This window comes from Mercenaria mercenaria, chromosome 2 (genome assembly GCF_021730395.1).
Source record: "Mercenaria mercenaria strain notata chromosome 2, MADL_Memer_1, whole genome shotgun sequence".
In the NCBI taxonomy this organism is placed as follows: domain Eukaryota; kingdom Metazoa; phylum Mollusca; class Bivalvia; order Venerida; family Veneridae; genus Mercenaria; species Mercenaria mercenaria.
In genome coordinates, this window is record NC_069362.1 from 100,862,889 (window position 1) to 100,923,836 (window position 60,948).

General features: G+C 34.1%; 1 protein-coding gene and 2 long non-coding RNA genes across 7 annotated transcripts; 2 read left to right on the plus strand and 1 right to left on the minus strand.

The window, feature by feature from the left end:
* Positions 1–12,151: 12,151 nt before the first annotated feature.
* LOC128555309 (uncharacterized) lies at positions 12,152–27,442 on the plus strand. 2 transcript variants are annotated; one of them, XR_008369968.1, is made up of 7 exons: positions 12,152–12,968; positions 13,129–14,426; positions 17,415–17,495; positions 19,069–19,188; positions 19,604–19,786; positions 22,917–22,986; positions 23,959–27,442. It is a non-coding gene; the product is annotated as an uncharacterized LOC128555309 (long non-coding RNA). The 2 variants fall into 2 exon arrangements; XR_008369969.1 differs by lacking the exons at positions 12,152–12,968; positions 13,129–14,426 and adding an exon at positions 14,476–16,348.
* Positions 27,443–27,884: 442 nt separating this feature from the next.
* LOC123543488 (uncharacterized) lies at positions 27,885–33,866 on the minus strand. 2 transcript variants are annotated; one of them, XR_006684978.2, is made up of 4 exons: positions 33,635–33,866; positions 30,135–30,338; positions 29,687–29,744; positions 27,885–27,977 (listed from the first exon to the last, which is right to left on the minus strand). It is a non-coding gene; the product is annotated as an uncharacterized LOC123543488 (long non-coding RNA). The 2 variants fall into 2 exon arrangements; XR_006684977.2 differs by having other exon boundaries at positions 33,667–33,859.
* An 8,174-nt stretch (positions 33,867–42,040) lies between these two features.
* LOC128555310 (uncharacterized) lies at positions 42,041–59,224 on the plus strand. 3 transcript variants are annotated; one of them, XM_053537370.1, is made up of 6 exons: positions 42,041–42,631; positions 52,346–52,432; positions 53,071–53,115; positions 56,849–56,899; positions 58,005–58,094; positions 58,854–59,224. In XM_053537370.1, the coding sequence occupies exons 1-6, from the start codon at positions 42,589–42,591 to the stop codon at positions 58,949–58,951; spliced, it is 414 nt and encodes a 137-aa protein (XP_053393345.1). In that variant the 5' UTR covers positions 42,041–42,588; the 3' UTR covers positions 58,952–59,224. The 3 variants fall into 3 exon arrangements, with proteins under 3 accessions (XP_053393345.1, XP_053393344.1, XP_053393346.1); XM_053537369.1 differs by lacking the exon at positions 42,041–42,631 and adding an exon at positions 42,698–42,826; XM_053537371.1 differs by lacking the exon at positions 42,041–42,631 and adding an exon at positions 42,723–42,826 and having other exon boundaries at positions 56,861–56,899.
* The last annotated feature ends 1,724 nt before the right edge of the window (positions 59,225–60,948 follow it).

Here is a 60,948-nt window from a genome sequence, read left to right on the forward strand (position 1 = left end):
AGACCGGTTTATGGTGCACCTACAGAGTCCTCCGCCTGTTCCTTCAGACACAACCAAAGAGGGAAGCGTGGCGTACAAGTGTAAAACAACTGAACACCAAACATGCGGTGTGTTTCAAAACAGATGGGTCATAACATTTTTTGATAAAACGTTTAATGACTTTAGTAAATATAAATGGAAAATTGCCATGACCCAAAATTTAACGAAGTTTTTAGACCACATCCAGATAAAAATCAGTTTTGATATACCTTTTGCAGAAGTGTCTTTAAATTACTATCATATTTCAAAACCAACTCTTAATTACGAAAGTAAAATTTAGCATTGTATTTAAAGTCTTGTTCATAGACCTGTATAGTTAAGAAGCTACACATAAAGCAGCACCACATTTCGAAAACCATGAATTACAAATGGCAAGGTATAAAACGTATTGTAAATCAGTATTTCGTTGTCGTCTACAAACATCTCATTTTATCATTAAATGATTAAGTTTACTAACCGCTGACAAACAAATCATATGCTTTTTACTTTTTTCAGATTGTAAAAAGTGCTTCGTTTATAATGTTATTTTTATACGATAATAACTTGCGTTATAGAAACATATCTACATGGTAATGTTAAGAAAGTGTAAGAGTAAAATTCCAAGATATGTGTTTTAGTTATTTTTAGTTTCTATACTTATATTAATCTTGATTTTTGTGCGACTACATTCAGATGGGAAATAACTTATACTATGTATGAAAGGACGTTTTGATATATGATAACTTTTAAGAATCGCAGTAGTTCTGAAAACAACGTTTTGGGGTTTAAAGTTTGAAGTTCTTTATGAAACGAAAAAGACTAAATAAAAAAATTGCGTTCCAAAAATTATTATTCTATATCATATCTATTATTGACTACAGCTTACTACACAGCGTCAATTGCTTTGATTGTGTTTACACTATTCAGTCTTATATAACTAGTCACATATGTCTTCTTTTTCTTTTTTTAACAATAATGTAAACATTATAAATAATTCAACCAATGATGCATTTCATTTAATCAAAGTTCCACCAATAAAACTGTTTAAACAACAGCATCCATTTCAACCAAAGTCACCATAGTATTACATTCCATGCGTAGGCTGGCCGTGCGCATTTATTACCATTAAATAACGGCACCAGTAAGAAACTGTTCAGCCCATCATTGTTCCTTGACACTGATAATGGTTCATATTTGTATATACTATTGTTTCAGGGATTATTTAAGTGTTGACTAATTCAACAGTTTGTCTTTCAGTGTACCTGGGAAGACGCACTTTAAGAGTAAAACGTTCGACAGGAGTATTGAACATTCGTAGTAACGTTGCTACGTTGCATACGTTATCAAGTACGTTATCGTGTAAGTAGTCTTCAACGAAATTACTACTAGTTATTTACAGAAATATTACAAAAGGGTTTGGACTATTTTGAAAGTTTGGCTCATAGGTCATGATAGAGTTCCACATAATCAGCACAACGGACGTGAAAGGTTTTGCACATATCAATATCACTTCTAAACAGAGTCAATTCTAGTCCGATTTTATTGTGGTTGTCTTCCATGCATGCTTCCACATATTCTTATTTTAGATTTGATCACTGCCAAAATTGCATTGGCAATTGAATAGTCTGCGTCATTATCTTTGTTAAACGTAACAAAGATGAAACGATTACAACGACAACAAATCACAATAAGGACATCATAAAGTCAAAGTGTGAAAAAATAAAACTGTGTTATACTATACACTTTGAGAATAGTATCCCTTGTCCAAATAAGAGCGACTTCTAGCTCTTTTTTAATTTATATTACAGATGTCAGAACATAAGACAGTGCGACCAGCACCCAGGCGCTAAACAATTTTCGGACTAAGGTTACCTTATGGTAAATGAATCTGCTGAATGAATAAACGTCCGTTTGTTAAATCTAAAACAATGTCGATAACAAGCCAGTTCGGACCTGTATCTCTAGAGTTATGTCCCATGGACTTAGTCTAGTCGGATTTACCAAAATTGACGGACTCCGCTCTTATGGCCCTTCAACTACTCAAAACTGCCAAAATTGACAGTCTCCTCGATAATTAGATTGCATCTAGGCCAATATCGATAACCAGTCAGTTCAGAGTCCCTTGAATTTGTAAAATGGCCAAAATTGAGTGTCCCCTCGATAACTGGAGTAATTTTTCTCAGAACTAAACAGAACTTATACAAAGTGTGCCTTCGTTATAATCTAGTTCAATTTCGATAATGGCCAATAATTCGGGTCAGTATCTCTTATGTATAAAAGACTGATATATGTAAGTGAGAATAATAAACTTTCTAGAGAGGTTGTTGTGATTGTAAATATCAAATTGGCATTTTAGAACAATATTTTCACTGCCCATACCCTATGCCCTAACATTGCTACAATATTGTCATCTGTTGTTTTTTTTTAAATTTTTGTTTGGAGGGGGTGTAATAATGTTTCCATTACTGCTCATGAACAGACTCAATCAAACCGAGTCTGCAATTTTCACTGTTTGCATTGTTGTCGGTGCTTCCGAGGGATCTATTTTCCAGATTATATTAATAGAGTTCCGCTGAAGATAGTGAGAAGAGATGCAAATGGTGTCGCGCATGGCAAACTCAATGAAAAAATAAAGGTAATAGTAGACTCTAACCGAGTTTTCACAAAGCTTGTTTGTTGGGCAAACTTATATAATATGTACTTCGGATAGCTTTTGACGAACTTCTATTCTATATGAAAAGTAGCAGCTGAAAGTTTCGAAAGGTCTATTTTCACCTTCATTTTCATCACGAAAACTATCTACATAGATAATAGATAATTTGATTTCAATATTCCACAATACAACCTTTCTAGTTATCCTCTCTCACTAGTCCAGACTGTGTTAAAGAGATACTGCGGTGAAACGGTCAACGAAGTATACATATTTCAAAAATGCCATTTTCGTAAATACACGCATCTCTGAAGATGCTAAATTTGAAGGACAAAGCCAAAAAGGGCTAAACACATGACTGATTTATGGTTTTAGGTTGATAATTGACAATTTTGACAATACAATACAATAAAAACACCGTCTGTGTTTCAATAGTTAAGATATTAAGATATTCAAGGAATCTGTACTATCACACATTGAAATGAAGACCTTCACTATAAGGTATCACAATATAGATGTTTGAGTATTAAATTTATAAAAATAATAATAACAAATATAATTTCGGATATATAATGAATAATCATCATTATATTTCATACTAATAAGTTTCCCATTGATATTTTTGTATTTCTGTATTAATGGGATGAGTTTTCTCACTTCACAATGAAATTCATTTTAAGTATTTTAGTATTTTGATTATTTATTCTCGTTTGAAATTATGGCATACCGTATAGCGGGTTATTTCTGCGTCAAAATATTCTACGTTTTGGTCCCAAAAATTGTTAAAGAAATTTCTGCGTGTTTATTTTCTGCGTTTTCATATAAAAGGAAGAGAAATTTCTGCGCTTTCGATACCAAGGAGGAGAATGAAAGCATAAAAAACAATAAACTAAATTACTGGTAACTGCTGTAAAGTAACTCCGCTTTTCATGTGTACATTGTAGGATATTATAACATGCGATTTAAAAAATATAAGTCCAACAACAATTGTACAAACTACAACTGAAAACTACGTTATATCACCATACAGTTACACATGTATGAAGGTTAATAAAGTATAGTTCGGAAGATCTTCATAAGAACAACTCAAGTGAAATTCTCTCAGTTTATTTCATTCACAAAACAAACACGTTTTCTGAGGGATTAACAGTTAGGACTTTGATTGACCATCACACCCAATTATACCATTATCGGTAATTGTTAGATGACGGCGGTAAATTACAATTATAATCTCGGGAAACAAAGCGTGAAACAATGTTGGTGAAAACAATGCAGACTTTTTGCGTTTTTAATTTTTGCTGGATGAATATTCTGCTGGAAATATTTTTGCGATTCTACCGAGAGACCGCAGAAACGCATAATCACCCCCCCCCCTCCCCACCCCCACCCCACCGTAGAAATATCCCGCTATACGGTACGTTCTAAAATAATTTCTCTTCAGCCGGGGATAGGGGCGAGAGGAGTGTTGCATTATAACATCTCGTGAACACTCCATAAAACTGAGTCTTGATTGCGTTTGTCCTCTTATAGAATTGATTGTACAACAATAACACGTATCTAAGCCAAATTGTTCAGAACAACTAGACAAATAAAGAGGTTTAGAACCACTGGCACCAGAACAGAAAGAAAATGCAACTGTACATGTTATACCCTACCCCTATGTATACTATAAGAACTAAGGTCATGAATGGGAAAATACACTAACCCGTTTCAGTCGCGCATTTCTCACCTTAAACGTACAGTTCGGCAAATGTGTACTATGAATATTGAATAAGTGGTGATTTATCTAACATTGTGTACCTGTCACATTTCTTCAGTATTTCTTATTGCGTAATTTATAGTTTCATCAACGTTACAGAAAACTTTGGTGAACTTCCCTGGTGAAGTTCTGGTGTAGATTACAAAACTATTCTGATTGGTTGATGTGAAAATGTAAGTCAGTTGTCGTTTAACTACACGTGTTTGCTAAAACGTGTCTATGTAGCACAAACGTGCAATCTAAATAAAATAAACAAAACAGATGTATACCAATGTATGACTTCAAATTCAAAATCATTCCCAAGATGAATTTCATTCATCATTTTGAGATATATTGTATAACTGTGAATATTTTGCATTCTGTTTTTGTTTGTTTACATTTCGCCTAACATGTACACACTGCTGTGACCTCTAGACCGGATGTTCATTGGGGTGGTTCACGCATGTTTTTTCTGTAACGTTGACGAAAGCAGAAAATATGCGGAGTATCTCTGCAATATGTAATATTGAGACAATGTGACTGGTGCATGATGGAAGATAAATTACTGCTTGTTCAATATACTTGGTACCCATTAATCGATCTGCGCGTTTTAGGTGAGGAATTTACGCTTGAATTGGTTTAGTGCATTTTCCCGTTCATGACCATGGTTCTTATATTATACCTACGAAAAGGGTATAACATGTACAGAGGCATTTTCTTTCTGGTCTTGTGCCAATGTTTCGAACAATATGCTGAGCCTCATATAATAGATATGTTCCAACAAATTTCCCAGGACAATTCGAGGAACACATTTAACTTCTCATTTCACCAAAACCGCTATTTCGTGGGGATATTTATTTGTGGATTTGATTTCATCTAAATGGGGCTTTTAGCTATCCGTTTAGATTTATTTCACGAATTGACATAATCGCGAAATCGCCGCAAATGAATCTTAATTCGTTGAACAGTTTTTTTACAGTATAATAACAATAATAATTTTAATAACACTATAGTCCGTTTTTATCGACCTGGCGGGGAGGAGTTAATCTCTGACATATGCAAATAATGGTAATCTCAAAAAAACGAGCAAAATAGGTAGAGGAATATAATTGCTTAATTCCGCAATCTTCGGTAACCAAAGACTAAAATTCAACGCTACAATGGTTACATGTACTACATACTCTGCACAATAATGTAGTGGACCGTCGTAAAACCATGCCCCGCCAGGTCAAATAAAATGCACTATAATAATTACATTATTATTATTATTATTAGTAGTAGTAGTAGTAGTATTTTCAATATTGATATAAAGCACGCTTTTCGAGTAAATATACATGAACAAAAGTGCTTCACGACAGACATTGAAAATAATACCAGCATTTACATTACACATCTAGCAATCAAAGACATGAAATATAGATTAAATAAACCAAAGAAGACATATTGAAAAAAAAATACAGTAAAGAATAAGATAATCGTTTAGTTTTCAAGTTGTTGTAAAAAGAAATGGGGTTTTGAATATAGTGGTAATTTGATTGTGGCAAAACGTCTTGGCTAGAATTCGAGCTGTTGTGTTCTAGACTTGTTGCACTTTACCCAAATGTAATATTACGGATACCATAAAATAGCGCATTAATGCACTTTGATTGCGAGGTACTGCCTTGCTGTTCCATATACTTTTATTGCAGTCTTCATTGACCACCCTTGATCGATTCACCAGCCATATGCTTTGCTTTATACTTTGATGCGAATATCATTACTAGTGCATAGCAGTTCATGGGGAAAGAAACGTGAGAATGTAGAGAACTATCCGGCATTGTAGATTTAAGTGGTGTATTTCTTTCCAGGCAAGCGACCGGATAAAACATGACCTCAAACGAGTAAATGTGGCAGCTGAATAGACAAAAAAGAACGGCAGAAGATTCATTACTGCTGAATAATCGCAGGTGACAATCCCTTCGAAGACAATGTTATTCTAGAAGAAACAATGTTTAAATTAGCATATAAAAGCAGTTTTATCAAAAAATGTGTATGCATACATATTAATAGGTAATTTATAATTAATTAAAGTCCGATAATGAATAAACAAAGGTACTACGTCGCTGTGTCAACAAATTTCTATTTTATTAATGGAACTTCGTGTTTGACAAAGTTTCAAATTATTTTGTAGGGATAATACACGATAATACAAGTATCTGAGTTGTTGGCTTAAACATGAATATAGTTCAGGCGTCGTGATGATAGTATTAGTCGCCTAGAAGCTAAGCAAACTTGGGGAGAATGAAAAGAAGTAATTTCAGTAGTGTAAATTTCCTCTGTTTAGATATTTTATAGTAATTTAAAGACTCTTCCGTGTCATTTCTTTAACCGACGTTTATGAAAACCTTGCACTTACAGAGTAAGATTTTGCATTTGTTCAGTTGTATTTCGTTAAAAAAGCGGTTTGTTTGAAAATGCTATGAATCGTCTACTTTTAGCCAAACTGCATGCTTGGTGATCACATTAGTACACTTTCTCTAAACTGATGGAAGATTCCATAGGTTCTTTATATTCCTACTGGAACTGTTCTGCTTTGTGATTGTTCTCTGTCCTGTATCGTCAGACCCTAAATGATGTTTTTGTTGCTGGTCTGTTTCATACAAAGGCATGGAGTACACTGGCATATGGTTCGTTCGTTCTTTTATAGTAATTTACACGAGCATTTTACGTGTTTCCAATTAGACTGTCTCAATAATAGAGGTAACTACTAGTCATTATTTCTTTATTTGTCTATTTAACAACACCATTTTAAAACTCAAAAGACTGAAATAAATACATTGAAGGCAATATTATTTTATGTAAAATAATGGGTTTTATGTTGTCCCTTTTTGCATAATAAACCTGTTTATTTTTCCTGGACCTCTGTTCCAGTAAGGAGGTCGCGACGAGAACAGTATTTTAATAATTAGTTGTGCGCTAGTTGTTTCCTTTATATTTTGGACGCAATTTGTAATGAAAAAGCGTGAATTTCGTTTTTGGATTTGCCACGTTTACATGGCCATTTAAATTCTCGTCAGCAATGGAACAACATAGACTTTCACTGAATTTATTTTGCATATTCACATGGTATTTATTTTATATAGAAGTTGTATACTATAAGACTCAAAAATGCAAGTTAATTCCGTCGTGAGAAGTTATCCACAACCTTGAGAAATATGATTGGTAGGCCAATAAAGATCTTCAGAATAAGTGTGGACAAAGCAGCTATCGTGGCTCTTGGAATGGTTACGGTCAAAGTGCATCTTCATTGATGGAAGCTCTTAGACACAAATTAATATTGAACCGGGTGAGTCGTATTCTTTAATTTAATTCATTAAATTCAATTCAGAGATGGAAAAAATCTTAGAAGTAATATTTTAAGAATGATCGAAGATGCGGTCATATTGTAGATAGTAGGTCAATGGCGTAGCTCAAAGAGGGAATTATAGGCCAAGTGCAAAAAAAAATGTTCAAATAGCGTCATATGTAGCTTTATATATGGACAGAGACACGTACCATAAGGACTCTAAGTTTGAGAGTGCACATGATGTCTGGTCTCCAGGGCTTTTATATTATTTCATTTTACAAATACAAAACAAAACTATCGAATTGTGAGGGGTCTAAGGTTCAAGACCCAATTGAACACTGGTTAGGCCCTACGTAAGATAACTTTTCTAATTTTGATTATTAAGGTAATTTTTATTTGTGCTCATGTTGAATCAATAAAAAAAAGGGGAAAAATACGGACAAATTACTATGGGCGCTGTGAGTTGTTTTTCGTTCTTTAAGTTTCACAGCGGCGCTGTTGGCTAAAGCATTGAACTATTGTACCTTTCATTGTACCTTTTGGTGTAATGGCTGAAATGTTAGCATAAATGCTTTGTTGCGGAATTATTTGTCCATATGTGCTATTAGCTAAAAGTAATTATATATACTGCCACCCAGTTGTTACGGCAGCTTAAAACAAAAACGTAATGATAAATATATAGGCGGATTATAAGCGTGTAAGCTTGCGTAAGCAGGGATATAAATAGGCTCTAGCCATTGGCCCCTAGATGTTCGGCTGGACCTCTAAATTGTTGGTTAAAATGCCCGTATACCCAATGTTTAACATTTAGTTTGGACAGTCAGGGCCCCTAAATGAAAATAGCTAGTTTATATCCCTGGTTTGGCAGATAATATGCCTGCGGCCACGTCTTCATAATCTGTGCAGCTATGTACTTTTGTTGTGGGGGCACAAGTACATGCTTTATATTGGTTTAAGGGGTAATATAAAATAAATAAAAGTAAAACCCCTTAACTGTTAGAGGCAGCCTTGACTATAAAAAATGTCGGCTGAAGTGTCGTCTCTGTCGGCTTCCCATAATTGACCTGCGCTTATATACTTCAAGGTAAAATGTGCTTCTCATCGGCCGTCCCCAAGCGTCGAGAGTTGCAAAAAAAAAGTAAAAGAAAAACAAATGTCTTTGCTAAACCTCTAACAACCAGGGTCCCACCAAAGAGGACCCCCCTTGAAGCGTTTCCGTCTGTTTGGTCAGTGCAGGTCTGTTTTTGGGAATAACTGTATGCGCAGTACAAGTGTACTGTATCCTTTTGTCCTTTGAACAAGTAAATGTTAGTTAAAATAGCAAAATTCGTACAAGTTAATTTTGTCTATAGCTAATTTGAGTTCCGTATATAAGGGCATGGCAGTTTTGATTCCTGTTTAGTTGGTATTTTTTTGCATGATTCGGGCATAATATGTTGTCTTGATCTGTCCAGGTAGCGTTCAGGTGCATTGTCATAAATAGTCTTTAATGTTCTGCTGTTTCATTAATTTTCGTGCTTATTTAGGAAAATACCTCCAGGTCAACATTAAAAATTAAAACCCTGCTCCCGTCCTACCTTTTAACCTTGGATTGTCACTGAAAAAGCATGAAAATCCTGACTATGAACAGTGACGCCTGTCAAAATAGAGTCTGTTTTATATGAAATTCTATATGAACTATCTGTGGTTTTGATGCTAAAGTGTGACATGTGGCCGTTAACTGTTGCCTGTTGTAGTCGTGGGTTGCATGCACACAAAAGAATTTGAATACCCGTGGAGCAGGGCTTTAACGCCAGTCCTGCTCCCGTCCTACCTTTTAACCTTGAATTGTCACTGAAAAAGCATAAAAATCCTGACTGTGGGCGGTGAAGTCTGTCAAAATGGAGTCTATTTTGTATAACATTCTATATGAAATGCCTGTGGTTTTGCGTGCTAAAGTGTGGCACGTGGTCGTTAATTGTTACCTATTGTAATCATGGGTTGCGTACACACAAAAGAATTTGAATAGCAGCGGAGCAGGGCTTTAAGTTTGTAAAAAGAATAGTCGTTGTTATAAGGTTTATAAGGTATCAGAAATGATATGGGCGGCTACACTTCCATGATGCGCATGTCTGACAGCCAGATTGCATTTTCTAGCCACGGTACAAGTCCTTTTCTCTTCGTGAGTTTTGTTTTCCAAGAAGTATCACATATAAGACTAATACCATAATCTTACATCCGTTGTGCTGCTGTTTCATTCATATTTTTCAGCGGCATTGGCTAAATTATTGTCATCACAGTTTCCATCGATTGGCACAACGGTTCACAAATGTCTTACTGTCGCCATGTTTCCAGTGATTGTCTATATGGGTTGTATACCTGTTGTGATGGATGAGCATTCAATTCACAGGATGATTTGTATCTGCAACCATCTCTTGTAGAGAAACATCTCTATTTTAGAAAAGGCAAGTATTCTATTTACGTGTTTATGTACATATAAACAAATCGTAATTACTGTCCAGGACGGATCGCCCCCGATACATAGATTTTATTTATTTAGCTGATTAATGAACAATTATTATGACCAATTTTCTAATCATATTAAGGGGCTTTACTCTACGAGGACAGCAAAATGTTTTAATTTGCGAACTTGGAAAGTATATGTATGAGAAACATAAGCGTATGTTTAATATCTTAATAATCTACTTTGACATGTGCTTATAGAATATTAAAGAAATGAATTTCTACCCTTATTTTTCTTACATCACTTTTAAATTGCTCTACTGTCGTTTATGTTTATTTCTCAGTATTCTTAATATGCTTAACAAATGCGGCACATTCACATTATTAAATAATGAAAGTACATTCTCGTGTTTAAAAAAAAGAATTTTGAGGGGTATCACTTTAAGACAGACGTTTACATTTATAAATATACTGGTGGAATTCGACCAGAGAAGAACTGTTACATGTCTTCCTTTGTTGCAATTGCAACAATGTACGAATGCTTGATATTTACATATCTAGGTTAAACGTCGTTTTTGACTATTCTTTAGTTTTATCTATGTACAAATGACATTAATTTTGTAGGGGGACAAATCTTTTAGAATATTTAAGAATCCAATTTTACAAGACAGAACGGTAAAAAGTGTGTTTGAAAGATGGGTTGTTTATAAAGATGTTGATCATTCACTAAATATTTCTATGGTTTTCGGATATACGCTAAACCTTACACAAATTTCTACATTGTTAATTATGATAAAAATAACGCTTGGTTTTAACCTTGGGGCAATTATTATTTTATTAAGCAGTTTCATTTATTCATAATGTATATATACGTATGTAAAAATAATAATTTTAGTGGCCCTTCAACACACATAAGTGCATTTCAGGTATGGTACTAGGCAAGGTGATTAATAATAAAAGACGGAAAATAATTATTCAATTCGAATCGGTTCTTTGATAATGTTTATTGCTAACAGTTTTCCCCTTTTGCAACCATCACTGGGGATGATTGTTCTTTCGATTGATTCAAATTGTATCTTATTTATTTAATGTATTCTGTTTGTACCTTTGCAGTGTCGCTGGGGCAAATGAAATTAGGTTATTTTCGTTATACATCTTTAAATTAACTGTTTGTATAGTATGTGCATTTTAACATTATGTCACCTTGCCAGTTGCCATGAGAAATCTTTAAAATAAAGTCGCGGCCCTTTCCCATTAAACTGTGTTGTAGTTTTCATTTATACTGATATGTTAGTTGTAGTGGGTGTGACAGACGTATATGGTCGGGCGCTAACTCATCTGCCAACGAAATGTGATATTATCAGTCATTAATAATTTCATTCTTGTTTTCTTTTATAATGGCTGATGGTTTTGCGTCTTGCTAATGGCTGCTGTCATTCCCTGTTATATGGTCCAGTGATAAAATAATGGGTTTTATGTTGCCCCTTTTTGCATAATAAACCTGTTTATTTTTCCTGGACCTCTGTTCCAGTAAGGAGGTCGCGACGAGAACAGTATTTTAATAATTAGTTGTGCGCTAGTTGTTTCCTTTTATATTTTGGACGCAATTTGTAATGAAAAAGCGTGAATTTCGTTTTTGGATTTGCCACGTTTACATGGCCATTTAAATTCTCGTCAGCAATGGAACAACATAGACTTTCACTGAATTTATCCCACCCGCCCATGCCCATACTTGTTGATATTGTTTATAACTTTATTGTGAATCAGAAATCTTTCTGCTTCTGTTCATCTGTTTTTCAGGTTCCTGCATAGTAGATCTGTTTCAGATCATAGAATACGTCATCAGGGAACCGTACAATAGCAGAAAGTAGTATTCCCACAAACAACACACACAGCTATGAAGTGACTGATGAATTATTTGGTCATGTAATAAAGTTTACGATCATTCTTTGAGAGGATGTATCAATAAAGGTAACGATCATTCTTTGAGAGGATGTATCAGTAAAGTTTACGATCATTCTTTGAGAGGATGTATCAAAATAATGACATGGATTTTGTGAGATTATTGCTATGAGAACTACTTTAGAAATGAAATGGAATACCCATACGATCAGACACTTTAGTAATGTTGTTCGTAAAATGTTCTGTTGAACACCAGAAACTCAAACTGATAGATCTATAAATATATATGTTAACGTTATTATTTGTCGCGGCTTTATAACGTTTTATAGAAAATTGATTCTAATATGAAAAGTCACTGTGGGAGTAGAAGAGTACCAAAGTCATATGCATTAACTTTAAAGTAATAGTATTACTCGAAAGTAATAGTTTAATTCAGAATGGTATTAAGTAACTTGAATAGTCATGTTTTTGTTAGTGTTCTGTGTAGCGAAGGAAATAGCGTATTAGCCTTGATTAATGGTACGCCACTTTGAAAAGCTGTCGACCACCGACCATGGTTTATATTTGTTTGTGGAAAATGTCATGAGTCTAACCAGTGTTAGCAGAAGCCTTGCCATAGTTTGTCAGCGTATAAGTCTCAATTGTGGGTCTGCACTTGCGTTTTAATGAATGCGTAGTACAATCTCTCGGCTGAAAATGGCTAGAAGCCACTAAATAATTCGGTCGAGGACTGAGGGCCAAGGCATTTGTAGAATACTGTTTAACTATAATTTCATTATAACTAATTAAATCAAAATGGCATTCCAGCATAGTCGGGTCTACTGTCTAAGTCACTGTGTCATTACCTGACGTCGAAGGTGAACCTCAATTCGTGTTATTAGATGACGTCATAGGTTGAAGGCAGTGGAATTCGGTAGTCTGGAGACTCGACGTAATCAGTTTTCAGTTACTTTGCTCAATGGCTGGTCTGCTATAGACATCTGAGCCGCATGTTTTGCTCGCCCCTACGATACGTGGATTTTTCATTTGACTGTACATGCCTTCGTTTCACAGTGCAGACCTATCTTCGAGACCTTAGGTGCATAAATGATCAGTGACATGAGTAAAGTTTTTTCTTCAGACGGTACATTTAATTATGATGAATACCGTTATTTCAAATTAATTCATAACATTTTTATATAAAGCGTATATATAATGCGCTTACATGTACTTTGGTGTTCTGCTCCCACAGGTTTGTGAAGTTAGGCATGGCAATTATACGAAATTGTTACAGAAAAAAAAATGATAGTCGTAGAGTATAAATATATATTTAAGCATGCTTGAATTCGTTCCGTTTTTCAGTATTTCGAGGAATAGTCTGAGCATTTCAATATGTTATACATTGGCTACGGAACCACGTTTCCTCCTGTCCTTGTTAAAAATCGGGGAGGGGGTTTTTCGTGGGCGGCTCGTATTCCGTTTGAGAAATATACAATCGAATTTGTTCAACGTGATAAAATGTAGCGACTTTAAATGTATTGTTTAATATACAGATTCGATTGTGGCATGCATATCAATTGATATGACGGCATCTCGTATAGCATTTGTACATATCTGAATAACATTTACATCTTGATGCCGTGTGTTTGCTATTCTGTTATCGGAATGTAAAATTGTTGACCTTTGTACACTGATAACTTCTATGTACAGTTAGTATTTCCCACTTTTGCAGCCATCACTGGGGATAATTGTTCTTTCGATTGATTCAAATTGTATCTTATTTATTTAATGTATTCTGTTTGTACCTTTGCAGTGTCGCTGGGGCAAATGAAATTAGGTTATTTTCATTATACATCTTTAAATTAACTGTTTGTATAGTATGTGCATTTTAAACATTATGTCACCTTGCCAGTTGCCATGAGAAATCTTTAAAATAAAGTTGCGGCCTTTTCCCATTAAACTGTGTTGTAGTTTTCATTTATACTGATATGTTAGTTGTAGTGGGTGTGACAGACGTATATGGTCGGGCGCTAACTCATCTGCCAACGAAATGTGATATTATCAGTCATTAATAATTTCATTCTTGTTTTCTTTTATAATGGCTGATGGTTTTGCGTCTTGCTAATGGCTGCTGTCATTCCCTGTTATATGGTCCAGTGATAAAATAAACGGGAAAAATCATGCAGAAATTATCAGTATTATGTTTCCAAACATATTCATCTATATTTCTCATAAAATTAATTAGGATGTCAAAGTAAATAACCTCTGGAAAAGGCATTTTTCTCGCAGTAGTTTGTAGACATATGGTATATGACGCAAAAGCATCGCTTATGGTAGAGGACAAAACAAAAATGCTGTACATTATACAAAATGTAAGTAAGTACTTCCCCCTAGACTAAAGTTTATAAAATGTTTATTACTTTATGGACTATTACATTTAAGCAATATATCCTTATCATCAATACAGTCTTTAATTTCTTATACACAATGGTTTAAAAAATTGAAATAAAAGACCGATTTTTGACATAATTTTACTGCTTTTCTCTTTTGTGATTCTAAATCTGCATGTTATAAAGTAAGTTTGCCTATAGAAGGAAGAAAAGATTATTTTGATTTTCAGTCAACTGAATTTACGAAAATATAAGAGACTTCAACTTGAGGTAATCAATAATTGCCTTAAGTGTATCATATTCAGTTTCTAATCATGTAAGATGACAGTATTTTTCCAATCAATGTACGTTTGGCAACTGTTTGACCAATTATTGTAATTTTGTATTCATTCGTACCGGTACCATTTGACACTAGACATACTTTTTACATTATTGTTGTTATCTAAAATGTTCAATATATGGAAATTTCACGGGACACGTGCAACACAAAAAGTCTCTTGAAACGCTAACATTTTGTTTGCAAAGTAATGATTCCCTACGTGAAGAATATCTTGCTTCTTCAATACCGTGTAGTTGGTTATATTTTTGATATGTTTAATAATTGGTATTATTCACCACCCGTTCTTAAAAGGGGAAACTTGAACGTACCAAAATTAGACAAAATTGACTCTACGTCTCAGAAAAGCCCCAATAGCAATCGTGGTTTCATATGAGAAGATGTGATCGTGACCACAGTTGGACTTGAACCGCAATATTCGGTTGACAGGACTAGACCACAACTCCCCTGGTCACTGTAAAACTATATATTATTCCAATTTTGGTATGCTTTTTTAATATTTTACTATTAGTGAGGAATATGGCAAAGAATATGCTGATATCACCTCTCATATGCTGGTTTGAAAAGTGTGCATCTGTCTGTATTTGTTTAATAATGTCTTGTTTCAGGCATTGTGCATTAGTTTGTATTGCATTTTTGCAAACGTTTTCTTAAATCTCATTTGATCTTGACCATTGCCACTCTTCCAACATATTGTACTAGCTTAAAATGTTTAGCAATAACTTCATTTATTCTATACCTATTTTATCTATCCAATCGCGAACGTTCATTTGCAACACGTGACCGTACAATATATTACGGTATTTGGATGCACGCGCGTACAAAAATCCTGTATTTTCTGTATTTGGACGCACGCGGCTCGTCCAATATGGTTTTCTCAGCTGGGTACTCGTCCAAATATATATCCGTATTGTACAGAACAATGTTAAATAACCTAATAATAAATACCAGCTGTTTTGTGCACAAACCGTTTAACGTGTTAACGAGTAGTATTGTAATAACATATTCATTGCGCCGGATATTGTCTTGTTCCACCACTGTGTATAGATTTGTGGATCATTTGTTTTATTAACGCCAAGCATCAGTTGTGTTTGTGATACGCTTTTTTTCCATCTGCCTAAATACTCACCTTTAACAAGAGCTGTATACATATTAAGAACATGTTTATCTTATTTCCCTTAAGTTTAAATTCGTATAAATTAGTTACTTACATTAGAATTGATAAGCAGAAAATATACCATAAAAGAAATACAACTACTGAACTGAACAGAATAAAAAGTAGCTTTATCAAAATAATTTACAAGTTCTGACTTGTTTTATGCAAAAACTACCCTTTTTTTTTGCAAAACAAATTATCTTTATAGAGAGGTTTAAATGATCTGACATACTCTAACATGATCTCTTCATTCCGTTATGTTGACTTTGCCATAAAGTAAACACATTGATCAATTTGACCGTATATAAGTTGTCTACTAATTATTAGCAAACTGTTATTAATTGATTACAAATGACAAAGCCCATTTTAACCAAGCTAGCAGATAAACGATTTAATCTGGAGTTTCTTATGGTATAGTTTTGTTTTGAAATAAGAATTTTAAAATTTAATTTTAAAATTCAATTGTATGGATTTATTTAGTATGATGTAAGAGTATTCGAAATTTATGAAAAAGGAAATAAGAAGTGATTTCAAGGATCCTTAGTGTTGTGGTAAATGGATACATGTAATTGATATGAATTATAAAAGTATGTGTCGCTGCATTCAAACTTGAAGTTAGTGTAATTATTGCCTAGTCTTTATATTTAGCAAGTTTATTGCTAACCATTGAAAGTTTCCTTATTACACTTGTTTAAAAAATCAAACGCGTTGCATCTTAAACTTCTATTTCACTTTGCAAAGAAAGGTTATCTGGTTTCGGAAACTAAGGCTACTTTAATGAAATTTAACACAGAAGGAAGTGTATTCACGTTCTTTCTTTTCAAATATTTGTCATTACATATACAAACTCAGACAAAGCCTTTTCTATTATCAGTATCTTTACTAGATGGTTTTATCACGTATGCATGCTGTCAGATTACTGTTAGTTTGCATTTGTTTCTTTAATGCAACACGAGTACAAGGAAACGAAAGGACAGAATGGAATATGCCTCTTTCTCGTAATTCCGAGCGTTCTCATTGATCCGAGCCTTTGGAAAATTTGCACTTGCAGCTATTTCCTGTTTTTATGCATGTTGTGGCAAATCATATGTTAAACAAGAATAAATAGAAAATAGTATTACTCACATTAAAATAGAAATATACACACCTGGGGCATCTGGGGTCTTCCTCCATCGTCAAACTAATGACCTGTAATTGTGTCACAACGAAAACTATAACAAATACATACATGTAGTGTCTGAAACACGTTTGCAGAATGTAAACTTACATAAGATCACCAGGAACATGATATGGAAGCTGATGAGAGAAATTGTGTCATTTGAAGATACCTCAATCAATTGAATTTGGTTACTTATACTTTTTATTGCATGTTTAAAGAAATTTGTTTTATAGAACGTAAGACATGAATTTGAATATGGCAAGAAAGTGCATTTGTATATGGTATGAAAACAAATTACAAGTCATTTTTCATCAACAGGATTTACTCGAGGTCAGCAGCCTTTCCTGTTACATTTCCTAGGTACGACCAAACTGGAGAGAACATGATAATTTTAAAATGGTAAGTAATAAAATGCAACGAGTGTACTAGTCAAATAACATAATTAGCACATAAAAAAGCTAAACAATTTCATTCATAAGAAATGACAAGCAGGAACAACACATTATTTTACGCATCGTATATTCCTACGTAATGCATGAGGACCTCTGGAACAGTTAAACCAAATCAAGCATTTGCATCAGTGTCTTGCAGATGTAGTGTTAACTTGTGCACTCTTAACAAGTCCGTTTATACAGTTAAACAATTGTGGAAAGTGCTGAAAATAATTACTTATGGCAGGTAAGAAAACTTTTATTTGTGTGGCGAGGGTTTGAATAGATTGCAACAATAAAAGACTAGTGACACAACCCGATCTTCATAGTTCCGCTTTTACATTAACAATCTTTCTCCTCATTTGTTTACATTTACATTTTTGCGCATTCGTTAGCGGAACAATTTATTGTTTATAGTAATACGTATTCCGGATTACAAGTATTCATGTCTTTGCAAACAGACATCTCTTTCCGAGTCGTTAGATACATTTGTGGCCAACACCCACCACACCCCGCAGCACCCACTTAAGGGGAATTCTATCATAAAATAAAATGGACCCCTCGATCTTCAATCAATCAGAATTATTAACAACAAAGACAGGAGACAAATCATTTCATATGTAGCAGCAATAAAGCTTATTTTTATACGTTCGATGGTTGCAGCTGCGTGAAATAACTACGAAAATACAAGTACATGTAATATGCTTCTGATTGGTTAGTTATAATTAAAGTATATTGAAAACTTGTTTTTCAAGTTATGATATGAGACATTCGAACTATTAACCCTAGATACTATTGTTCGACTGTTTTGATTACGTGTTAGTTATAAATAGTTTAATTTCAAGTTTCATTTTATAAAAATAGGCACCTCCGGTATTGAATATATAAACAGTTCGATCTAGATATTAATCACTGTCATACACACTGTACAAAATACTTTACCAAACATATCTGAGTCGAAAAATGGGTATAAGTTTGTAAAAATGCAAAGTAAAGTTATATGACCTAAGCAGTCAGCTCATCACAGGGGAATTTTAATCCATTCCCACTGATGAGTACAGCTTACATACAAAACTTAATAAAAAAAATTCTTAACCGAAAAAGAAGCATGACAAAAGAAGACCGCAATATAGAGTTTTTGAGCCTGTACAGTGTAAGTCAGTTCATCACAGTGAATAAGTGTGTGAAGTTTCAATTCATTCCCACAAGTGGTTACTGAGATGCTAGATTACATACAAGAACTTACCGAAATCGAAACGCCGACGCTAACGTTAACGCGGACGATGACAATGACACCGACACCAAAGCTGACGAATGGTTGAGTGCAGTAGCTCTACCTATTCTTCGAATAGTCGTCATGAAGATTTGCTTGACATATTTATACCACATTTGTTGATGAATGAGATTACGTTTGATTTAATTTACTTACCCAGTTTTACCTCATACGACAAGAAATACGTTGCTTCTGTACAATGCACAGGTATACGTACATGTAACACCATTAAAATAATAAATGAAGTATTTTGAATCTTTCTTTAAAGGTTTTACGAATATCAGTGTTAATAACAGTAGCAGTAGTCAAGCAATAGAGTTAACTGATAGAGCAGATCCAACATCTCAGACTTTAAGCGCAGAACCTCGAGTAACTGTCAACAATTCTGGTGAGAATAAAACTTCTGTATCATTTCAATAGGTTATATACAGAACCGTCGTAGCAAGAATATTGGGTCATTCTCCAAATTACATAAAGAAAACAATATGATTATTGTATAAATATATAAATGTAACCATAATAAATTAATAAATGGTTCGCATTTCACCCCTGAAAATAGGTTACAATAATATTAGGTATTATCTAATGAAATCGAACCAATCCATCGAATATTGAAATCACCATATTAAAGTAATGTAACTGCAATACAAATAATTGTAAAAAGATGATGTGGCTCATGTCTACTATAGACTTTTAAACAAAAACATTTAAAACTCTTCAAGAAAATTTCTTTGCGACACGTTGTTTTTTATTTAGAGGGTTCAAATCAACACATCACCTTAATCTATTACTACTTCGAGTAGGTGCAGAGAACAATGCTGATACTTCCAGCCCTACTGGCAGCGACACTGTGACACCGGATACCTCAGATATCACCGGAGCTGCTATCGAAAGACCGGTTGCTTTACGTATGCTGCCAGTTTCTGTTAACGAGGGTACAGGAGAATAGGCATTACAAGAAGAAAATAATATCGATTCTCTAGACGGTAAGAGACAATGGAATTAATTGAAATTGGAAATTTATCACTTAAAAGAAATATGTTCAAACCAAAATGTAATATTTACAAGATTAAATTAATATTCATACTGATTTGATAAATGTAAAGGGTATTAAGCATTGTTATTTATTTATGTTATGAGAAAGGTATTTGCACTTAAAGGTTATATCAGATGTATTGGTGATATTGCAACAGAAACAGGAATGAATTTGATAAATGAAACAAATCCTTTTTTTATATATATATTCGCATTTTGTGGGTTTTTTGTTGTTTTTTTTTTTTTTTTTTTTTACCTTAGAAATTGAATAGATATTTACATGGTTAAAAATTTGCATTTCTATAATTTTCATATTTAAATTATTGGTTTTCTGCATTCTGTTAAATGACTTGGTTCCTTTTAAGATATCGCCTATGTTATAACAGATTGGTTTGTAACAAACCTTTCACTCTGGGTGAGAAAAAAAGACACGAGGACGTGAAATAAACCAGTTTGTGAACAGCTGGCTGTTTAGTGTACACTCTAAAAGGTCTCAGAGATATTCATGTAAAACATTTTGCTAGTTACTGGATGTATGTTTTACACTGACAGGGTCTCGGAGACATTCATGTAAAACATTTATATTGTTCATGGTGTACGTTGTACACTAGCATGTTCTTGGAGACATTCACGTAGAACAATTATCTTGTTCCTGCTTTTACTTTCTTTTTTCAATAAACAATCATAAAGTAAGTTGCTAATCTTTTTCCCTACTACGTATTTAAATAATAGCAATTCTTTGTTCTTCAGTATGAAAAAAGTGGACTATCTATTTTATTCTAAATGTAGCTTCTAGGTTAAAATTTGCATTCAGTATGTATTTGGATATTTCAACAATCTGAATCAAAGGGCAATTTGTAAAACTCCCTGTAGGTTTTGAATTCATTAATTACCAATCTATCTTGGTTGCGCAACCGAGATAGACAAAATGAGAAAATAGTAATTTACAAAACTTGCATTTCTAATAAATTTCAGGTTAAGTAATAAGTGTTAATGCAAGTCTTTAATAAATATAATAGAAAAGGCCTACTATTGATATATTTTCTTAGGCAAAGTGTGTTTCTTGAATTTATACTCTTACTTAGGCAACCCGGATAGGAAAATCGAACTTCAAAATAGACAAGAGGGCCATGATGGCCCTATACATCGCTCACCAGAGTTGATCTGGCCTAGTGACCTAGTTTTTGACCCCGCAAACAGGCTAAAGGTTAAAGAGTTGAACTTGACCTAAAGATCATCAAGACAAACATTCTGACTAAATTTCGTAAAGATTTGGTTACAACTGTGGCCTCTAGAGTGTTCACAAGTTTTCCTTTGATTTAACCGGTGACCTAGTTTTTGACCCCATTTGACCCAGAATCGAACTTGACCTATAGATTATCAAAACAAGTATTCTGACTAATTCTAATGAGTTTCAAACTTAAATTTAGGTCTCTAGAGAGTTGAAAAGAATTTCCTTTGATCTGGCCTAGTGACCTATTTTTTGACCCCACATGATCTAGATTCAAACCTGATCTAGAAATGATGAAGACAAACATTTTGACCCAGTTTCATAAAGATTGAGTCACAAATGTGGCCTCTAAAGTGTTCACAAGCTTTTCCTTTGATTTGACCAGGTGACCTAGTTTTTGAATCCACATGACCCAGTTTTGTTCTTAACCTAGAGATCATCATGACTAACATTCTGACCATGTTTCATAAAGATTGGATCAAAAATGCGGTCTCTAGAGTGTTCACAAGCTTTTCCATTGATCCGACCTATTGACCTAGTTTTTGACCCCACATAACCCAGTTTCAAACTTGACCTAGAGATTATCAAGACAAACATTCTGACCAAGTTTCATAAAGATTGAGTCAAAAATGTGGTATCTGGAGTGTTCCTTTGTTTCCTTTGATCTGACCTATTGACCTAGTTTTTGACCTCACATGACGCAGTTTCAAATTTGAACTAGAAATCATCATGACTAACATTCTGAATAAGTTTCATAATGGTTTGGTCACAAATGTGGTCTCTAGAGTGTTTCGAACTTGACCTAAAAATCATCAAGATAAACATTCTGACCAAGTATTATAAAGATTGGGTCAAAAATGCGGTCTCTGGAGTGTTCGCAAGCTTTTCCATTGATCTGACCTACTGACCTAGTTTTTGATCCCACATGACCCAGTTTCAAACTTGACCTAGAGATTATAAAGACAAATATTCTGACCAAGTTTCATAAAGATTGAGTCAAAAATGTGGTCTCTAGAGTGTTCCTTTGTTTCCTTTGATCTGACCTACTGACCTAGTTTTTGATCTCACATGACGCAGTTTCAAATTTGAACTAGAAATCATCATGACTAACATTCTGAGTAAGTTTCATAAAGATTTGGTCACAAATGTGGTCTCTAGAGTGTTTACAAACTTTTCCTATGATTTAACCTACTGACCTAAGTTTTGAACCCACCTGACCCGGTTTCGAACTTGACCTAGAGATTATCAAGACAAATATTCTGACCAAGTGTCATAAAGATTGGGTCAAAAATGTGGTCTCTAGAGTGTTCACAAGGCAAATGTTGACGGACGACGCACGACGCACGTGGACGGACGCCGGACAATGACCAGTCACAATAGCTCACCTTGAGCACTTTGTGCTCTGGTGAGCTAAAAAAGTAGAAACTCCATAGGTCGCTCAACACGACAAAAACGAAAATGTTGCGGGCTCGGTTTGCTTGAGCCTGTTCATTGACGGTAGTGGAAATGCATGTTACCGTCCACGCCCTATAGCCCAGGGTTGAACAGAACTCAACATTTACACATGCTACAAGTACAAAAAAAGAAACAATTTAAAGACTGCCGCAGATGTATTCATACGGCTGTTCACATGGAACCTTCCTAAAGACACGGCCAGAGAAAATCTAACTTGTATTAAGCGTTAAATGAACACAAATAAGTGAAAAATGATCAACTGTTGAAGTTTCGAACAAATCCGTTACCTGACTTATTAACCAACTTTAATTATAAGTATCAGTTCTTTTGTAATGCTAGACACAGAATGTGATGATAAATGAAACTAATATCTACAATTCTTTCATTCTATTCAGTTGAGTATCTATGGTATGCGGCAACAATTGTTGATCTAGGTGATCCAGCAACGGGACGAATAAACCCTATGTAAGTGAAACGGTTGTGTAAGGTACAGGTACATAGGTACACAGGTAGGGATAGTTGATCGAATGAATACATCAGTGGGTTGGTAAAGAGAGAGAGAGATTTCCTTTTAGGAACATTCTATTTATGGTGTAGTGTAATAATGAACAATTAATGACTATGGCAGTAAACCATTTAAAGGTAGATTTTGAAATAAAAAAAAAACAATACTGCCCATAATTGTACTGATGCACAAGACGTTGCGGTTCGGACAAGTTATGTTGACGCTTATTATGCACAAGAAAAAAGCGTATTCTTCCGAAAAATCCTAATTCAGACGCTCTGTGCACGTGCCGGAAGACCACATTTTTAATTCGATAGTATATCTCATTCGCATGTTACCGTAGAGGGATCTATCCCGATTTCGTCCTTCCGCGACGAAAATCGGTAAGATCGGTTCTCTATAAACTTACTTATATTGATTTTTATTACATACTCGTTTCTATTCCCCGTTAAGTTACACCGGAAACGTCAATATTTTTCCATACACTGACGCCTGAATTTCATATCGGGTGTGTGACGTAATTCAGTGTGTGTTGTTGCACTATTTTTTTCGATTTAGTTCAGTATTATCAATCCTATTCAGGCTATTGAACATATTTATGATATCTACATAATATTTATACGTGTAGATGCGTATGTAATAAAAAGGTTATTATCTTTGCATCGAGAAATATGCACTCGTTCTTCAGCGGAAGAATATTGCGCTCCATATTTCCCGATACAAAGCTAATAACCTATAAATATTAGTGATGAAACACATTATCAGTAGTACTAAAGAATAAAATTACATAACCTGACTAAGTACAAAGAATCTTATGCATGGCTTTTTAATATTTTCCTTCAATTATATTTGCAGGCATAAACAACATTTTCTGTATAGTCATGAGTATATGTATGAGTTTTATTGTCAGATTTATGTTGATTTTTTTTCAGACGAGATGAGGATTTGAATAGACAGATGAGTGGACCATCATGACCTCAGACACGTTCACACAACCAATCTTCTTTCGGTTTTGGACACATGATTAATTCAACAACCAATAAGGCATTTGTAAGGTGTACGGTTCTTTAGATGAAGTTGCAAAAACGAAATTAAAATATTTCTGGAAAACAGTTCAGAACTATATCTAGATCATGTGTCTCAATATTCATGTATCTATATGTATAAATGTTAATACGCATTATGTTTAAAAAATGTGTTCATGTGATCTGCCATACATTGAATCTTAAACAATAGATAATTTCGCGATGATTGCAAAAATAAAATAATATAGATCTTAATAAAGTCTTTAACCTTTAGCCTGTTTGCGGCAAGTGATTCTGCCTTTGCGACCAGTGCAGACCAAGATCAGCCTTTACGTCTGTGCAGGCTGATCATGATCTGCACTGTTTGCTATGCAGTCAGTTTTACAGTGAACACCCATTCAAATAATAAATGGTACTGCCCATATATTGAATGATGGACCAGTGTTTTTTAGAAATTTAGCAGGCTAAGGTTAATGGCTTCTTAAAATTTACGTTTTATTACTGCCCTTAACTTCAATAATGTGTACTTTAATGTTTACAATGCAAAACGGATATAGAAGGGGTGTGCTTATGCCTGTGTATAAATAAACTTTCGGTAGAATCGCTCATTACGGCATGTTTAAAATAGCAACAGAAACGGATGGCATTTTTAACTGTCGGCTTTGATTTTTGTTAAAAATCGAATGATTAATATTCCATCCCCACCTTTGTTTATTTTCCTATTCTTTATTTTTCTTTACAAATTTAAAGGTTGTTGTTGAATGGCCTCCGCCTTGCCACAAGCTGTTGCAGCTCAACGAGAAATTTCGGCATGTGTGATTTTTTTTATTTAGAATATGTCTTCGGCGAGGTATATTTTTTTCAACAAATAATGTATTATGTGCGACCTGATGTTTATCTGCCTGATCTCTGTCCGACCTGGTGGTCAAGTCAACCTGCTACGGTATATCTTAATTATGCGTTATCCGAAATTAACTAGATTTCAAGTATACTCATACTAATGCTTTATTTCGGTTGGTCTGATCTCTGTCGGATTCTTTTTCCAGGTCTGTTAGTCAGCCTCCACCAGTATATCCCAACTAGTCGTAATAAGAATTTAAATGTTTATGTTTACTTTACTAGTCATCTGTTAGTGGGTTTCCTATTTGCATTCCCAACGCTTTACTTATATTATTTACGGTTAAGGTTTAGGAGTATATGATCAAAAACACAGAAATATTTGATAAACAAACAACATCTTTACCAACAGTCTACCTAACCATTACATGTTCTGAAGTACTGTACCGTGTGATGGATACTTGAAATATTCTGAAGACGTTGTCCCCCTTTAAAAATGAATGCCATTTGTAAAGAAATAAAAGGAACAATTACTGAAAACTACTTTCCAGCACTGGGACAATATTGCAAATGCATCAACAAGAAGATACGTAACAGTTTTTTAAAATAGTGGGTCTTTAAAGGTTTTAAACTGTCCAAAATGTGGCCCATTAATGCAGTCATTTTCACGGAAGTTAATGTAACTAGAGCTCGTCGAACACGAAATGCCCCCCTTGATGCATTCAGTAATTGCACAAAGAACAGAAATTATAAGCTCATGGTAAACAAAAATTCTACTGTTCTGGTCCAATCTGACCTTGACCTTTAACCTATTAACCTAACAAGAGATCACAAAGTGATCTTGGCACCAACCACTGAGCCATTTTTTAATATTCCAAATTTCAAGACTAGCTCAAGATCAAAATCAAGGTTAAATTTCATTTCGGTACAAAACACTGTGCATGTAGTCCAAATTTGGAAGCTGTGGCCTTTAGAAATGTGAAAGAAGGTCACTAGATCAATTTCAAGGTCAAACTTTATTTCGGTAGGCAGAACTATGCATGTGCTTCAAATTTGGAGGCTGTAGCTTGAAAAATGCGAAAGTAGATACTAGGTAAAAATCAATGTCAAATTTCAATTCAGAACACAAAACTATGCAGGCAGTCCAAATTTGAAGCCTGTAGCTTCAGAAATGTGAAAGTAGGCCACTAGGTCAAAATCAAGATCAAAGTTCATTTCAGTACACAAAACTATGCATGTGGTCCAAATTTGAAGCCTGTACCTTCAAAAATGTGAAAGTTGGTCAGTAGGTCAATAACAAGGTCAAAGTTTGTTTCGGTACACAAACCTATGCATGTGGTCCAAATTTGAATGCTGTAGCTACAGAAATGTAAAAGTAGGTCACTAGGTCAAGATCAAGGTCAACTCATATCTAGGTTCATCTTGCCACTTAAAACAAAACATGTGGTCCAAATTTGAATGATGTAGGTTATAGACATGAAGTTTTTCCCTATATAAGTCTATATGAAAAATGTGACCCCCGGGGTGGGGCCATATTTGACCCTAGAGGGATAACTTGAACAAACTTGGTAGAGAACCACTAGATGATGCTAAATTAAAAATATCAAAGCTCTAGTCTTTGTGGTTTGGACAAGAAGATTTTCATAGTTTTTCCCTATATAAGTCTATGTAAACCATGTGACACCAGGGCGGGGCCATATTTGACCCTAGGGGAAAATAATTTTAAACAAACCTAGTAGAGGACCAGTAGATGATGTCATATACAAAATATCAAAGCCCTAGGACCTGTGGTTTTGGACAAGAGATTTTTCAAGGTATTTCCTATATAAGTCTTTATAAACCATGTGAGCCCCTGGGTGGGGCCATATTTGACACCAGGGAAATAATCTAAACAATCTTAGTAGAGGACCACGAGATTTTGCTACATACCAAATATCAAAGCCTTAGGCCTTGTGGTTTTGGACAAGAAGAACAGAAACCGTTTAACTGTTCCTGGCAAATGTGAGCTTGACCTTTGACCTAATGACCTCAAAATCAATAGGGTCATCTACTGCTCATGACCAACCTCACTATCAATTTTCTTGACAATAGGCCTAAGCGTTTTTGAGTTATTGCCTGGATACCATTTTACTGTTCCTGGTCACTGTGACCTTGACCATTGACATACTGAACTCAAAATCAATTGGGGTCATCTGCTGGTCATGACCAATCTCCCTATCAACTTTCATGATTCTAGGCCCAAGCATTCTTGAGTTATCATCCGGAAACGGATGGGTCTACAAACAGACCGACCGACCGACAGACAGACAGACCAACCAACCAACCGACCGACCGACAGACAGACCAACCGACATCTGCAAAACAATATACCCTCCTTCTTCGAAGTGGGGCATAAATATCAGTAAACTGACAATTGTTTCGTAGAGTAAAATACATGTTTTATATGCTGTTCAATTTTCATGTGAAACAACCTTTGTTGTTGTTGTTGTCTCAAAATATATGGTTAAGCTACAATGATTTCGAAACAAAATAAAGTATTATTATTCTTATCAAAGCCTTAAATTGTTCCTTTTGATTTATGTTTTATTATTTTCGTTAATAAACATTGGTAATAGTATCATCACTGGTGCTGAAACAATCGTATTTTCAATTTACGATTTGATAATTTACGTATGATTCACATCTGAAGTATCTGCAGAACTATGTTTGTGTATAGGGCGGCTTGACACATAAAGTATGTGCTCTTCACCACTGTACCTATGAGTCGTGCAACATCAAGTTGTAAAAATGAAATGAATGAACTGGCACGCAGAAAAGTCCAAATGTATGATTTCACTGATAAAAGTCTTCTTTTTTTCCATTGCATCACAGTTAATGTAATATAAAATGGAAGCTCAGAAACTAACAGAAATGGTACATATTGAATTATCTTGTATGGCCTAACAAAGTTTAGTGGATAGTAAATGAAATTTAGGTAAAAATATCAACAAGTTACAGAACAACAACTCTTTATTTTTCATATTTTACAGTCAATAGAATGATTTGTTTTGAAGATTCTGTTTTACCCACTCTTTGAATCTGTTGAAACTCTGAAATAAGAAAGATTATATCAATTGCAGTGTACATATTCTTGCATATTCTTCTTTTATCTGTTTAGTATCCGGAATGAAGAGGTATTCAAAGGATGTGTTCAAATATTAAGTGTACAGTAAAACTCGAAATGTTGACATAATTTAATCTTTGGTATAATTTTTAGCTCACCTGAGCCAAAGGCTCATGGTGAGCTATTGTGACCGCTCAATGTCCGGCGTCCGGCCGTCAACATTTCCTAAAAAAATCTTCTTCTTGAAAACCACTGGGCAGAATTACACCAAACTTCACAGGAATGATCCTTAGGTGGCCCCCTTTCAAAATTTTTCAAAGAATTGAATTCCATGCAGAACTCTGGTTGCCATGGCAACCGAAAGGAAAAACTTTAAAAATCTTTTTGTCCAGAACCACAGGGCCTAGGGCTTTGATATCTGGTGTGTTGTTCAAATTATCCCCCTAGGGTCAAATATGGCCCGGCCCCGGGGGTCACATGGTTTATATAGACTTATATAGGGAAAGCTTTGAAAATCTTCTTGTACAAAACCACATGGCCTAGGGCTTTGATATTTGGTATGTAGCATCATCTAGTGGTCCTCTACCAAGATTGTTCAAATTATCCCCCTAGGGTCAAATATGGCCCCGCCCCGTGGGTCACGTGGTTTATTTAGAGTTATATAGGGAAAACTTTGAAAATCTTCTTGTACAAAACCACATGGCCTAGGCTTTGATATTTGGTATGTAGCATCACCTAGTGGTCCTCTACAAAGACTGTTCAAATTATCCCCCTAGGGTCAAATATGGCCCCACCCCGGGGTTCGCAAGTTTTACATAGACTTATATAGGGAAAAAAGTTTAAAAATCTTCTTGTCTGAAACCACAACTCTTAGACCTTTGATATTTGGTTTGTAGCATTGTCTTATGGTCCTCAACCAAAATTGTTCAAATTGTACCCCTGGGGTGAAAAGAGGCTCTGCCATGGGGGTCCCAGGTTTTATAGACTTATATAGGAAAAAGCTGTAAAAATCTTCTTGTCAGAAACCATACAACCTAGGCTTTTGATATTTGGTATGATGCATTGTCTAGTAGTCCTCTACCAAAATTGTTCAAATTATGCCACTTGGGTTAAAAGAGGCCCCGCCCTGGGGTCACTTAGTTATTATGTGAGTTATATAGGAAAAATACTTAAAAAATCATCTGATCCTATTTCCAAGACTATTTAATTATAATTACCTGATGACCCCAAGTAATATGATGTCACTTGATTGTGACCTTGACCTTCTGACCTACTTTCTTGTTTTTTAAGATACAGCCTTGAAATTTTGATGACTTACACGGTTTTGCACACAACTCGTAAAACTGAATTTCACTGACCATGAATGTGAACTACTGATTTTCTTAATATTTTATCATCAGTTTGACATTTGAAACATGTAGCTCATACTACTCAGGTGAGCGATCCAGGGTCATCATGACCCTCTTGTTAGATTCATGGCATGTTAAAAGAAATGCTATTCAGGAACTTTAAGATACCTGGACAATTACAAAGGTATTGTTATATTTAAGTATTCTGTACCAATTCTGACTTATTTTCCGAATTTGACATCTTTCACACTTGAATTGGAGTAAAATTACAATTTAATCATCATATAGCCCATGTGATCAAAGTGTTATAAACCTATTGTGTGCAATTCAAAGTGAAATAACTTACTTTTGTCTGTTTTTCATACATCTATCAGTCATTTGTTTCATGGCTGTATCCAATGTGTCTGAAAAAAATATATGTATGATCAGTTCATTGTAATAAAATCAAACATATTTCAACTTCATAATATAGGATCTGTATGATTTAGGCTATTCTAAATACCAACAACTGGTCCACATGCAAATGAAGTGGAGCATGAACAGAGTTACAGGCTGAAATGCATCACTCTGTCCAGAAGGAGTGAAAACAATATTTCCAGATTCTGATAGAATGAATTTACTCAGAAAGTTTCTATTTTTGCATATTTTGAAGGACTATTATAAAATCTATTAATATTGGTAAAACAGCAGTAGGAAACTAAAAATATCAATGTCTGAAAACATTTATTGCTTGTGTCATAAAACAACATTTGTCCAGATTTGTATTTAATGTATGGTGATTTGATTTAGTTTACCTAGTGCTTAATGGACTAAGTTAGAACTCTCTGCAAGTAACAACTTCCACTCACAAACCATAAATTCGTGGTGGGAAATATCATTTCAAGTGAATCATTGCAGTAACAGTCGCTGAGAACATTCACTTTGCAATGTGCAGTAACTGAACACAACATCATGCTGATAATAGTTTTGCACTTTCCGCAGTCAACTTAGAAGACAGTCTGAAAAGTATAAGTAGATAAGGTTCATCTTTAATGTTCGTTTAAGTATTGCTGTTGGCAAGACATGTACTGTGCAAACTTTGGATTTACTATATATAAAATTATAGGTTTGTGCCCTGAACATGACTGTTTTGCTTGGTAAGTGAACAGTCCCCTTACAGTTTGTTGAAAATGTAAAGTAAATAAAAGTTTCATAAACATGACAGAAAGGGTGAGTGACTGTCTATTGGTCTGAAGGTCAGTGGTCTGCAAGTCCAAAAGGCCTGTCAGTGGGAAGGCCTACTAGTCCCAAAATTGACTTAAGAGCATAGTCAGAAAGAGTTGACTGTCACCCAGTCATCTGTCTGAAGGCCAGCTTGCCCAAAAGAAGACTGTGGAGTTGTCCATCTGAAGGCCTGTCAGTCCATTGTACACTTAGTCACAAGGTCGACATTCATTCAACCTGAAAGGTATTACGGTGAGCTAGGAAAGTCCATTCTTCAATTTCAGTTTTTACCTGGTTTAACGTTAGAAATAGCTGGAGATTGGCAACTTAGATCTTCAGACTAACAGGCCATCTGGGCCTTTGTATTATAAAGCCCCTCTTAAAAATATGCATGAAAAATATTTGCCTAGCGTTTGCTATTGTCGTAGTCTGGGTTCTTACGCCCTGGGTTGGAGAGTACTTGTGGGTCATCTGCCTGTAAAGGCACGCAAAGCGGCACTAAGAATTTGTCGTAAGACAAGACAAGAAAAATGGCTTCAACTACCATGTATTTCTATTTACTGAAGTGCCTAATTCCATATTTCCAAGCGAATGCAATACAAATATGATATGAAATGAAAGACAAATGAATAATACAATGAATGAAATCAACAATTACCTGTAAAGGCACGCAAAGCGGCACTAAGAATTTGTCGTAAGACAAGACAAGAAAAATGGCTTCAACTACCATGTATTTCTATTTACTGAAGTGCGCATGCGTGACATAGGAGTGCGGGAAAGTCAAATATGTCTGAGGCCCGTCACCATGGTTAATTAATATGAAAATGAAAATGACAGATGAATGAATGTATTGGAAATGTATAGGAATATTGGAAATATGCGATGATAAGACATTTAACATAGACAACACAAAAGGACAATACATAAATCATACAATAGACAGATACAAAAATAAAGTGGGTATCTGACCCTGCGACACTATGAATCAAATCTTCATCCTCTGTATAAAAGTTGAGGTAAACTGTTTGGCAAAGAGGTTGTGCTTGTTTGTTTTGTAAGTGGATTAAGAGGGATGCACACCAAAAGTCTTTTGCATGAATTTTGCATTTTTATACACCGTTTCTGAAAGAGCGGGGCGTATTCTGTGAACACCTGTGGTGCTGGGCGGTCTGCATCCATAGCATGTCCACTTTCTAAGTCAAACAGTTTTCATCTAATCTTCACGAAACTTGGTGACAATTTGTGGGCATAATATCTCGGCCAAGTTTGATAACCAGCTAAATCGCCTCAGGCTCTCTTGGATTATGGCCCTTGAATAACTAAAAAAACTGCAAATTTAGACTTTTCAGCTCTCTTTAGTTGAACAATTTTCATTGGGTATTCCCATCTTCACCAAACTTGCTGACAATGTGTGTGGGCATAATATCTCGGCCAAGTTCGATAACCAGCCAAACACCCTGGGCAGTCTTTGATTATGGCCCTTGAACTAGGCCAAGTTCGATGACGGGCGTATTTTGTGACAGTCTCACACTCTTGGTATTGATAAGAAGAGCTTAATTAAGTGGGAGAAGTTTTAGGCTACTTTAATTCAATTTCAAAATAACAAAAACTGTCAGAAGATCCTTTGGAAGCATAGAATGCAACCAAGCAACATACTAGCAGACTTGGTCAGTTCATGAGAGGTAGTGGAAAGTGCGACACCCCTCATGCCCCTAGCACTGGCTTAGGCGGAACTCTACTACCCATGAACATCGAGCGGTCGATCACCACAGACCAAAAGGGGACCATTAAATATTTATAACAACACTGAATCCACTAACACTATTAGTAAGTTGGCTTATGTAGACAGCGAAATTGTCCATTGTAACAGGTGTAAATATTTACAACAGACAAATCTAGAGTTGCTGAGGCACTTGCAGAGGGCACAGCCTTCTGATGAATCTACTAACAAACCCAATATCCTGGCCTTGGTCTACCCCTTATATGCAGTCAAAACTGAGGATTTCCAGCAAGTATGAACTTACATAAGCCTACATATTATCAACTCTTTATCTTTGTTTCGACTTTAACACCACTGTGCAGGCCCGGACTCAGAAATATTTAACTTTAAGAGAAACCAGTTTAGAATGAAGTTGTTGTCACTGGAAGCATAGAGAGCATGTAGCTATCGGAAGGAGGTGGGTGGCCTCTGGGGGGGGAAGGGTGTCTGAGGTCTCTCTCCCCACCCGCCTTGGAAAGTTATGAAATACTGTCATAGTAGGAGGGTCAGGGTTCTCCCCCTGGAAAATTTTTAAACACAGGTATTGTATTGTTACTTGTCTTGCTGACTCAAAATAAAATTAATTTATCTTATCTTACAGGTGTAGCGGTTCTCATATCGGGTGGCCTCGGCAGCTCATTTGGTTGAGTGTTGGCACGGTAAGCCAAAGGTCCGAGGTTCGAGTCCCGGTTGAGGCTGCACATTTTTCCTGAGACTGTTATTTGGGGGCTCGTCCGGGATGCTCACCCTTGGAGCCCATGCGGGCGAAGCAGTTTGGCTGGGGTGTGCATCTGAATTCGGTTAACAGTCTGCGGCAGACATTGGCCAGGAGTGCCAATGTCTCACAATAAGAGGGAAGGTGTGTAGCAGTTCTCATATCGGGTGGCCTCGGTAGCTCATTTGGTAGAGCGTTGGCACAGTAAGCCAAAGGTCAGAGGTTTGAGTCCCGGTCTAGGCTGCACATTTTTCCTGAGACTGTTACACAGGTATAAGATGGCCCGCTGGCCTCTGGTGCATTTCTTGGTCTAAATTTTGAGAAAATATTATTCCTGTGCGAAAATAGTTGCATGAATCTTGAAGTTTGTGGGGGGGGGGGGGGGGCTGCATGCATGGCCCCTCGGTCAGGCCCAAGTGTCCCTGGATCCGGGCCTGATTATGTACGACTGTCGAGAAAAGAGTATCTACAAACAATGTGCACTCTCTAATTTTATGTTAAATGTCTTGAAGTTGAATAAGCCTTAGAGGGCTTAGCATATCTGTGTAGTGACTGGTGTAAAAGCATTATGTGTATACATTATGTGTATACATAATGAATAAAATTCGAACTCTTACCGTTTTTCGTTTCTATCATATAAGACATCTACCTGTAATGTATCATCGTTCTCTTGCATTCAGTATTGTTTCAAGTCTTTACGCTAATAAAGAGAAAATGCCTCCAATATTTTGACATATTTGTTTACTTCCACGTCTCGATTCAGATTTTCAGCAGTTTGTAACACGCTCCGTTATTGGCCAGTATCGATTTCCTATTTCTCATCTCACGGTTTTGCAAAATGTACATCGAATGATATCTACTTACGCTCGGCTACTTGCTGTTTTATCGTGTTAGTCGACGAAATAAACAGAAAAGGCAGAAAAATTATGATGGGCGCCGCCATCTTGTTTACGATTATCTTAGCGATTTAAGAGTGCCCTAGCCAGTCTTAAAGTTACGAGAAAAAATAAGATATCTTAACTAAGATTTGTTTTGTAAAACACCCCAAATTGTTAAGTCAAGCGTAAGTCAAATCTTACGCTAAAACTTATCGTAAGATTTTTTGTAAAACGGTACCCTGAACTTTTGAACAGTGAGTCATTTATTCCGCCAAACCTGCATCTTCTTTTCTTCAATGAAAGCCTCGATTTTCATCAAGATGTACATTCAAGTTTGAATGTTTCTCATTGCAGAGTTGGTGCAGCCGTTCGGCGCATGCGCGGAATTATTATCAAATGGAACGCACGGCAACAATACTCATTTTTTTGCATGTCCGCATGCATTTAGTGTATAATGTGCATAATATATTGACTAAAGGTTAGGGTTAGAATCACCATGGTTACAAAATATATACATTTAAGGTATTTTTGTTCAAATTTAGTTAATCCGGTATATACCGGAGTCTGTAATATATCACGGGCGCACCAACTCTGTATTTAGTCACAGCCTTCAAGTTTATGATAAAGAAGGGAGAAAACTCATAGTGCCACAGCGACTACTTATCATGATAAATCTCCCATGCTACAATCCAACTATAACAATGATCGCTTTATGAAGAACAAGGCTACAAATTGACGATGTTAAGCATTCTCTCTCAGTATCAAGATGCATTTTTCTCTGTTAAATCCAACGAACTCTTATTTATCAATTGTGTGTCTGATTTCGTTTACGATTCCGGCAGCCGGTAGGTTAAATAGTTTAGCAGTATTAGACACAGTTGGTACTTCAAGATCCTGCACAGAAGCATTCTTAGCAAATTCCTCTTTATTATAGCACAGTTAAACGACTAAATAAGAGATATTATGAATTGAAAAGCTTACGTTATATGGCTTTTAATTCTATTACTTACAAATGTAAAACCTAGAATTTATAAGAGAGACAGAGAGAATGAAAAATGGTGAAAAATATCGGAGATTTTATTGATAAGGGGGAATCATTCTTGGGCCTTATGAACAACCTCACGTACTGTGCTTCACCTGGCTTTATTTCAGAAAGCGAAATGTTCATGTATGACGAAAAAATGCAAAGCATGTACATTACAATAAAAAATCATGAAATTGGGGAGTCCTGTATTCCAGCTCATGATTCATTCAAAAATTAATTATATAAGTCAGTGTTCTTTCATTATTCAGAGTTTCATTAATAATTATAAGTAAGTGTTCTTTCATTATTTAGAGTTTCTATAATAATTATATACGTCAATGTTCTTTCATCATTTAGAGCTTCATTAATGATTATATCTTTCATTATTTAGCTTCGGTAATAATTATATAAGTCAGTGTTCTTTCATCGTTTAGTGTTTCTCTGCGATTTCTTCCGTGATTGTCAGATACCGTTGGTATCAAACAAATTCAATAACCGTTCGTTCAAAACCTTTTTCTAATCACCTCTTGCCAGATCTGATGGGTAATAACTATAATTTTATAACTGAAATCGTACAGTATTTGACAGTATTTGACAGGAGCAAAGAAATAGGGAGTGATAGTAAGGATACGGGCAGAATGTTTCATAATGAAATATCATACTCGTGAAAAGTTTATATCATACCTGAAACAATGCCAGAACTTGGAGTCTTCCTCAACTATCAAGTCCTTCAAAAGTCACAATATGTTTACATGTATGTCGGTGTAACTCTAAACCGAGCACAACAAATGAAAACAAATATTCATACACGGAATTTTAGAGATATTTATATTATTCTGAGGAATCACTGGATGTGATGTTTCATCTCCATAAATTACCGTAAAGGACCTTTTAAAAGTGTAAATTTCAAGCTGTTAGAAACCAGGAGTATATCCTTTCTAGAGATTATATATACACTTTGCCTTTTATTGCTTAAGATACTATGATTGCCAATGGTTTATATATGCTACATCTTATGGGTTATATATTTCTCAGTAATTCGGTTTGCAAGAGCGTATGGTCGTGTATATATATGGTTTGAAACTAATTTAATCAAATGTTTTGTGGACATTGTTTTTTAAAATCACCCTTTCTGCACAAATCTGACATGAAAATAAAATGTTACCTAGAAAAGTTGTTGCTAAAATTGTCAACTCAAAATTATTATTTACAGGTTCACATGGGACACATATTGAAAACCAGAGTAATATATATAATATTATTAGTTTTCTGTTCATAGAAAGATTATTGGCGATCAACTTTCAAATAATTAGTTTATTTTACAAAATCCCTACAAAACTGATAATATTCGCAACAAAACATGAATATTCAACAGCATGTAATGCTTTAATTGGAAAATAAGTGACCATTAACATAACTTACATATGGTTATCACTTAGTTTACATGCATTGCTGATTCAAAGTTTAAAAATGACAAAATGCCATACAAGGTAAAATGAAATAGTAAAATCATAATACTTTATAATGTTACTGAGAAGGTGCACAGGGGACAAAATGGAGCCAAAAACATATTTTTAGAATATGTTCATAGAAAGTAAAGTTTTTTCAACTGCACAATATTCACTTTTGAACATAAACATATGCAAGAAGCAATACAAGAATTGTTGTTTCCACTTTTTAACTTGGAAAATTGGCCACTTTCAGAAAAAATGCAAACAATGAATATTAAATTGTCCAGTGTTCCTTATATAATGCTAAATTATCAAGTAATGCCTAAATTTTGTGTACACTGCTTAGAATATAGAACTACCACCACATATTACAGTAATGCCAAAATAATTGATGAATGTCAAAAACGGTTCATAGGGGACATCACTTTTGGCTTTGTGAAAGTTTATCAGTCCTTTATATGTGAAAAGCTGATTTTGTATCCATTGTAACTCCCTTTCAAGAAATAATAAAGTAAAACAAAAAACATTTTATTTAAAGATTAAAAAACATCTGACGCTTAACTACTAAAAATATGCACAGGGGACAATTTTGGGTGTATAGACTTTCATCAAGATTCTGAGAAAGCTGACATAGTAAACAAAAAAAAAAAAACATATTGTGTCTTAAAGTTGAAAGGATAAAGATCTCAGAAAAAACATTAGCACTTAAGAAAGATAATGGGGTTAAGAATTTGTAGTGTTCAACATTTAAATTTAGTTTTTGTTCACTATTTTTGTGAAGGGTGTTCTATCACAAGATGTGAAATATTGGTAAAAATAAGATGTAGTTTATGAAAAAAAACATAGTTTGCTTTAAATATTCAGAGTTTAAGATACATAAAATATCAAAGCTATAACAATAAAGCTTGGTTTGAAAATATAAAATACAGTTGAAAACTAGCCTTCATGTAAAATTTTGGTGTGCACAGCGGACAAAATAAGCTACATTATTCAATATATAACTTTAAAACTGTTTGAGCCATCAAACTGAAATTGCACACTTTTAATGAATACATTGTGGATATAAACTGCGCAAAACTCTTTCTAAAACTGAACTTAATTAAAGTAAGGTGAGAGAGAAGAAAAAGCTTCATTAATTTAAAAAGAATCCATTTGCAGATTTCATTAATCAGTTACTGTATGTTACAGAAAGGTTAACAACTAACCATAGTTAAATTCACATTTTATTTAAAGCTTGCGATTTAAATAGCAATAAAAAATAATATTTTATTATCAAACTCAGCTGAGACTGAAAATCTTTTATGAACATGAACTTAACTATTGTTAAGTAGCTGTTCAGTATTGATGCTCAGCCTAATTGAAATTGAAAATTAAAGTTCTAGTAAAATATTATCTCTAACTCAACTTATACCTAACAATGTTTTGAGAACATGGGAACAGAGACACGGAAATTAAGAACTTCCTTAAGGTAGTTAAACGATAGGTTACTTGTTTTCTTTTTGTTGTTGCTTATACTTTTGCCTGAACTGAAGACTATATTTTGTCGTGCGATGTTGTTTTTCAATAAGGTTAAAAGAGAGAGAGGGAGAGAGCCGATCTGATAAGTTACTTTAGAAAATTAATGTTTAACAAGCACTGTAGACAGCTGTATTGAGATAAACTAATTTGGAAACAATTTAATTACTCACTAAAATATTGGTACTAGTATTTTTGCACTGCATCAGGTAACGTGTTCGATAAAAAATGGGGAAAAGGAAAGACTGGTGTATACTAAATGAATGTTCAAATGTGACATTTGCAAACTTCTGTACACATGTTTCACCAAACTGTATGTTATTTTCCACTCACCTCACCATTTGTGTTTCTGTGAATGCCTTATATTATAACATTTTCCTGACATATGATATACATTTAAGCAATGAATGGTGGGGGGGGGGGGGGGGGGGGGGGAGTGGAGGGTGCGGTGCGGTGTCCCAGTGTTGTTTTTGTTCTTACTTTTCTGTTTGTTTATCTGTGTATGTTAGTGGTTGGGGGGTGTTTTGTACATGCGTGTCTTAAAGGTTATAGGGATACTGCGTTAAGGAACGTGGCTTTTCCTGTTAAAAATTCATCCTTGCTCCACTTTCCCCCTACATCCGACCCTTTTCTCTACCCCTTACCACCTCATCCTTTTTTTTCTGTATTTTGCATACATTTATAATGTACTTATTGCTGGATTTTTCGAGCCACCCGTCTACAATATTTTTGCGTTACAGCTTCTTTTTGTTGTGGGCCTACTTTGCGATGCTTGGCTCTATGGCTGTGTTTTGGGGCGCTATTGGTTTTGGGAAATCTACCCTTTCATTTTATCTTTTGTAAGCATTTATAAAGAATGTTTTCAAATTTAAGTACTGTTTTTATCTATCTATAGTATCACATGACGCTGGGAGTCTGGCGATTGGTCAGAGGTCATTGCGTGGGCATGTTCTGGCAAAGTCTGATCCAAAGACAGGTAAAACCTTTCAGTCTTCCTTCTGTTAGTATATAATATTTCATTTCCAAGGCTTATATATAGATTCAAATGCAAACTCTTATTTTTTATAATTGTCTGTATTGATTCTGCTGTCAAACATTATTGTCTTCCAATTTTATGCGAGATCCTTGATACGTACCCCATCTTTATTCTAGGTACTGATTCTGTTCGCACATTGTAATAACCTATTTTGATTGAAGGTTCTATTTTTGCTTACACTATATAAATGTCTTCAAATTTAAATAAAATCACTGTTATGTATCCCATATTGATTCAAGGTTCTGGCTCTGCTGGAGTAATTTAACAATTCCAAGTTTACGTTAGATCCATTATACGTACTCAAATTTAACTAAGGTTACTGGTTCTGCTGGAACGATATAAGCTTCTCTTTTAATTTAAACGAAATCCATTGTACGTACTACAACTTACAAGGGACTAACTGTGCCTTTCACCCAGTTGTACGTGAGACCCCTTTTTATTCCCAATAGTTACTTTTTGTACGGATTCTGCTGACATAATTTAAATACCTTGTAAATTAAAGTGAAATCCGCTACACGTGCACCTACGTTTCATTTTGATAAATCAGCAATATGTTTCAGGAAAGTGTAAATAAAATTGGGTCAAATGTTTATTTCAATATTTTTACTTTAATACTATTTCGGACAGATAATCTGTGTAGGTTATATATTCGGCCTGCCAGTTTTTTGTTTTGATCGGTCGCAACAGATAGAGGGGGAGTACAGTCGTTTATAGGGAGTGGTGTCCGGTATGTTACTGATTTTCACATATTTTCAACGAAAACTTTAACTACATACAAAAAGCATAGTTTGTTTTTTTAGAGAATTATTTACAGTTTTGTTACATGAGCGATAACTTTTACAAGTAAAACGATTTTAGTCTTCAAGAGGTACTTTTCCAGTATCCTTAGATAAACAACTATGATAGAACATATGAAAAATTTATAATTTTAAATTAAAGGTGGTCCATTAGAACATTTGTTAGGGTTACATGCATCAACATTAGTGTGTGATGTACACTCAAGTCTGTAACATATAGTTTATGTGCCATGGTGTGCTGGTGCCATGATAGAGATATACGCTGTCCAGAACAAACTATACAAAGTAGTTAAATCAGCATGCCTCCAGATTTGGCTAAAAATAATTTTTCTTTCAAATTGAAATTTTGGTCATATTATGAACATTAGAATATGATTTTTTGTTTCTAAAATATTTCAAAAATTCCAAGCAAGAGAAAAAGGTGACCGCGTCGGGAATCGAACCCCGGACCGCCGTGGCAATAAAGACCCCCGTCGTTTTCCCATCGTCGTAACCAAGAGCGCTATAGCTGAAGTAGTGAATAATGACTTCGAAATATAGAGATTTATAATAGAGACAGTTTACCCGCAGTAAAAGCGTGACACACGCTTTTCGATTTTCATCGTAAAAGTAATAAAAACAGCAAATTCTCGTTTGTTTCCGTCATAAGCTTTTTCAGTAATTAAGTTTTAAAGCCTTCTTAAGAAATATAGCATTTATTTCAAGATATCTAAAAAAAGTTGTTTTGTTTTTTTATTGTTTTCGAACAATCTGGCGGTATTGCCGCTTTAAGGTAGTTCTGCACGTTAGGATCGAAATTTTTTCTACAATGTAGAATTTGATTAAACTCTGATCTTTCAAAACTTCCGAATATACTGAGAAAATTCAGCAAATAAAAAAGATAGGGTCGTGTGCTTGATTTTTTGCTAAACGGATTTGAAAAATTTCGACCTCACGCAATTTTTCATAATGGGACTCTATGGGAAAAACGCAATTTTCATAACATTTTCGCGAATAGAAATTTTTCTACAATGTAGATTTTAATGAAACTTCTCACAGTCGTAAATAAACATATGGCCTATAATATGGTGAAATAAAATGTATAGGTCCGTGTGCTTATTTTTGAGATATCTGGCTATTATTAAAGTGAACCGCCTATTTTAAGCTAATTTTAAGACATTATTTTGAATTATTTAACGTGTAAGATGTTTAATATCATATTTTAACTTTAGAAAGATAGTAACAGTGCCACTTCAGTACACTTACTCACGGGTTGCCCTTAACTCATAAACTGATTTTCGTTTCCGTACGCCGAATCCAGGCATTATTCTACGTTTTCCGGATAAATGACGTTACGCCATCACTTCCGGTTTATCAAACGTGCAGAACTACCTTAAACACTGTAATGATCTGGGCCTGCTTTTATTAACATTTTAAGTCTGAATTTGGTAAAATTACCTCTTGGCTCTTCAAAGATGCATGTTTCCTAACTTTTAATTTCTAGAAATTGTTTGTATAATTCTATAATATGATGTGAGGATGTGTTACCTTATAAAGGCCAATGTATGTGACAGCAATATAAATACAATTAGCTTCATACATGTATAGAATACATAGGAAATAGGATACTGCGCATTTTAATCGATAAGACGGAACCAAACTACAATGATTATCCACTAAACGACTCATCGACTACCCTAAACATGTATTTTATTATGTGTTATATTTAGACATTTTGTTTTCGTATTCACATAGTTTTACTGAATGACAATAACCCGTTTTGGTGATAAAGCAATTGAAAAAAAAAGAGTTTTGAAGTTTGACTATGATGGTACTTTTTCGAATTATATAAAAATAATATTATTGAGCATGGTTGCCGCGAGTGAATATCAGTATTTTATCATTGATATGCAATATTCAATCAGAATTTAAATGCTAAAACATAGTGTGTTATAATGATTTACTACGTGACAAAGGAAAACCATTGGGTGTGCTAAATGTATTTTTTTCGAACATTATTAAACGTAGGGAAAAGATAAGCATAAACAAATAAAGACACACAAAAAGTTGTGTAATAAATAATTATGAATTAGAGATTGTTTTAAAGTTGTTTACTGTTTTGACGTCCTTTGTAAACATACATTATTGACTTTTGAAGTGTTATTCAAAATGTATATATGTATTTTTAAGATCCAGTGTTATGTATTTAATTTATGAAGATTGGTTATTAGATATCACATTAATATGCTTCGTTAAGTGTATTGAGGTCTAACAAATTGGTTGAATAGGTCGTTGTGATATCATTCACACCACCGTTATTATATACGTATATTATATATAATATTTCTTTTGATAATTTTGAAATACAAACTAAATTTCAATGAAAAGATATTGAACAGGATAACTAATAATGATTAATTCTGTTTGATAAGGATATTTATTAGTGTGCTTAGTTACTTATTTCTGTTGGTTGGAAAACAGTACTTTGGCCGTTTATCTGATTTTGTAACTGTTGTAAATGTGATTCATGTTAATTTGGATTTGAAATTAAGACTTACTTCTCCATTTTCATTTGGGAATTACATATTTTATATTCTTTTACGTTCATTTGTTGTGCTTCTATAGGATCGTTTTATAGATTCAGTATAAAGTTAACTTATCATTATTTGGGAAGAATTCGCGTACGCGCGCGTGTGTGTGGAGCGGGGGTGTGCGTGTAAAAGAATGTTATTTATTTTTATGTTGTATAAAATATATCTGAAATGCTTAATTCGTGATAAGCATTAAAATCTGTTAAAATTTTGCAGTCAACTTTCTCGGATAAATGTTGTTGCTATGTCTTACAATACATCAGGAACATGTGTTGTTGTATTCATGTTTGATTGGAAATTATGTGTGTTGTCACCCTTGACTATGACAAGAAAAAAGTGAAAGGTAATTAACAAACGTTTCCAATAAATGGTTTAATCTTTAAAAGTGTAGTAAATCATAATCAATTTAAAATCCATTAAATACCATTGCACGTAATTGTTACTACATATATTGGGATCCCACATATTTTTACCTATTTATGGACCGGAAGTTACATGTCGTACAAAATGGAGGACGGAAGACTTTCTCGTATGACACGTAGGTGGAAAAAAACATTTCACTGTATAAATATTTTAAATCTGAAATGTTCCAGTTCGTATAATGCAACGTTTATCTATGTTTAGGGAGATTTGCTTCTGTAAAAGCAACTTGTGAGAATATCTACTAAATCTAAGCGTTTTATTAGTTTGTGTTTAGAAAGTGACACGTTATCTTCAACTGTAGAGTAATCAGTCATTGCAATTAGGCTACCTATTTAGATTACTGTTAAGACTTATGCTTGACTTTTTACAGCTCTGTTAATATGGCCCATCTTGAAAGAACAGTAAGTTCTAGATTTAAATATACTACATGTATAGGTCCAGTCCATCTTCAAGGGATATGAAATTGCCATGAATTTCTCAAAGCTAAATTCAAAATATTTACTTTGATGGAAAGTTAAATGCTTTTGCAAAGATTGATATAAAGCATGTAATTATAACAAATATCCAATGTATTTCCTGAAGTTGAATACATAATATACATAAGAAAAACTTATGATATTTGTTTCCTGGATTAAACATTTGTACATGATTTAAAATAAAGACTATAAAAAGAGAACATATATGACAGATTCAATAAATATACAGTAAGTCTAGCTCAGATTTCAATAAATTTGCCAGGCACAGGCATTTTGTAAGTATTTGGTTCCATAAACTTTTTAGTATAATTTGGGTATGCTGAATTCAAAAATATATGTTGGCCATCTCACAAATTATATTTTGTAGGTCAAAATGGCGGAAAACAAAATGGCAGCCAAATTAATATATTTCTAATATAAATATATAATAGTATCGCAACTATCCAAAAATAAGTGAGTTTCTTTATCAAAGTAATGTGCAACAAAGTAACAGATTTAACAAACAACACTTTTTTTCAAAGATAAATAACTTTTAATCTAAATGTGTGCTCCATTAAGAGATGAATATATTAAAACCACTCTAACTTGACTATTTTGCCAAAAAGATAATTCTTTAACAATTTACGTTGGTTATAATTGCAAAGCCATCGAATACAGTACACTAACTAATTGTTACAAAATATTGATATACATGCCCTTTAAATTACCCTGATTAATTCAAATTGATATTGATATTTTTGTAAACTGTGCAAAGCATTACATAAATGTAAACAAGCAAATTCGATGAATTGGCATTCCCCGCCGAATGAGTTTGTGGTGAGGAATGGCAAAGAAATATATCCGGCAAAAAGTTAAGAATGCTACTAGAAAGCAAATAATTTCATTAGTCAGGATCAATTTAACAGAAAACAAATGTTTGGAGTGTACATAATAAATGTATTTTACATGTTGATCCTGGCTAATGAATTTTTTTGAATGGAATATGTTTACTGTAATAAGCTCAGCTTTTAGAATTATATGGAGTTATTTGAAATGTGAGTTTGAAGCGTAACGAAATAATGTATTCGAGTAGTTTGGCACTTATGTCGCTGTTTAAACATGTACATTAGAAGTTAAAAGAACAGATGTTTTTTAAATAGAGCACAATCAAGTAAGAGATCTGGAACGTGGGTGGTGGCGGGGCTGAGGGGTGGGTGGGTCTATGTGGTTACAACTTCACATTCCGATAAATATTCATGGAAGGTTTAAATGTTGATAATAAATATTGATGGAAAATAAAACATGAAGAAAACAATATTGTTGGGGGAGGGATGCAGCATTATCGGGACGGCGGGGATGGCTGGGTGGAGGAGCCAAGTGGGGAAAGGGTGCAACTTTGCAAGTTGATAAATATTCATGGAACGTTCCAAATTTTTTAAGAAGACATGAAAAATGAATTTGAGGGTTGGGTCGGGGTTGGGGATTGGTGGGGAGGGGGATTGGTGGGGAGGGGAGGGGTCTGACCGGGTGTGGGTACACAACTTCACATATTTACAATAAATGTTCATGGAAAACATGAAAGAAGTTTAATGAAATTTTACCAACTGCTTAGTATGTTATGTACAAATATGTGGATTTTTAAACAATTAGAGGGCAATAAAGTTACCGAAGAGATCCTGACAAAACTGTGTGTGCAATACCACATTATGGTGATCTAAATTCAATTTAAGTTTCATAGTTCTAGGTCAAATATATATATATAAGTTATGAAGAAGAAATTGCCATGATTATAGTACCCTTTATAGTTAACATTAGAAACTTCTAAGGGCCATAACTCTAGTGTTACTTTGGCAACCTGACTGAAACATGACGGGCCGCATAACCCTATAGTGGTAATATAACATGCATGTACATGAAGTTTTATTTAAATTTTCCCAACCTCTTCCAAGATATGGCTCCGGGTGGACAGAAGGACGGACGAACGACGCCATAACTATATCTCCCCGCTTTCGTTAGGGGATAACAAACACGTTTTGCATCTAAGTTTGTGATGTTGGTATGTGAAAATCGCAGTGCAAAAAGATGATAGCTGATATTCGATTTCTATCCAAACAATAAATTATACTTGAATACGTTTGTTTGATAAAAAGCAACTCGATCCATTCATATCATAATTATAAACTATAGCAGTCTGACGTCCTGCGGGTAAGCTTTAAAGTTAAATCACAACTATGGCACATCAGACAACCCTTAAATTTTAAGATATGATCATACTGCAATGGTGCTGTGAAGAAAGAACATATTGTGAATACCTTCTTAAAGACCAGTCTTTATCTTCGGTCGTTTTCAAGAAAGTAACAAACTTAGGTTAAAGTAATCAAATTGGTGACGAATGATCTTTGTTTACTTTTAAAGAAAATATAAGGTATTCACCTTCAGAATCAACTTAACTGAATCAGGATATTGCAAGTGCATTACGAAATCGATAAGCACTCACTCCATCTAATAGTTAAAATGTAAGACTGAATATAGTCTCCACTTATTTGGATTAAGTGTTGTTATATTATCTAGTCCTTTGGGACCATAGAGTTCATTTACTTTAATAGAATTCCCCCTACGTTACATATTTCTTTACCTCACGTGAGTCAGACCAGGTCTGCTCTTATTTTACTTAGTTGTGTTCTTTTCCAAAGAATCTTCTTAAAGATTTCACTAATAATACACCATGCCTTTCTCTGAAATCGTTTTGAAGATAAGATATGTAAGTAAGAAAATAAACCATAGATTTAACATAAACACAATATTCACTTCATTGAGTCTATTTCTTTTGGCATTAATTTAGATTAATCAGGTTGATCCAGACTGATTCGAATGTAACTTTTATAATGTATAAACTTTCAGGCACTGATTTAGACTAAATACTTATTAAGTCGCTTCTTTACATTTTAACAACCGTAGATGTTTCGTCTCATCACCAAACTAATCTGTTTGGTGTAGCTGTATAACACAGAATTTAAACCATATTATTTTGAACCATATTTAAAAAAAAATCAAAGCATGGAACGACGGGAATTTGTTCAAGATTTTTAAATCTTTCATAACATTTAATAACAAGAGACACATATTAAACAGGTGATATTTATAAGCTTTGGTACCAAAGACTTATGATTTATTCTATTTTTAATTTTATCAGTAATTAGTCGTCGCAAGTCAGATCGGACAAAAATTTATTCAACCTTGGTTGCAAAAAAGCCAAAAAGAAACATAATGTTACAAGGCTTACCGGGGATCATAGCATATCAAAGAATGAGTGATGGCATGCTTTAACAGTAGTTCAACTATACATTATAATTCGATCGGCTGTCACAGACCCTTTCATAAAATAGTATAGGCCACCATAATCATCTTCATAAATTCATGGGGCAGTCAAAGTCCTTTTTTATTTAAAAAACTGTAGTAATGAATAATTTTCTTGAGTGAGACTATTAGTACGAGGTCCAATGAGGTCTACCATGCATCCCGCCCCCCCCACCACGCCTAGACTTTTTTCATAGGTACCAAATTGTTCGGCAGGACCAACTCTTTCAAAATCAAAAATGTTCCCATGAAAAAACTTTTTTGAACTATATATGATTTCACTGTTTCCATGGCAACCATTCAATTTTGAAAAGGACGACCATATAGATGAAAATCAGTCATGTCTTGGTTGGTTTTTGCGATAAAACAATAAAACAGATGTCAAAATAGAGCTAAGACATTGGTCTTTGAAAAGCAGTAGTTTTATGTTAATTAGCTAATTTGCATATTCATGAATATTAATGAGAATGTTAAAAAATAACAAAATTTTGTTAAAACATAATATTTTCTAAGTTTCAAATCAATTTAAGTGTACTAATTAGCTCTGTTCTGGCACATTTGTTTACTCAAAACTGGATGTGCTCAGCTAATTTGCATAAATTGAATCAGTGTCACAAACAACGAATAAAATTCTGAAACCCCTAAAACTGAATAAAATGATGTAATTAATTGTAATCAATGAAAAACCAATTTTTATGTGGTCTATAATGTTTGTAGACATAGAATTAACACTTCAACAACGTTGTTATATTGCTTCATCTCAGTGTTGTTATATTTTCTGGTCCTTCGGGATCATTGATTTCAACTCATTTACATTTGAAGATTGAATACTGCTTAAGCCGGTGCTAGGGGGCGTGGGCATTGTTGCATTTTCCATTTCTGCTTATGAACAGACTCAATCAAACCGAGTCTGCAATTTTCACTGTTTGCACTGTTTTCGGTGCTTCCGAGGGATCTACTTTCCAGATTTTATTAAATATTCAGAAAATATTTCGCAAACATGATTAATATTACATATTTTGTACTGTAATAATACAATATACTTCTTTATTTGTCAGAAAGTGTGATACTTTTTCCATAACACACTTTAAAATACGTTACCACTACCTTTGCTTTTCAAAAAAGATATTTAAAAAGAAGTTGAATCCAAAATTGTGGCATACTGATTTATTCAAACTGTTAGCTGTTAGATTTAAAAAGGTTTCTTTTCTGTTATCTTAGAAATAGCCTAAACTATATATTGCACCCTTCATGTGACTCTGAGTTTAGATTGAATTTCAATAAAACACGCAATAATATCCATCTGTGCATCCATGATATTAAGATCCTACAGCTGATATTTTCAGTCTTCATGTTAGTAAAAGTCAAGTTTTATAAAAAGTACTTTTTGAATTTTAGAAAAAGTAGCATTAAAAGAACATATACAAAACCAATCCTAGCTTTATAGAATGAGTCATAGGATCCTGAGTCAGATATCTGGATGAGGCCTTTCCTCTCCGTGACGATTAAATAAGACATCGTGTCTAAAGTCAGCTTAGTAGAAGCAGACTTACACCCACCTGTACAATACGGAGAACAGCACTTGCCTGCAGAGAACTGAGTAGTTCCAGAACAGAATCCATAGACACTTGTTAGGTTAACTGATCAACATTACATGACTGAATTCCTTTTGCAAAGTGGTGCTTAACCAAAAGTAATAAACAAAAGAAAATATGCTGGTATTTAAAGACACTTTAGATATATAACTAAAACCAACTGGACAAAATTGTTTTAGTGATACCAGATCAAGATATAAGAAATATATAAAACTTTATACATATGAAATAAAGAAGGCTATTGTAGCCATTTTGAAACATTTACAAGATGACAGAATGTACAATTTTTTTATTTTTTTTTTTTGGTATTTTTAATTGTACAGACAAGAACTAAATTATATTATGTGTTGGAATATTCCTTGATATACCGTAACATAAAGAGAAACACTACTAAGAGTAACTATGCATCAATCACAACAAAAAAGTTTGATTATCAATTAAGTTACATACCAAAGGTTATGACAAAGGCATTGTCTCTTTTTGTCAAAAGTTCAAACTGTAGCAAGAAACTCGAGGTTATGATACAAATTGCTTCAGAATCGAAGTGTAATCAAATTTCATTCATAAATATTAAGTGATTCTGAGAACCTGTGATCTTCTTATGTCATTTGCTTTCTAATTTATGAATGATATGCTATAAAGCAACATATAACAGATAATCAACAAGAGAGCAAATATGCTATATTAGGTAACATTAAAGTGAAAACATCGTAAGTAACATCTTAAACAAGACGTTCAGAATTTGATTGTAGTAACACTACTGCCTCATAATTTGTGCATTTCATATTTTTCAGACATTTCATCCGATTTTAAGTTCAAATTTTAAGTAATACATGAAAATTCCCTGTAACAGAACACTGTTTAAGCTAGTGCTAGGGGTATGATGGCAGTTTCACATTTCACTACATCTAACGAACAGACATAATCAAATCAAGTCAGCTATTATTTTGCTCGATTGTGTTGTTATGCTTCGAAGGGATGAGCTTAAAAACAATTTGCTATCCCTTAAATACTCTTTTAAGTACCATATGATGGTTGTAAAAAGTCCCCTCGTGCTCACTTTCAGTATTGTTTGATTTTCTAGTCATTTCGGACCATACTAAAATAGAATTCCTATTAAGCCAGTGCTAGGGGGCGTAAGGTGCTTTTCACACTTCATTACCTCTCATAAACAGCCACGCTCCAACTGAGTTTGCTATTTATTTGCTTAGTTGCGATCTTTGCTTCAAAAGGATCTTCTTAAAGTCTATTGCAAAATGTTTTCAGTAACCCGTTCCTACAGCACTCAGTATCTTTCTATCAGTTTTAAATAGCATTATGTGATTGTTTTCCTAACAATTTGGTTTTCATAGACTTAATATCATTCATATTCTTGACTGCTTTTTCCAATTTTAGGCTATAAGTTTAAATCTAAAAATTACTTGAAGTACCTGAAATTTCATTTTGTTTTTTAGTTTTTGTTCAGTGCCGCTTTTCAACAGTGAATATTTCGTCAATTAGCCCATGAATACCTCAATACAATTCATGTGTTTCTGAAACTGAAAAACAAAATGCTTTATTTCTCACGTAAATAACTTCACAATAACACAAAACGAAATAGATATTCCATTAAACCAATTTCCATGAAAGGAAGCCCCAAACTGTAACCCTGTTATCAGTGTATGAATGTTAGCAGGGATGTATATATTATTAATATATACAGAATATATACATAGAAATATATAATCAATGTAAAATTGACAACATTATTTAAAACCATCAAGTAAAAGAACAACATATTTAAGGAGCGGATATTGAAATAATTAAACTGATAGATGCATTAATTCAAAATAAAAAAGGAACATTGAATGTGTAATGAATGTTTCCGATGATTTCTTTGTTGAAAAAAGTGAAGAAAGATTGTTAGAATTAATATTTTAAAATTTTAACAAATCCATGATATCATAATATTGAAATCCATGGTTCAGATTTCTTCATAGATATTTCTAAATACAGCAAAGTACAGTGGTAACGTACTTTAAAGCGCCGTTATGGAAAAAATCTCACTGCTTGGAAAGTATGGAGTTGTACTACTTTGTAGAAGTATTTAACAACTTGATAACTAAATATTCCTCTACCATTGTCTAAGAAAATAACGATACAATAAAACAATATTACTGGAATGGTAACGTAACATATGTTAAGTATGTTACAAACAGATTCCTCCTTCAAATAAGTATTTACATTATATTTTCATGTGTTTCAGCTCAAATAACACAAGTTTATTGATCACAGTTTAGTTCATCATGTTGTTCAGTTTTAGTTATATCTTGTTTTCAGAGATGTCTGTTTCAGCATAGATTAATTTAAGCAAATTTGCTAAAATACCTAATGTAGAAAAAAAAATTTACCCTCACAGTAATAAAATACTACTCTACAAAACACTGAGAGACACTAAGAGCAGATCAAAGCTGTCTGATTTATATTTTATAAATAATTGATGTAACAAAACAAGGTTATTTAAATGGTAACGTAGCATGTGTAAAGTATGTCACATACTGATGCTTTCTTCAAAAAGGTGTTCAATCTTCATTTCCAAACAATATACCTCACATAATTGTTATTTAATAGATAACATTTAATTATATCATTTTATTAAATTTAAGTGGTATCTTGTTTCCTGAGATGTTGGTTGTGATTATGGTTAATATTATGCAAATTAGTTAAACATACCTATTTTGGAGTAAAAACGTTACCATCAGTGTTACAAAATACTATTTAAGAAAACACTGAGAGACTTTCAGAATAGATCAAAACTGTTTAATACATTTAAATTGATTTAAAACTTGAAAAATAATATTTTCTAATAAAATTGTGTCATTTTGTAACATTCTCATTAATATTCATGAATATGCAAATTAGTTAATTAACATAAAATGCTGCTTTTTAAAGGCCAATGTCTTAGTTCCATTTTGACACTATTTTTGTTGTTTAATTACCAAAACTGACCATTATATGACTGATATTCCTCTATATGGTCGTATTTTCCAAAGATGAACGGTTGCCATGGAAACATTGAAATCTTATATAGTTTCTAAAGAGTTTTTTTCATGGGAACATTTTTTATTTCGAAAGGATTTGTCCTGCCGAACAATTTGGTACCTATGAAAAATGTCTAGGGGGATGCATGGTAAACCCTATTGGCCCCCTACCTATATTCAAATGTGTTTTTAAAACACCGTGCTTGAATGTAGTTCTGTACGAGAAACAACAATTGTTAATTGTTCCAAGGCAAACCTCTTGGTGCCATTTTTCTACTACTAAATAAGTGCGTGTTTATTGTAATTATTTCCATCCAGCTGGCTTACGGAAGGTCGGTGGTTCTACCCAGGTGCCTGCTCGTAATGAAATTGTGCACTGAGGGGCACCTGGGGTCTTCCTCCACCATTAAAGCCGGAAAGTCGCCATATGACCTAAAATTGTGTCGGTGCGAAGTTAAACCCAACAAAATAAATAAATAAATTATTGTAATTATTTAAAACGTGGTCCCTTAAAAAAATAGTAAAATATTGATAATGAGTAATACTAGTATTTGACGGGAAAATATATCAGTTTAGACTTTCATAATGGCCTTAAAAACGAAAAAATGACTACGGATCGAAGAATAAAGAATTGAATCGGATTAAGATATTGCAGAGGACAATAAAATGTAGCAAATATGTATGAACCAACAAGTGTACTTTTTATCTTGTAGCAGGTTACTGAGAACATCTGAGTATTCATTAGAAAAAAAAATGTATACAATATACAGCTGCAGCTTAGTGAGCAAAAATTATTTTATTGGAGAATTTGAAGTGAGACTGGCTCACAAAGTTAACCTTTAAGGGGTTACTGAATTACTGAATGTTCCGAGACTTTGTTCCTATCTTAACCTGCTTATTTATATCTTTTTCTGTTATATTGTTGTTGTTTCTTTCATTAAAATGAAAATATGATTTTGGTAGGTATTTAATATAGATATCTTTTTATTGCATGTGGAATGCTTTATAGATCTGGGTTCTATGTTGCCAGAAATTCTATTCTTAACTTTTCATTTTATATAGTAGCAAGCTAGTTTATTGAACTATATATTACAAGGACTAATCTACAGAACCATCCATGCTACTTTAAATGTATATTAAATGCATACTCCAAAAACATAAACGGCGTTGCAAGTCTTCATATCCGTTACTTCTTTTTGTTATTCAGGTGGGCGAGGGGTTAAAAGGAGGAGGCAGAGAGATAATCCTGTTTTAGGAAAGAGGAGGAAACTCCAACTGGGCAGCACAATTTTAGGTTTGTAACTATTCATATAATGTTCGTAAAATACTTACATGTAATTTGAATTTTGGACTACTGGCCAAGGCTAGACATTAGAAACTTTTAAGTTGATACCACCTCTTTAATTTGCGTGAATGGAAAAAAGAAAAACGATCATATTCATTTCGTTCCAAAGTAATAACGTGATTCAACCTATTGATTTCTTTTGTGTGACAGAAAGAAACCTTTGTAAGGCCTTCAGATCGAGTTTTGGTTTCTTTATTAGCAAAAGTAATCACATACCTGGAAAATCTTATTTAACTGAAATGAGCTACCAAAACAATTTCAAGCACAATTATTGATAAAGAATTATTACAATGTTACACACTAGAGTTTTTAAGTATGATACTCACAAGAATGATGCATCTCAGAAATTGAGAGAAAAAATAATTTATGTGAAGTCTATAAAAAGGCAAAATCATGATAAAACGTTGAAATAGTTTTTGATTATTTGGTTTGTCAACAAAGAGTTACATAATCATTTTGCTAGCTTCTGCTAAACTTTTGAATAAACTAGTATTTGTTACACTTTATGTTGTAAAATATAGATAATTCTCATTACTGAACGTCTTAATCTATTCGCCCATAAGTAAGGTAATACGTTTATATTTCAGTTGCAAGTCCGGGAGGTCAACATCCGCCCATACAGGAAAGAGAAGGTAAATACAAATAAGTATGCACTATTTTACATTATATATCCTACAGCTTGACATTCCTGTAGAAAGTGTATTACCGCTGTATCATCGAGGACGATAGTATTTAGATCTTAAAACAACAAATTAGTTTATGCTGAATTGAAAGAGATATGGAGAAAAATGTAAAATACAAGTCGATAAAATAAAAAAAATTGTTATGAAAAGAAACGACATTTCCCGTCTCTTTTTGACATATGAGGTGGAAAAGAGTCTCTAAGTCTTACGTTTAAATTTGCAATTTACTTTTTCTCAGTTAAAAAATTATATGCCACATTTTTTTTATTTTCCTATCGAAATCTGACAAACATTGCCAATTTATATAATACGTATCTGGACTAATCTCACTTTTTGCCGTTGTTTTATAGGTCATTCGGACCTAAATATTATTCCCTATATGTTTTATATAATTTACAATTTTTACAGAGCTGCCAAACAAAATTTTACCGATTACCCGCTCCGCCCCCTCTCACCTTCATCTTAAAGAGTAATGCTTAAACGTACTTTAAATGAATGAAAAGTATGTTTTGCAAAGAGCAATGTAACCTGTAAGAGTATTTTATACAGTACAACCTCTCAAGAGTGGTCTTCTCTTAATAAAAAACCTCCCTTTAAGAATTATTATTACTATTATTATACCAGATTTATATAGCGCCCTTTTCATGATCAGTTTCATGTTCAAAGGCGCTTACATAGTTCAAATGCACCCACACAGGACGCATAATTCATCCTCTACTAGTATAGACACAGAGCGATCTGACCAGAGGGACAGAGTGAGACAAAGCCCCCGTGACAGAGAGATCAGAAATCAGATACAGGCTTGTTCGGCTAACTTAGCCTAGCTCTTTGCGAATAGACAGCCTGGTTCTTTAACGTACCCAGTGTATAGCACCGATATACGCAAGGATTGCCTGGGTTCCTGACCAGTACACCTCTAGTTGGGTGGGAAACACTGAAAAGCGTTTCTGAAAATCCCCGAGTAGCTGCCGGGGATCGAACCCCGACCTTAGGATTGGAAGGCCAGTGTGCAAACCACTGAGCTATCCGTCCACCCAACAAACAACATCATACAAATTTCCATAAGCTGAAATATACTATCAAATTCATTTCTCCAAAACAACAACCTCCGCATAACGGTCAATATTTGTATCTCCCAAAGGGTGCTGCTCTACAGAGCAGAGGTTGTACATACATTTTGCAATTACTTTTGCAATTACTTCTTTACCATGAACGTTGAGTAATTCATAAGTTCTAGTTTTACATGTACATGTGCATTAAATAAATACCTATATACCGAGATTTTTCAATAATATGTTTCTATGCCTAGAGGTATTTTTAAATTGTGTCTAGCTTCTGATGGACTTTGTTTCCAATTTGCCTTGGTTGCATAACCAAGATAGGCAAATGGAGGTAATAATAATGTTTCGAGATTTGTATCTGTAATAAATTTGAGCAAAGCACAGAGCTGTTGTTGATAATTGTTTGCAAATTTAATGTTGTAAGTCTTATATTTATTTAATTCATTAGGCAAAGTGTTTTTATCAAATTCATTACCATGGGTGGACAACTGGGATCGGAAAACAACTCCTGAAATCGTAGTTTGTATTAAGTACTAAACGAAAATTAACAAGTGTAAATGACCAATTGTAAAAATATCAATTAAACCCAGTACTTGCCATTACCCATTACTTATTACATTCTGTAAAAAAGATCCTTCAGAAGCGCAGAATGCAACCAAGCAAAAATTAGCAGACTCGGTTTGATTGAGTCTGCTCATGAGAAGTAATGAAATTTGCAATACCATTCTCGCCCCCTTGCACCGGCTTAAGCGGAAATCTATTGAATGGACTCCGTGATCCCAAAAGATAAAAAAAATATTACAATACTGAAACATCCTTTAACTGCTTGATTAGTGACCTAATATGCTGAGAATGGCTAGATAATGACTTTCCTATAAATCAAGTGACTGTTAAACATTACTTTCCTATTTTCATGAAACGGGTATATGCTACAGTTGTTTCATTTTACACAAAATATATCGAAACAGTTATTTGCTAACAATTCTAGTATGATAACAGTAAAAATCTGCAAATGAACAGAGATAACCACACAAACACTTCTGGAATAAAGCATAATGCAAGTAAAAAATAATGTATTTGTACAAGATATGCCTTATCAATAACAAAATTTAACGTTTCCCGCTAATATTTCATATGTTATTTCACTGATTCATTCTGTTTGTCATTGTATTAAAATTTTGTTTCACATCTATGGGTCTGAAAAAGAAGTAAAAATTGTTTACATTTAAAAAAAAGGTGCAATGTTTCCGACAAGCTTCGTTAACGAAAAAAATAGAATTTTTAAATAAAACAATTTACACTATACTATGTGGTCTTCTTTTAACTATGATCGAACAGGAATATTTAGCTCGCTTACTTATTAATGCGGCAGACGTAAAAGTAAAAATCATCTTATACATAATATTAAAGGCAGTAGAACTAAAAACTCAAACCTCAAGTAGGCACTGCCTATTTTGAATATATGTGTCGTTAACTGTATCAAAGTACACAGTCTGAAACAAAATAATTAAAATATCATTTTCTGAAAAAAGTCATTTGAGTTGAAAAATAAAGATCCTTGGTGAAATAATTGAAAAACATGGAAACAACTCAGCTAAGATTTTGCTGTAGCCATAGGTGACTACTGACCTAGTACCTAATGCAAACCATGCACTTTTACCTCTAGGCATAGAAACACATTAATGATTACTACAATGGTCTGCAGTCTGAAAAGAAAATTATGTAAAGATCAAACTAGAAATATCAAAGGAGAGACGAATAATACACCCACAATACGGCCTTGTCATAGAAGTATGGCAAGTTTTAAGTTGGAAAGGGGCCATAACAACGTCAAAAATGGTGGTTTGTAGGTAATGTCGAACTTGAACTGTATTTTATGATGTTACATCTATGTACCAAAAGTTATCTAAATCTGTAAAGCCTTTCATGAGCTTTTGTCCAAAAACCATGTAAACCAGCGGACCGACAAGCTCAATCCTATACACCCCCACCCAAGCTTCGTGTGTTAGGTTATGATTGGTTAATGCCCTGGGGAAATTGTAAATTTTTTGTAGTGAAATTTGTCAACAAACAGGCGAGATCTTTTAAAGTCATAACCCTCAAAATTTCAGAAGGTTAACTATGTTGAAAACAGTGCTGGAAAGAGAATTATCTCGGCTAGCCATATATATGCGACAAAGTATGGAAATATTTAGAAATATGAGAAAATAGAAAAAATAGGACTGTTAGATGTATGACTGTTTTATCATGCATATCAATTCACATAGATAACTTACTTTTCTATTTTATTGATATAACATAGGGAGAATTAGAATTGACAAACCGTGTTCATTCAACAATTTCGCTCTATAAACAGATTGTTTCCCTTGTATAAAAAGAGTATAGTGGACGCAACTTGACCCCGATGGTTGACTTTTGTATTATAATACATAATAAGGCACAACCTATTATTGAAAAGGAGTGCATTGTATACAAACTTACTGCATATAAATATACATGGATACCCTAAGCACCCCTTATTCATACTAATGAAATAATCGATATGAATAATCAGCATAAGGTCAACCATCGCGATCAAGTTGCGACTACTATAAGTCTTTAGTAATAATAACTCAATATAGGACTTTTTTCAGATCGACGGGGAGATCAGCTATGCCTGCCAGAACCAAACTGTGAGTATTTTTACTAGAAACTGTTTGATAGTATTAATCGCAAATAGATATAGACAACCGGATTAAGAGAATCCTTTCCGTTACCGAATAAGAATAATTCATACAATATGTTGTTTAATAGTTCAGTCATAATTATGATTCTGGATTTTTAACTTATATCCCACACCATCTTTCTTTGGGTTCACGGCCTACAAGTTGCTGTTCTGCTAGCCTAACACAGCAACAAATCATACGACACTTTTTTATCAATATCTTATTAAAGATAATTGTTTGTTTGCTTGTTTTGTTGTGCTTCAAGACAAAGCAATGTTTTTAAGTTTAGCGACTTTGTAGTAACTGAAGGACTACTCAAATTTTCTAAATCTAGATTTTAATTTACCGGAGATTCTGATATTAAAGAACAAAGTAGGTACACAGTAGAATATACCAATGCATCGAATACAGCAAGCGTAGCCGGAGTCCCTCACTGCAAACAAGACTAAACGCAGAAAAAAGTTCTGGGAAGATAGTAGAGTAATACTTTGTTTACACATTAAATTAAATATGTATTGTGGCATTGTAAGAAGATAGAGTGGCACAAATGAGGAAGATAAGTAATTCTACTACAGTACAAGACATACAAGTATACATATTTTAGGCGTCAAACGGTAGGCAGACCAACTAAGTAAACAGAAGGGTACCGCCTTAGAACTGTCACGAAACTGAGAAAGGAAAGGAAGTTAAAAAGTGGTTGAGGCATATGTCAGTCTCACATTAACCCTAATTGCAATTTGTTAGATGAGACAGTGAAAATGAATAAATATCCGCTGATATAAGCTCTAACATACGTAGCAAAATCCTAAATTGAATAAAATAATACATACAGTTAGGCCATTTTCGAGGTATCAGTACACAGATGTACTTGCTACCTGTCAGAGCTGAAGGAGCAAAACTTTTAAGAGTCAGAGTAGAAAGAGACTATTTAAAACACGAGTATGTAAGTAGCAAATAGAAATCAACTCTATCGTACTGTATCATGTACTGATTCATAATTGTATACTATTGTTTCAGGGGATTATTCAAGTGTTGATTTGTCAGATAACTAATTCAACAGTTTGTCTTTCAGTGTATCTGGGAAGACGCACTTTAAGAGTAAGACATTCGACAGGAGTATTTGACATTCGTAGGAACGTTGTTACGTTGCATACGTTATCAGGTACGTTATCGTCTAAGTAGTCTTCAACTGAAATACTACAAAAGGGTTTGGACTATTTTAAACATTTGTTTCATAGTTCATGATTAGAGTTCCACATAATCAGCACAGCGGACATGAAACGTTTTGCACATTTCAATATCACTTCTAAACAGAGTCAGTTTTACCTAGTCTGATTTTATTTTAGTTGTCTTCCATGCATGCTTGCACATATTCTTATCTTAGATTTGATATCTGCCGAAATTGCATTCACAAGTCACTAGTCTGTGTCATTATCTTTATTAAACGTTACAGATGAAACAATTACAACTTTGAATGTAACAATCACAATAAGGGCATCATAAAGTCAAAGTGTTAAAGGATAAAACTGTGTTATACCATACACTTTGAGAATAGTACCCCTGGTCCAGCGGCTTTTAGCGTTTTTAGTTATCTTACAGATGTCACCACATGTGACAGTGCGACTAACACCCAGGCGCTAAACAATTTTCGGACTAAGGTTACCTTATGATAAATGAATCTGCTGAATGAATAAACGTCCGTTTGTTACCGTTGTTATACATGCATTTTTACATAGAAGAATCAAACATAGGGTTTTAATTTTCAGTGGTTGAAAAAAATATCATGAAAGCATGGAGTCTGAAGTAAAACTAGCTATATATGCATGAGTATGTCGCAATATCTTACTTTTTAGAGGAAACACTCTGGTGGAGGCTTTAATAAAATGTAATTTACTAACTTTAACATTTACTTTCATTGCAGGGACACCGATGAGGACTACTGCAGTTGTCGGCCTTTGTTCGAGCAGAGGAGAATCCAATCTTGCCGGCATTATGAACGCTGTGATATTAACAAATTAAATAGTTAAACTATAGAAAATAAGCCAATGTTTACTTTCCTATGTCTCTTCTTCATAGAAAAGATGTTACATTTGTACTTTTCTTTGCTCTTGCACATGTTTGTTGTTTCATTTCAAATACTGCAAAATTGTTTTTCTAAGATCAGAACTAATACATATTCAAATCCGTTAAACAAGTACAATTTCTTACAGGAAACAGTTTATTCTGTTGCACTTATGTATACTTCACATGCTTATGAGGAAACCAATTTGTAATTAAACGTACGAAAGTATCCGTTGTTGTTTGTTTCTTTAGCATTTAGAAATGAGCACATGGAGCTAACCTATTTCATGATCAATGAGATATCGAATCATATGATTCCCCACGCTGTAAAGTACTTTTGATGGAGTGATTTTTATAAGTCCGTTGGAAAAACGGACCTATTATGCTTTCATCCTTTACGGATGGGCGAACATGCGGAAAAAGACTGTGACCGCTCAATAACTAGAGTAGTTTGTATTAGAACACGAAGTATGTATTTCTATTAAATCTAAAACAATGTCGATAACAAGCCAGTTTGGACCTGTATTTCTAGAGTTATGGCCCATGAACTCAGTCTAGTCGGAATTACCAAAACCTACGGACTCCGCACTTATGACCCTTCAGCTACTCAAAACTGCCAAAACTGACAGTGTCTCCTCGATAACTAGATTGCATCTAGGCCAATATCGATAACCAGCCAGTTCAGAGTTTAGACCCTTGAATTTGCCAAAATTGAGTGTCCCTCGATAACTAGTAATTTTACTCAGAACTAAACATAACTTATACAAAGTGTGCCTTCGTTATAATTTAGTTCAATTTCAATAACTGGTCAAAAATTCGGGTCAGTATCTCTTATGTATACATGTACAAGACTAATAAGTGAGAATAATAAACTTTCTAGAGAGGTTGTTGTGATTTTAAATAGGCATTTTAGAGCAATATTTTGACTGTCCATACCCTATGCCCTAACATTGCTACAGTATTGTTATATGTTTGTTATTGTTGTTGTTTTTTGTTGTTGTTTTTTTGTTTCTTTTAAGCTCACCTGTCACATACTGACAAGGTGAGCTTTTGTGATCACGCAGCGTCCGTCGTCCGTCGCCAGTGCGTGCGTCCGTGCGTTCGTCCGTCCGTGCGTAAACTTTTCCTTGTGACATCTCTAGAGGTCACATTTTTTGTGGGATCTATATGAAAGTTGGTCAGAATGTTCATCTTAATGATATCTAGGTCAAGTTTGAAACTGGGTTACGTGCCATCAAAAACTAGGTCAGTAGGTCTAAAAATAAAAAAAATGTGACCTCTCTAGAGGCCATATATTTCACAAGATCTTCATGAAAATTAGTCAGAATGTTCAACTTGATGATATCTAGGTGAAGTTTGAAACTGGATTACGTGGCGTCAGAAACTAGGTCAGTAGGTCTAAAAATAGAAAAACCTTGTGACCTCTCTAGAGGCCATATTTTTCATGAGATCTTCATGAGTATTGGTCAGGATGTTCACCTTGATGATATCTAAGTCAAGTTTGAAACTGAGTCATGTGGATACAAAAACTAGGTCATTAGGTCTAAAAATAGAAAAACCTTGTGACCTCTCTAGAGGCCGTATTTCTCAATGGATCTTCAGGAAAATTGGTCAGAATGTTCAACTTGATGATATCTAGATCAAGTTTGAAACTGGGTTACGTGGGGTTAAAAACTAGGTCAGTGGATCTAAAAATAGAAAAACTTTGTGACCTCTCTAGAGGCCATATTTTTCATGAGATCTTCATGAATTTTGGTCAGAATGTTTAACTTGATGATATCTAGGTCAAGTTCGAAACTGGGTTATGTGGAATTAAAAACTAGGTCAGTAGGTCTAAAAATAGAAAAACCTTGTTACCTCTCTAGAGGCCATATTTCTCAATGGATCTTTATAAAAATTGGTCAGAATGTTTACCTTGATGATATCTAGGTCAAGTTTGAAACTGGGTCACATGG

What these genes read in the sequence shown, in the direction of transcription:
- LOC128555310 (XM_053537370.1), top strand. Translation starts at nt 42,589, where the DNA reads ATGTGTGTTGTCACCCTTGACTATGACAAGAAAAAAGTGAAAG. An exon ending in TGACAAGAAAAAAGTGAAAG is followed by an intron (nt 42,632 to 52,345) that starts GTAATTAACAAA and finishes TTTGTTATTCAG; the next exon opens with GTGGGCGAGGGGTTAAAAGG. An exon ending in TACGTTGCATACGTTATCAG is followed by an intron (nt 58,095 to 58,853) that starts GTACGTTATCGT and finishes CTTTCATTGCAG; the next exon opens with GGACACCGATGAGGACTACT.